General features: G+C 36.9%; 3 protein-coding genes and 1 long non-coding RNA gene across 5 annotated transcripts in view; 3 read left to right on the top strand and 1 right to left on the bottom strand.

Moving 5' to 3' along the window:
- Positions 1 to 18,541, bottom strand: part of macroh2a1 (macroH2A.1 histone) — a 20,020-nt gene extending 1,479 nt beyond the window's left edge. Inside the window, exons 1-9 of one of the 2 annotated variants that reach the window (XM_088088950.1) lie at positions 18,264 to 18,541; positions 15,926 to 16,117; positions 15,241 to 15,347; positions 14,790 to 14,981; positions 14,247 to 14,354; positions 9,969 to 10,068; positions 6,196 to 6,285; positions 2,294 to 2,468; positions 1 to 714 (exon numbers count right to left, since the gene is read on the bottom strand). The exon at positions 1 to 714 is cut by the window's left edge and continues 1,479 nt beyond it. In XM_088088950.1, coding sequence (XP_087945076.1) covers positions 549 to 714; positions 2,294 to 2,468; positions 6,196 to 6,285; positions 9,969 to 10,068; positions 14,247 to 14,354; positions 14,790 to 14,981; positions 15,241 to 15,347; positions 15,926 to 16,097 — 1,110 coding nt within the window. In that variant the 5' untranslated portion in view covers positions 16,098 to 16,117; positions 18,264 to 18,541 and the 3' untranslated portion in view covers positions 1 to 548. Of the gene's footprint in view, positions 715 to 2,293; positions 2,469 to 6,195; positions 6,286 to 8,353; positions 8,445 to 9,968; positions 10,069 to 14,246; positions 14,355 to 14,789; positions 14,982 to 15,240; positions 15,348 to 15,925; positions 16,118 to 18,263 lie in introns of both variants that reach the window. The other variant, XM_042498657.2, reaches the window with a different exon arrangement.
- Positions 6,221 to 14,365, top strand: LOC148187248 (uncharacterized). The gene is made up of 4 exons (XR_015779030.1): positions 6,221 to 6,358; positions 8,272 to 8,488; positions 12,061 to 12,131; positions 14,233 to 14,365. It is a non-coding gene; the product is annotated as an uncharacterized LOC148187248 (long non-coding RNA).
- A 4,856-nt stretch (positions 18,542 to 23,397) lies between the features above and the next one.
- On the top strand, positions 23,398 to 36,908 carry LOC121952597 (fatty acid hydroxylase domain-containing protein 2). The gene is made up of 9 exons (XM_042499370.2): positions 23,398 to 23,516; positions 25,245 to 25,288; positions 28,346 to 28,443; positions 29,701 to 29,804; positions 30,831 to 30,952; positions 33,937 to 34,142; positions 34,757 to 34,862; positions 34,998 to 35,164; positions 36,161 to 36,908. The coding sequence occupies exons 1-9, from the start codon at positions 23,492 to 23,494 to the stop codon at positions 36,315 to 36,317; spliced, it is 1,029 nt and encodes a 342-aa protein (XP_042355304.1). The 5' UTR covers positions 23,398 to 23,491; the 3' UTR covers positions 36,318 to 36,908.
- Positions 36,909 to 40,403: 3,495 nt separating this feature from the next.
- Positions 40,404 to 53,713, top strand: LOC148187247 (fatty acid hydroxylase domain-containing protein 2-like). Its single transcript, XM_088088951.1, has 3 exons — positions 40,404 to 41,197; positions 41,333 to 41,499; positions 53,468 to 53,713. Exons 1-3 carry the CDS (start codon positions 41,051 to 41,053, stop codon positions 53,517 to 53,519), a joined length of 366 nt encoding a protein of 121 aa, XP_087945077.1. The 5' UTR covers positions 40,404 to 41,050; the 3' UTR covers positions 53,520 to 53,713.
- The last annotated feature ends 18,376 nt before the right edge of the window (positions 53,714 to 72,089 follow it).

The raw sequence follows: 72,089 nt of genomic DNA, 5'->3' as shown, positions 1-72,089 counted from the left end.
ATCAAACTTCACCTTTTCATTATACAGTACTGTTAACAACAGAGACGTTCCAAAACGCAAAATTGATACCAAAAATACACTGTATCAAGTGTTTTTATGATTAAAAGAAAGAGAAAAGCTGTTTAATTATCTTGACTGCCATTACATGCATTAACCCGTATTCATCTGACTTCTCTGGAAGCCTTATAATTGAGGTGTAGCTATCTCTCATAACATCTTTTACTGCTTATAACATGAAAATTAAATCTTAAGTGAGTCTTTTCACTTGATGAATCTGTTTTGTAGGGCACTGTTTGTAGTAAAAGACCGCTGAATGAACAGTGCACTTTTACATTTAAACGCCAGAGGTGACAAGTACATAAGAAATTAAAAACAATGTAGGAAAAATACAAACATAATGCAAAAACAAGTTCCCGGCCTTTAGAAAGATTCTTCTTTTTCTTCTTCTCTTGATAATAAAACAAATCACTAGTAAACACCTTCCTACTTCCTTGCAGAAAAACAGGGTGCAGGGAAAAAAGGGACAAGGAGGAAAAAACTCCAAACTCTTAGCTCGTCTCCAGCTTGGCCATTTCCTGCACGTAGATCCCAATGCTCTCGCTGTCAAACAGCACAAAGTAGACGGTCTTGATGGTGGAAGACATTGTGGCCACAAAGTAGCTGGAGATGGCCTTAAGGATAAGCTGGGCCGCCGTCTGTTTCGGGAAACCATTCCTGACAGAAAAACAACAAATGGGTCCAACACTGAAGAGACTTGTCTTTTAAGTAGACCAAATATAAAATTTTAAATTGCTTATAACTTTTCTAAACATATCCCCATGATTTTTAAATATTTTTCAGTGGTTTTAAGTCTGAAGCTGACTTTGACCCCTATGATCACTTGTTTCCCAACCTGTAGTTTCAGATTCAGCAAGGGTCTGTAAGATACACGGCAGGATGATTACCAAACTGGGAAAAAGAAACCAAGAAAAAGAGTTTACGGCTATTCTAGCAGCTCTGTGCGGCCATTGTCAAACCTTGTAGTGCTTTCAGCTAAATGCTAACATGAGGATGCTAACATGCTCACCATGACAATGCCAACATGCTGATGTTAAACAGGCAGAGCTGCAACGATCAATCAATGAATCAATTAATTGTCAACTATTAAAATAATTGCCAACTAATTTGATAGCCAATTAATTGGTTTGAGAAATGTTTCAAGAAAAAAAGTTAAAATGATCTGATTCCAGCTTCTTAAATGTGAATATTTACTGATTTCTTTACTCGTCTACGGCGTTTAACTGAATAGCTTTGGTTTGTGGACAAAACAAAGCATCTCAGGCTTTGGAAAACACTGACTGACATTTTTCACCATTTTCTAACATTTTGTAAACCAAATATCTAACTGATTAATTGGGAAAATAATTAACAGATTAATTAACATGAAAAAGAAGATGCAGCCCTCTGAGCAGGTATAATGTTGTTTACCATCTTACTTTAGCGTATTCACATTCTAAAACTGCCCTATTCGAAGCACAAAGTGCAGCTGAGGCTGGTGGGATGTCATTTGTTTTACAGGTATCTGGTTATGAATTTTGTTGTGATCTGATAATAGCAGTAGACGAAAAGTCAGAATTACATTCCATCCCATAGTTGTTGAGATATTTCAGTCTTGACCTAAGTGGCAGACCAAATGACAGAGCTGGGGCTAAGTTGTTATAGTGGCTTTATTTCTGCACACATTTTTCGTTTAGTTTTGAAGAATTTTCTCTAAATCTGATTTTTGTTTCTCATGCCTCTGAAATTATTTGAGTAAAAAAAAAAAAGAGAACATCAGTAAATACAGTATTATTATGTTGTGAGGGTTCACAAATTGAAGTTTCTAGTTGTGACGTACTGCCCTGACCTCCACGTGCTGCTTTTACACTGTCTTACTGTTATTACAACACATGGCATGTTTGTGTAAATCTTTCCTGATCAAAGTGGATGTGTTTTCCTCTGTCGCCTGGAAACCATGTCAACTCCTGTTTTGACTTACACAGAGAAAACAAGCAGAGGCACATGAGCACCAACACTTTATTGCTGACGACGCAAGTCTGCCATTCATGATGTTATAAAAACGTGTGAGACTTTTCCTCCAACTAGAGAATGGATCATCATGTTCAGGTGAACTCAGGTACATTTTTTTGGGTTTAGAACAACCTCCAGTATTACACTTAAGAGGTAAAAATGCTCTCAAGTTGATAACGTACACTAGTGATCTGCATGACGTGTAACACGCTTGTTGTTCATTTCTTTCTCTGTGTTTTCTTACCTCCCACTACCAATGGACGGGAAAGCCACCGACTTCAGTTTCTTCTCGTCTGCCAGAGCCAGGCAGTTCTTCACCGTCTTGTCAAGCATCTCTTCGCACTTGTCGGAGCCCCAGCCTGGACTGTTACAGTGGATGACGTACTTAGCAGGAAGACCGAAGCCGGCGGTCAACACAGCTGAGGGACAGAGAGAAGAGAGGATGACGCCTGGTTAATGAGGTGAGCAGAAAACAAAGATGAGATAAAGCAGAGGCGGAGAGGAGTGGAAAGCAGAAATGTGTTTCAGGTAAAAATGTGAGTGGAAAAAAAATGTTTCCGTTGAACAAACTTATTTGCACATTGCCATAGTAATCAGAATAATTTTAGGGTCCATGACTAATCAAATTTGGGCTGCTTCTTGATTTTTTTTCCAGTTTACAAATTATTATTCTGTCTACAAATTGTCCAAAAATTGTGGAAAAAAAATGTGTCCATAGTTCAAGATGAAAACTTTTTTTGTTTGATCAAAGGCCCAAAATACTTTGATACAAAACAGAGCAAAGCAGTAAATCATCATGGTTTAAAAAGCTTTATAAAACTTAAAACAAACTGAAATTTTATGTATGTGAAGTAATCAATGAACAAATTAATTTCAGCCCTAAATTAAATTTAGGGTTTTTAAAAGCGAGCACATGAAACGAAATGAAAGAACAATGTCTGTACTCATCCACAGCTGCCTCCTGCATTGTTAAGTGAAATCATTACCATAATTTTTTCTGACACCGCCATCATATTTTGCTTAATTTGTGCAAGTCTTGTTTACTCAGACAGTAAGTGAACTTGTTCACCTCTGACATGCTGCTGGATTTTCTCACGTCACATCCATTGTCAGCAGTCAAAATCAGCTACATTAACCAATTCTGTCAGATGTCAAAACCCTGGAGACCTCAGACGCTAAAAGAACACTTTGCTTGGTGGAAAATGTATACAGCAAATCTCCAAGAGCTTAAAACGGTTCGGCCAGAGTATTACAGCGATGTGGGCCGGAAAAATCACTTCTCCAGACAGCTGAAGTGGAGCAAAGGAAAGGAGAAGAAGAAGAACAGGGAAGAGGAGAAGAAAGGAGGAAACAGAGGAAAGAAGAGAAGACACAAGAAGAAGTCTAACTAGCAGCTGTAGACGGTGTAACTTGGCTAAAGCCCCTGACTCTGTGACGTGAGAAAGCCTCCAGTCAGATTTTATTAACCCACAGCGAACGTGAGACTGGACCGGAGTCAAAGCTCAGGACGAGCTTATTTCCAGATGGCACACAGAGAGGATGGAGCAACTTCACACAGGAGAGTGAGAGCCAGTTGCACTGCATGTGTGATCTGCTCGTGAGGTAAAGTGTGTGGATGATGATGATGATGATGATTACGGTTTCATGACTGCCTGCAAAGTTCAACATGTTTTATGGTTTGGGAAGGAGGAACAGTGTGTGGTGGTGGTTGAGTGCTGCACATCTGGAGATCACCTGTCAATCAAACTATGCGGAAAGTGCTGCAACCTTTTTTTGTTGATGTAGTTTGAGCTTCTCTGGGTGGCATTTTTGTATGTGAGTTTAGCTTCCACTATAGCAGTTAATGTCGACCAACTTTTTTTTATGTCGCTGACATAAATCTAAATTGTTTTACTTCCTGAGTGCAACAGGATTGTTGCTGAAAAATATCCACTATTTTTCTTATCTTTAATAAATTACAAGAAGACAAAAGACCAAAATGAAAAAAAAAAGTTGTTATATACGGATACCAGTATTGGAATTGCCTCGAATCCTGCCTAAGATGCTAGATCTAGTGTCCTTTAACACTGGTAATCATTGTGAAATAAGTTAAGTGCTACCTCTTTTGTGAATATTAAAGACAGCTATATTTAACTTTACTTGAAAAATGTGCCTGGCCTTGAAAATGGGAAGTTTCTTCTCAAAATCCAGATAAATAAATAATTTTTACAAATATTTTAAACATCCTGAGGAACTTGTCTGACAGCTGTCCTGAAACAGGTCTGGTCAGGATGACCGTATGGCCAACAGATCCCCAGAATCCCTGACAGGCTCTGCTGGCTCGGCGTTCAGTCACCTGGTAATCTATTTATGAGCTCCACGCAGAGAGCAGGATTATGATGTTGAGCTAACTTGGCTGAATGTGAGAGAGCAGTGGTGAAAGTGGGGAGTGTTTGAAAAAGTGAGTGAGAGTGATGAATAATGAGAGAGACAGATGGAGAAAGTGGAGACAAATGGACTGAGCGATAAAATAATCTGACGGCTCAAACAATATGGCTCTCTGCAGACCGATGCCTGCAGTTTTAGGCTAAAGTCGCCAAGAGCTGATATTATGTGCCAATAGTGCATATCTTTGATCATTTACATGGCAATAATATCCAAGTATTCACTGGTTCTCTAAAAAGTTCATTGATAATGGAAATTCTGGCTAAATCTAACCTTTAAGAGAAGAATGAATTTGTCAGTGTCTGAAATCTTTGTGTTGGTGTCCGAAGAGCTAATCCCTGCTGCAGTGTCCAAAAGGATCCAGCCCTGTTTGGTTTGGTGTTGGCGTGTGTGTGTGTGTGTGTGTGTGTGTGTGTGTGTGTGTGTGTGTGTGTGTGTGTGTGTGTGTGTGGGTGTGTGTGTGTGTGTGTGTGTGTGTGTGTGTGTGTGTGTGTGTGTGTGTGTGTATGTGTGTATATGTGTGCATGTATAGAGATTCACAGAGCTTATTGACATTATTGTCATTGGAGCAGGGTGGTGCTTGAGAAGATCAATATGCCCTGAAATGTGGTTTATGTTACAAAGTTGCAGCAAAGTTACGGAATCTTTAAGTAGAACTCTGAATTTCTCTTCCCACCTTGTGCTTGGAATGAAATGAAATCTACAGACAGCATTGGTCAGGGTAGTTTCGAAGTATGTAAGAAAATAGAATCCACTATAGCACGAAAAATATAGCTAAAATTGAATTTCAAGTAGTCTGCACTTTCTTGACTTTTCTTACTTTTTAAAAATCAGACTCATCATCAGAAATGTTTTCTGTAACTTTAAAGGATAAAAGGCAAAGTCATGCTACTAAGAAAGCACTTAAAGTAGAAAGTCTTACCCATGCCCCATTGTTTGTTCAGTCTTTAACATATTTTAGATTAACTGCAATGTGGTGATCGTTTCATTGTTTCAGTGTTTATTTTGACAAGTCTTTCACTGTAAAATCTCCCTTATTTTGTTTTGCTTCACCAATCTCAACAACAACATACAACAGCACAGCCTGGCTTTATCAAGGACCATTGAATTAAGACAGAGTCCAAGCCTGAACTTTTCAAACATGTTACGCTCCTCGGGCAGAAATTACAAAATGCTTTTTGTATTTTAAAAAAAAATCTCTTTATCATCCACACAAAAGGCACCAGGCACTGGTAGGTTATAGAGCTGCACAATATGAGAAAAACATATATGATTAGATGATCCTGCTGAAGGTTGTGATATTACTTGCGATAAACTAGCAGATATTAAAGTGTACTTGATTGTTTGTATCCATCTATAAAGTCAAGAAAACTGCCTGCGCTTTCTCACACGCAGACAGAATGAGCAGAGCGAGGTCTCTGAGAGAAGGACAGAAGTAATAAGCCGCTCACTCACTCAATTTTTCAAACACAGGGACTTCATTGGACCCTGCATAACAGCGGGGACTGTCTGATTGGCTAGAAATAACAACCTGGCATATATCAGGCAAAATAGCATCTAGAGACAGAATGGAATTTAACATTTTGTTTCTCTATTCAAAGTGCAATATCACAGTCTTTTGCAATGTTCTTATCATGCAAGTTGACATCACCATGACAATAAAAAAGATGCATTGTGCAGCCCTTGCAGGCAATTCCTGACATTATCTCTCTGCTCACTTACCACCAGCCACCTCCAGAGGGCCGTTCTTCTTCTTCAGCTCCGACAGCGCTTCAGTGAACTCCTTCCCTCCCTTCTTTTCCAGAGCCGAGCCTGTTAAGTGGAGGAGAGGATTGGAGTGATTACATCCTCGCATACTGCTGATGGACGGACAGACACACAGCAGGTTAGAGGAGAGGTGATGTCATGCAGACAGGCATGACAGGCAAGCAGGCAGACATGGAGACGGACAGAGACAGGCAGACAACGATGCTGTCAATCATTTCACCTGGTTTCTCTCTGAATCTCTGAGCTCAGGCCGCACACCGAGTCTCTGTTTCTTCATTTGTGCGACTCTGGGAAAAGTCTCGCAAATGAAGTGCAAAGATCCAGGGCTGCTATTTTCCAAATGACTCACTCTGAGTCAGTTAAACTAATGTATTAAAGCCGTGGTCCCTAATTACTTCCCTCTGTCCTCACATTCTGGCTTATTCGCAGTCGACTGAGGCTATTTTCTTTCACTCCCAAATTGGAGTGTAAAGAGTTTGTTTAAAAAAAGGAAAAAAAGGGCTTGCATTGTGTTATAAATGAAAATGTTGAAGCTCTGTTAATTTGTTTAAAGTAAAATAGTTCAGAAAGCAATCTAAGTTTAACTCAAGAAGACAGATACATTTAGATGTTATTATGAGATAATTAAGAAAACAAATTCTTCCTGTCTCCTTATTTTGATGGCTTGGGGGAGTCATTCCACATCGATCACACTGTTTCAGATTTACTCAGAGCTTAAGAGAGAAGCCACAAAGGAAACCAGAGAGGAGAAATGTTATTCAAGTCTGCCACAGCTAGAGAAATAAATGGTCTGACTGCAATATCATCAAAAACAGGCAGGAGAGAAATATACAACAAGGTTAATATCAGTGGTTTAAAGAAACATTGGTGATAAAAGCTCTTCAAATAATTTAATAACAGCCCAAATGAGCGAGCAGAAAACATATAATCTCTGTTTTATTGTATAGTCATTAATGGTTAAACTGCCAGGAGTTTTAATTTGAAACTTCAAAGTTAATGTCTCAGTCAGAAACTTGGTAGATTCTCTTTCTAACCAGTTGAACTGACAGCACAGTCAAGGGGAACAGGAAATGAAGCGAGTCCCAAATCGCCCACATTTTAGTTGAGTGGAGCAAAGCAGACATAGCAAGCAGCAGCCTGGTTTAAGGATTACACTGACAGAAATATACAGCTGTGTATATATTACAAGATGCAGTCAAGTGGTGTTCTCTGTAGATCAAGTTTCTGTATAACACTGCACTTGGATAGCTGATAAGGGTAACATACTGAAACAATGATGTATTTCTTCAGTGAGATTAGCTGTAAAGGTGAATTGTCAGTGGGTTGAAACTAACAGTAGCACATGGGCCACCTTTGTTAAAATAATATATCTGAGTGCTTGAGACAGTGAATATTTACTATAGAGTAATGTTTTGTTTTCTTTGATAATGCAGGGGCTTTTCACACAAAGCAGGATAACTAAATTATCAGTTGTAATCTGCCTGAAAATCTGCATTAAAACAATGCAAGGTGCTGCACTAGTCCTGCTTTCAAAGACAGACCCCAGTTGAAAGCAGTGACTGAAAAAAAACCTCTTCATTTTTAGTGCATAAAAATGCAGGAATTTCTTACATGTGAAAAAATAGGAGTCAGTGGCCAACCAACAGCCTTTTTTTAATGCAGTAAGCTGCCAAATTCAAATTACCCTTTTCACAATGTCCACATTGACCTTGTCTTCTGGGTTAGGTTTATTGAAAACATAGCGTGTGACTGCAGCGCTGTTTGGCAGCTGACTTTCAAATGTTGAAAACTGTAGTTTCCCACAAGCACTTTCTTGCAGACATAACATATTCCCTGCTTGCACACTTCAAGCCTCTGCAAGTAAATTCGAACACTCGTGATACAGTAATTGTTTCTTTCAGTCAATGTTTCATCAAATTACTACAGAGAAGCTATTATAGTAAGACAGCAGGGAGTTGTGTTATGACTGTAAAATGTTTTCTGACTAAATAACTGATAAAACTGTGTTGCTGCTGTGATGTTTGTCCTCAGACTGCTGTGTGGACTTTCTGGAATATGCAAAGAGAGAGCAGACAGGCACTCGCGGTCTCTGTGATGTCATTGGTTCCTTTACCTACTTCACCACCTGTATAGAGGGAGGAGTTGGTCGGGTGAACGACAGCGTCGCTCTCCACGATGGAAATGTCGGCTTGGACAACTTGCAACTACAGATGACAACAATGACAGACAACAGGCAAACAACATGGTGGTAAGAAACACAGTGTGTGTGATCAGGAGCAACAAGATGAGGGAAAAAAAAGTTAAACAAAAAATTGGATGAAAGAGAAGAACAGGAAGAAAAGAGACAGAAGTGAGCGCACTCCTTATTGGCTGAGGACATCACAGGAAACAAGGAGGCAACTGAGGACACAGTGGGTCACATTATGTCATTAGGAAGCAGGACTGCTGCACAGTTAGCCAGATTTACTTAAAAAAAAAAGTATTATTTCCCCAACTTTTTGTGGGTTATACTACCTAACACACAAGACTGCATGCTAGAACACTTTTTTATAACATACCATTTTTATTTTTGTAGTTTTTAAATTGAGGACATTAAGAAAGAGAGCATTTTTTGAATCAGCTTTCTGACTAATTGTGCCGTCCTGAATTCTCAGCTCATGTAACTGAGCCAAGAATGTTATGATCACACTCCAGACCACCGACCTTACAGTCAGGCTGCAGAAAGCAACTAAAAGACCTTAATGTCATGTCTTTCTTCTGCTAATTGGTGCTCCATTTCAGCCCAGCAATCGTCCCAACCTCTAGTGATTTTATGTAGTATAAAGGTCTGACAGCCATCTGAAAGGACAACAGCCTGGAATGAACCTCAACACATCTTTATGATGGGAAGGGCAAGCAGGGTCACAGAGGAGCTTTGATAAAAATCCTTGAATATCTCCACAGAAATTCATGTCTTGCTACTGGGAATTGTACTTTGTGTGGTTTTCTATTGATCTGCTAGAGAAACTCTTTCTGCTCTTCATTTTCAGTCAAAGAGCACAGTGAGTTACTTGAGGTCAAAGCAGATCAAAGTTAAAATCCTCACCAGGTATTCACACTGTGAGCAACACCATCAATAAGTTATTTTATGTCCCAAGAGTTCAGGAGTCATTAGCAAAGCACTTCTGCTGACGAAAGTTGTAGCTGAGGTTAGCTGAGCTGAGGCTACCATCCATGGCACCATTTCACTAAGCTTTTAATTATGGTAATATGCCATGCCATGTTGCTGAAGGCTAAGATAAAAGCAACAAAAATATTATTCAAAAGTTGTATGGCTGTATTAGACATAATTCTTAATTTTTATGAACATATGTTTTCTAAAAGTAGATTTAAACCAATCCTGACCTATTTCATGTTCCCATGTATTCATTTGTTAATTGTAATTGTTTTATCTATTCACAGCAACTCCTTGGCTCGCTGTGTTGGTATTGTAGATGCAATTATTAACTTCCACTTTCCAACATCTTTCCATCATGATCACAACATTAACTAAGTTTCCCTCAGTGTGCATGAACAGACTTGGTGGAGGGAGGTTCCTCTAACCAGTCCAGCTTTCTGAAATTCTGAAATTTTATTAGAGTTCTTAATTCACAGACAGTTTAATTTAGAAGCTGTCAAGCTGTTACACACTCAAGGATTTTTAATCTCCAACTCCACTGGAACCAGAGAGGATGGGGGGGGGAGCTCACCTAGATCATCTTTAAGTTCAAGTTCAGCATTGGTGGGGTTGATGACCCCTTCCACGTCAAAGCCAGCCAAGTTACTGACCTCGCTGTGGATAAGGTTGAGCTGCGGAGGGGGGAAGCAGGGGGGAGGCATGCCGAGGAGGAGGGAGAGCAAGAGGGAAGAGGGAAGGAAGCAAAGCAATTAAAACCAGATTCACACCACTGCTTTAAGGGATACCTTGACTTTTTGATGGTTTATAGAACTGGAATTTCAACATATGTGAACTACACCTGAAAGCACAAAGTAAATGCTTTTTGTGTGAGGTGACATGCAATTTGATGTCTAAATGCAGACTGACAGCATACACATATTCAGAGTCTTATCAAAAATACACAAAAAACTACAAATAATGTTATCATCTCACAGCGAGAAACACTGCTGCAAAGGTTATACTGCTAACTGTTTCTATTGTATGGGCACTAATCAGACCTCTGGATATGCACTCTCATTTGTAATTTTTGAAAGCAAATTGTGACAACTTAAGGATTCAAAAGAGGGCAGCAGGCCTGCAGGTGCATCGATTAGGGAATGCTAAATTATTTAAAAGTCAGTGGAAAGCGCCTGGATAACTAGGACCACACAGACAAATTACCTCAAGCAATACCGACATCAGTCATGAGCTGAACATATATATATATATATATATATATATATATATATATATATATATAATGGATACAATTATGTAGACGACTGAAAAATACTGTTACACAGCTCTTTTCCACAGAAGACATTTTGACTTGCCATAGTAAGAAAAACACAGGTTTTACTAATAACATTAACAATGTTTCCATTTTATCTATGTGCTCCAGAAAGCAGTGAAAGTGTGACAGGGATGCAGCACGCACAAACAAGGACTGTGAAGCTGAAGCAGCTAAATGCAATTCAGCCATCAATAATTTGATCACTTACACCTTTGCAGTGACATGTCTAAAATGTCTATGGCATACAATGTAATTTCTCACACCTTTGTGGCTGTGCTTGTAGTTATTTCAGAGTGTAGTGTTTCAGAGTGTTTATGGCATTTGTCAACGTCTAAGTTATATGTCTTTATATTAGGGTTGTGCCGAATAGTGCAAAGTTCAATCCATATTGTTGAGTTTCTTCTTTTTTTGCATGTCTGCATTTCTGCACAGTTGCAGATAAAGATTAGGCCTTACTGATATTATTAGTTATTATACTATTTATAGAATTAGATTCCAGCAGTGGCTGCATAGAAATATTTCTTACTCGTGTGATCTAAGTATTTTCAATAATTCCTGAGCAAGTCCAAAAGTCAAAATTAATTGAAAAAAAAAGAGCTTTTCAGCTAACAAGTATTCTGCTTTAATCCATTTTTGTTGGTGTTTAGTGTTTCAAAATGATTTTCCCTGCTGTCCGAAAACTGTTTGCTCTTCTGCCTGCTGCACACACCTGCATTAACAAGGCCGTCTTGCAGCAATCTAAGAGCACTGCAATTCAAATCGAGGAGTTTTTTTTTTAGAGTGATGATGTCATAAAATATAATGAAAGCCATTTGAAGCTTTATTCAGAAAACAACAACTGTTACAGCTAGCAATGGACAATATATCAATATTATATCAATACTGTAATATAAGAATATCCTCAAAGATTTTGGATATTGTGTTGTCTTCTTCCAGTTTTAAAGGCTGTATTACAGTAAATGGATTTGATATTCTGAACTTACCAGTAACTTACTGTTATATGCCTTTACCCACTTAGAAATTATGTCCACATTACAGATGCTTTTTACTTAAAAAAAACACATTGTAAACATATTGTAAAAGCAACAATATTGTCCAGTTGACTATTTTTGCTTTCACAATATATTTACAATGTGATTTTTTAAAATAAAAAATAAGATATTTGGTCAGAATCTTGTGATATTTAGTTGCAAACATTTTGCAAAGACCTTGGTACAGTCTTACTTGCAATGTCACTTTAGTCTTGTTGTTCCTATCAAAAATGTAGGCATATATTCCTATAATCTCTTGATTTGTTTGTAAGGACAATTCCAGTATATTCACATTTCTATTCTCTTCTATTCTTTTCTAGGTGCATAACAGATTCAAGGTCAAAGTCAGCAAGACTGAGGGAATATTCTAAAACAACGTCAAAATGTCAAGGTATCCCTCTAAATATTAAGAATTTTTAATGCATAATGCCACAACCTGTTAGTATCTCAGAGTCCAAGATTCGTTAGTCATCTGTTATACAAACACCACATTTCCCTACCCATGATTTAAACTTGAAAGTTGGTAATAAAAGGCCACAATCACCCCAAAACAAAGCAGTGAGAGTGAAAGCAGCGACAACTGAGCAGTTATTTGGAGCATGTGCGATAAAGACTGAACACTTGGGCAGAAAAAGTGCAGTTACGATAATTAAGTCTATAAAACAGAGAACAGACTGGCTTGTCTATTCATGGATTCATTATGGTAATCAGTGGGAGGTATTCATTTCATTGTCATCCACTGATTTCAATTAAACAGCTGCTGTAATCTTTGGTCAGCAACACAATCGAGCACTAAGCCATTTTACTCTTGAAGAAAGTTTAATGACATAGGACAAATACTGCTGCTATTTGGGTTGAATTTTGTATTAATCAATAGAAACGGAATGTGCATTAAAGTAACCACGAGCCAAGTCAGCGTATGTTCAGTCTCTAACCTTTAGAAATAACAAAAAAGTATGTAATTTTTGATGTATTTCACATATTTTCTGAAAACAAAATCATCAATTAATTCATGATGAAAAAGCAAAATTGGCTAAAGAAACAGCCACAAGCCAGAAGTCTGTTTCATTATGCTTTAAGAGCTAAATCTGCAACTTCATAAGGTCAGGATAATTAATCAGTATTAAATAATATATTAGCATCAGCATACGCACAGTAGACCAAGGCATGCAGTGCTCTTAGCAGCAATTAGAATCACAACTGAGCTGAAACATTGAGCTCTGGAAGTAAATTTACCATATTTGTTCTTCTATAGAGGGAATTTCTTTTTTGGGCATTTGATTTTGAATGACTCTTCAGATTGCTAAACTACCAGTTATATTCCTACAGAGACCACCACTCAATCCTATGCCACCTAAAAGCTTTAGTGAGAGGCAAAATAATCACAGAAGGCACTGTTAAAGTGCTCCAAACACAGAACACATAATATACGTTTTTTTTTTTTTTAGCACAAAGACTGCGCAGAGCAAGCAGAATCAAAATAATAAATTAGCAACTACTGACATTTATCATCACTCTCTGAAATTAGGGAATCTGTGACACTTCTTGCATCATTCTTGAGTCATTCATTCTCTTACAAACCGTTGTTACCTCCTCCCTTTCATGTTTTTTAAACTTAAAGCTATTTTTACAAGCTTCTGATCTTGACAATCTTGTGATCTTGAAACCCAGACATTAAAAAAGCTTTAGATGTGACTTTCAGGCAAATTTACTTCCATGTTTCAGTTCAAACAAAAAAAAGGTTAAAAAAGAAGTTTTTATGTTCAGCAGGACCCAAGCGAGGGGAGCTTACAGATCTGTCAGATAATAGACAACACAGCAGTCATGGTGGCTATAACAGTGAAAGCATGTGCGCTGCTTTGTTGTGTAGCATTATAAGCCCTTATATGAAGTCTGGTGGATCATAGCAGACCTGTGAGGAAGTGCAGTGTGATGAAAACTTACATTTTATGAGACGGAACAGATAGCTAATTAAGATCAGCTAAAATTGATTTCACCTCTTGTATCTAGTTTAGTTGTGGCAGAGCAGAAGTATAGATAAGAGACTGCTTAACAACATATAAATATTTTAAGGAGGCAGATCCAACAGTTTTTAGTCTTACGTCAGCAGGAGCACTTTCAATTAAAAACCCCTGTGGCTGAGAAAAATACAAAACACAGTGCTGGTTTTACAGCCTATGATCTGATTACTGTGGCTGCTCATCAAGAACACTATATCAGGTTTTCTCTGAAACAGAGACAGCATCCTCCATGACTAAAAAAGACATCAAACTGTGTCTTATTCCTTTGACTTTTGGATTTTTAGTCTTAATATCTTAGTATCTATGTTCTTCTGACTTGTATTTGTAAGTTTGTCTTGAATCTTTCTTTAGTATACAGTATAGATGAATTAGATATCTGTTTATCCCAAACATAAATCATTTGGTGGAGACTCACCTATAGATAATCATGTATTTAGCTTGAAACTGTCCATAGCTATTATGTTTCTACAGACAGAAAAACTGACCTTTTGACCCAGGAAGAGGCTCTTGGTGGAGAGCACGGTGAAGCTGTCAACTGGAGATCCCTCTGTGGTGCTGTCTGCCGACGCTGCCTTGCTCACCTCTCCTTGCTTCTGTTGAGGACATACAGTACGTATTAACACTTGTGCTGCGATTAGAAATTTTACTTCCCCTCAGCCTTTGGTGTTACATAATGTACGTACTGCTGTCATTTTAACACTTTAGTCTTTTTAAGAGAATAACTCTGCCAAATCTATTCTCATTACCCAAAAAGTAAACAAACATGGCATGTGCCACCCTACAACAAGTTGACAAATCTGTCTAAAATCAGGCAAACACAACATGTAAACCATTTAACCTGTAACAACAAGTCTCTGCTCAGGACACTGGATACATTTTAAATAGTAGACAAATGTTAGTTTTACAAAGTCGGCCTATGCAAAATCCCAGGTGTTCAGAAATGAAACACTCTCCACTTTCAATTTCCCACATTTGACCACAAACACATTCAGCTTAGATCTTAATCACTAGTTCACATAAATCAATACCTTAGCTTTCGCCCCCGCCTTTTTCCCAGTAATTTTCTTAGCCGCTGTTTTCTTGACCGTCTTGGGTTTCTTTTCTGGTGCAGGTGAGACGGGTATCTCCAGTTTTCCCTTTGCTCCTCTCTTCTTAGCCAGCAGCTCTGGATGGATGTTGGGCAGGACTCCACCTGCTGCGATGGTCACACCCTTCAGTAACTGAGACACAGGAAGACAATGTTAAAAAACTGGGATTTACATAGTCCAACACTGCCTGAAAGGTAAGAAATTAATCTAAAAACATATTGCATGCAGTGGAAAATAGTTGACAATCATATTATATGGTTTTGTTTGGGCTACAGAATAAAAACACCACTTGTGTTTCCTTTTAAAAGACAGATTAGATAACTTTAAAATAAGACACAAGTAAACAACTAAAATGCCTACAGTGTTTATTCATATGTGTGAAGCAGCTGACCTGGTTCAACTCCTCATCGTTGGCGATGGCCAGCAGGATGTGTCGTGGTGTGACGCGGCCCTTCTTGTTGTCTCTGGCTGCATTACCTGCCAACTCCAAGATCTCGGCTATGTGGGCAAAACCAAAGTATTATCAATAAACACTGCAGAGCACAAGTGGCTTAGAAAGTCAGTTTATGACTTCATTATGAATGCTGAGGCAAATTAAATTAAGAGTTATAGACTTCCATGTGGCCCTTTAATCTTATAGAGAAAAAATGAATGAATGTACATGAGAGCGGTGCACATGACTAGATGTGGACTGAAAGAGCAAGTATGCCTCCAAAAACACACCACCAACTTTTTAGCAAATACCAAATGATTAGGTGATCTCTGAGTATATGTACAGCTTTAAAGTTCTTCCTCATTTAACTGGTCCCTGACCTCCTGACATTTTACAAAAGTAGCTCTCGGGCAAAGCAAGTTAAGTATCCCTGCAATAAAGTAACTAATGCCCTTAGATGCATTAACATCCACTGTCACACAGCCTTGCTTGAGAAGAAGCGATTCAGCAGATCAGCTGCTGTTGCAGGTCACTGCAGTATTCCCTGACAAACATACCCTTCAAAAATCTGTAATAAGCATACAAGTTGTACTCTGCACTGAAATATGCATTTTTATGCATCCTCTCCAAAAATAAATCTCACCAGTAAGATACTCGAGGACAGCAGCCAGGTAGACGGGCGCTCCCACCCCGATGCGATATTTGGGCAGGCCCCTCTTGATGTAGCGCAGCATACGCCCCACAGGGAAGATGACCCCAGCCTTGGTGGACCGGGACGTCTTGGTCGACTTCTTCTTTCCTCCTCGGCTAGACATGGCGCCACCAGTGTTGTGCTCTGCAGGGAGACATCGACCACGATCCATTACCATATTACTGTCTTTAAGGTGAGTAAAATATGAAATAAAAAAATAATACAGCAATTAGTACACCTACTGTAGAGTGACCTCTGTCTTTAATATGTCTTGGCTAGATGTGAAGAGATGTGCTCATCTTACTGGTTGAAATTACAATCTGAGGCTGAAACGCAGGCAGTCTTTCCCTGACTGCTGCAGACAAGTTGGGACACTTCACCCCAGGAAGTGATGAATCAAAATAAAGATGAAATAAATTAACAGTGGGCTCTTTTACTGAGGCTGTCAGGGTCTTTATGAATAATTTAAGAAAAACATCGATTCTTACACTGGAAACATTAAAATTGTGCTGTTTTTGCTAAATGAAACAGGTTATATTCCTATCAATCTAACATAATGTATGGAATCTGTTTTCTAAATAATTTGACAAAAACTTAACGCAATTCCTGAATAAGGTATGTTTTTTTTTAAATACATTTTCAGATTTTGTAGGTTTGGCACTTCTGATCCACTGAAACAGAACTCTACGCCCATCCCCAAAACTCTCTTTCTGTATGTAACAACAAAGAATATTTTGTTATTATGCATTCAGGGCCAAACCCTTCATCACAAGTCTATTAGTCACCATCTTTCAAGTCCTCCTGCAGTTAGTTCTGCACTTTAATTTTCTTGATAACTGCAGGCTACAAATCAGCTTGATGCATAAGCATGTCAGTTTTAAAGTTTAGAAAAATGTCCTTTACCAGACTTTAGTACAGATTTCCAAACAACAAGCTTTTTTTAATGTTTTGTTTAAATCACCCACAGGCCAAAGAGCATTTTAAAAGTGTTACCATGCTGCTGTGCAAAAGTCTTAGGCCACCACACATTTGTTGTCAAAGTTGTAATGAGGATAGACATACAGTATATGGTACAAACAATGAAAAAATAGAATAGGTATAATGATTTAAAACACCAACTAGGTCAGAAAACCTGGCCTATTCAGACTGAAGTCAATATTTGGTATGAAATATGGCAAAGTAAATCCATAACATTGCTCAAAACAATCAATATCAAACTTTGGACATGTCTTGAATGCTACCTGGTGTAAATACACTATAAGATTAATACCCAAAATTGTCTGCCCAAGACAACTGAAGACATGCTAAGTGGAAAGTACTTTATTCCAAAATATTTGCGTTTATTATACTGTGTACATATTTCCTGTATGTTCTGGTTGTATTTTAGTAAAGAGACTGAAAGATTAAATATGCATGATCATTATAACCGTGCTAAAATAAAGTTTAAGATGGCCTAAGACTCTTTGCACAGTAGAAGTTTTAAGAGGACCATGAAATGCTATTATGTTGTTTGATCACTGCTTTGAGCGCCGTTGGTATTTTGACATCTCAGGCATGGTCTGTTATTAAATGTAAATAATATGCATATAATGGCCATCATTTTAGAGGTTAAACTCGAATAGAAACTCATAACATCCCAAGTCAATCCAATGGATAATTTCAGATGTCATTCATTGTAGCAGATGCAGACACCAATTTTCCTGATACTGATTATTAATAAGCCCCACCAAAGGCCATGCTGCTTCTTAAACCTGCTGTAATTAATGCAAGGATTTCACACGATGCATAACATATTATATTAAACATAACGCGTGCGTGGCAATTTACCGCCAAATTGACCAGTAGATGCGGCATTTCTCCACTCAGGACAGGTGTAGGTGGGTTTCGCCGCTACGCTGGGTATTTCTTTCTGTTGGCAACTGATAACGATTTCCGCATGTCAACAGCGCGCCGGATGTCTCGCACATGTAAATTTGTCTTTTCAGCAGAATAAGCGACTGCTTAATAGGTTAAAATGGAGCTGTCAGGCGACATGAGGACAATTTTCTGTTCAGGTCAGTGAGCTTTCGAGTAGAAATAACCCCGGCGGAGCGGCGGCGGCTGCCCGCTCCTCCGTCCCTCCCCTCCCTGCCTGTCAGCTCCAGCAGTCTCCGCTCTCGGCCTCCATGCCAGGAAAACACGAAATGGCAACATTAAAGGCTCAGTGTTGCAAACAGACACCGGTACAGCCGACAAAAAGCGACCGAGCTCGACCCGGCAACACGTTGCGCAAAACCGGAGCGTTACTTACAAAACACAGCGGGGAAAATGTCTCCGGTTCTCTGGGAACAAGCCTGGGCAGTGTCCTCGACTCCCACAATCCACAGCGGGTTGAAATATCGGAGCGAGCCAGCGCTGCCCGCGGAGCGATGCAAGTACTGGAGAGAGCAAACCTGCTGAATGTGAATCTGCTGCCGAAATGATCTTTAACCCTTTACACCTTTACTTTGTTCAGGAAAACACGTGGTTTTAAACTGAAAATGCTGACTGTTTCCCGAGCAGGTCGATAGTTCTCGTATTCAAGCTTTCCACAGTCATATTATAAATAGTAGCCTGTATTTACTGGATATGACTCCTTTGACCAGGGGTGTCACTAATTTTGGTTACCCTGTACAAATATCCCCCACCCCCCAACCCCATACTAAACCTCATGTTTGATTAATCTACTACATTTTACAAGAATAGGTTTTCTTCTAATTCTTATTATTATTATTGTTATTATTGTTATTATAAGGCCTAGTAGTAGTATTATATTATTATTAGTAGGGCTGTCAAATTACTATTTTTTAAATCGTGATTGATAGCAGAATTTTAAACGTTAATGCAATTAACAGCATTTTAATCATGTTTAAAATTACATTATTGTGCATTTCAAAGCAGTTATGAAACAGTTATGAAGTTGGTCTTCTGGGTTTCCTATGATATCAGCATCATTCCTTAGTATAGCTTTGAAACTAAGCTTGGTACTGAAAAACAAGAATGTCAGGCAGTGATACATTTTTAAAAATAATGTGATAACACTGACAGCCCTAATTATTAGTATTATTATTTAGTATTACAACTAAATTTGCCCAAGGTGAATCATTGTGACCCTGCAAGTTCAAAATATATAATATAAAATATATAATGCAAAAATTTTACCTCTGTTCAACATGTTAGCATAGTAACTATACAATAAATACAGCATGCCAAGAGGAGGAAAATGAGATACAGCTGCTTACATCAGAGGTCAAAGGTCAGGACTGTTCTTGGATACCTGTTGCAATCAGCCCATTACAATGTACAGCGCAGCTGTAGCCTAAACTTAGTGGGACTTAATGTTGGAGATAAAATTAAGTGTAAGTTAGTAAAGCAAGTCCAAAATTATTTTAGAAAATGTTTAATGAAACAGCTCCAAGAGAATGTGTGCAGCCCGATCATGAAACAGACCTTTGAATCATTGATTTTTAAAAGATAGTCCACAAAGAGAAGCTCAAACAAGTTTGATTAGCGTAACAAGGGTAATCTCGCTGACATACGTTGACTGTATATGGTGTTGCCTGTTGGGTAAATATTCTAAATTCTTGTCACTTGCATCATCAAATAGTTATCAGGTGACCAACATTCACGCCCATGATACACATAAAGTTGCACAGGTACAGCAGTGTTCAGCACAGTAGGCCTACATGTTGCCATATCTTTTGATCATTGTGGAGATAGTTAAACTTCAGTTTAATTGGTAATGTAGGCTAATTTAAAAATTAGATCCTATCGTCTCCCAAATATTCAAGTCCATGAACTCCCTGACCCAAAGTTAAATACAAATTTCTTCTAATCAATATTTCCTGGACGGCCCCCTTTAGTATGGTGACATATTACATGCTGTACTGACTCCTCTATTTGCTTTGCTTTTTATTACATTGTTTCTGTTCTATTCAAGTTTCCCCGTAGGCCATGATCATGTGACAGTGAGCGGGTATGAACATTAACAGGACCCTGAAACTGAAGCGGCTAAATGGGACTAAACCACCATTCATTCTATTATTTGAACCTGGGCTTTCCCTACAGTAACGTGTCAAAATGTCTTCAGTGAAAAAGGCCTACTATCAACAAATCCTTTGTGAATGTTTAGCTCAAGACAAGGTTCAACAAGTCACCTCCTCATGGATACTTTTATTCTGAGGCTGAAGTATATTTCTCATACGAAATAACAATATATGTAAAAATGAAAAACAAAATCAAATAAATTCTGAATGAACTCCAGTCCTGAAACTGTATGTACAAGCACCTATGTTACAAAATGGGTCATGATGCATTAAAATCCAAAATCCAATCCATGTGAAGGGAAAGTGACAGACGTGTGCTCAAACCCTGCAGTGCACTGATGCAGTAGCAACAGCTTCCCACTAGAGGTCAGACCAGAGCCTTGCATTAATATTAAAACACCACTTCATGCATGCTTGCTGGCTGATACACAGTGCATGGTGACAGTGAATCATTGGTGACACCCATGATTGGATTGGTTGTAATTTAGGAATCTTATTTCATTTATTGCAGTGCAGAATATAAATCAAACCAGACATCCTGCAGCTGAAGTTAACATGGAAAAGATAAATTCATGATTTCAGTTATTGCCTGATAAGTACACCTTTTTCTAGCCAAAGTTTTATAGAGAAAATAAAATATATAGGCTACTAATTATAGACCAGCCATTTCCTGAGTGTATAAAAACATTCAAAGCCACGCTATTTGTGTTTTATTATCTCCCTTGGATTTTTAGGAGTATCAAAAGTAAATTAAAGTCAAAAGCTTTGCTTTTACAGTACATACACAGTGGAAAGATTTGCATTGTGTAGAACAAACAGCATAAGACAAATATTTTAAAAGAAGGATATATAATGTAAGTACAAACTATTCAGTACAGTAAACGTCAAAATAAGATTCAGTTGATCTCATTACATGATGAAACACAGCCATGCAGAATGATCAGCATCAAATCTTGAATTATTTTGGTGTGTTAATTTGCAGAACTTCTGCTCTGATAGAGTGGATCAGCAGATTTTACATTTCTGGCGCCCACTTCTGGATGATCTGAGAAAAGATTTGAACAACTGCTAACATGCAGGAATTGGTCAACTATCACAGAACTGTGTCTAAATTAAACAGTATTGTCTCGTGAATATTTAGACTAAGACTATTGTGGTTAGAAATATGGAAGGCAGGGGTGTAATACCAAATTCATTAAAAAAAACAGTGTATAAATTCCATAACAAGTTTTAGGTAAGTAAAGGTCTTGGGTAAAGCAAGAAATGCTTTAATTCACTCTTCACATGTATTCAAGGGGGTTTCCATGTCTGATCCACACACCAGTGTTCAAAGTCATACTCATTTTACGTAATGATCATGGTGGACTGACCCCCTGCACAGTAAAAATGGGTGATAGCAGAGCCACATGTTGCTGCAGCAGCATCACACAGGCGTGGAGGTTATCTGCACCAGGGAGTGTTAAGTGATAACTGAAGGAGATGTTATTGTTGTGTGAAAGGCAGAGGACAGTGTGTGTGTGTGTGCATGTGTGTGCACCCTGTAGTCATCATTATTCCCATTATGTTAAGCTACAGTCACTGCTATACAGTGTATTATTACCGAACAGCACATTGGAGTTATGTCTTAACATGTCCAAACTTGTCTCATTGGGTGAGTAACTGAAAGGCTGCAGGGAAGCTAAACATTTTACTCTTGCTTTTAGATTCAGTTTGGTCATCTGTTACCAAAGGCAAACTTTCACCCTGGTGAACAATAAAAATATATTCTAAAATATTCTATTCTAAGCCTAGTAGTTGATTAATTAAGACACTGTTTCCCATCATTAAGTTTTTTACATAACTTTAAAGGATAAATATTGGGATGTTCTTATTGTCAAATCCCATTACAAGACCAAAACCAATGATGAGTTGACAGAATACACAGAAACTCAATACCTTATAAAATAAATAAAAAATAATGCAGTTTTTCTTATGCACATCTTATTTATGGTTGCATCATTTTATTCAATGGAAAGAGACGTTTCCCCGAAATTCATCCTGACAAGGACTATTTCTGTTTTTCTTTTCTGGGGTGAAACATTAGGATTTCCTTTTAGTTAGCTATCTAAAATAAATTAAGATGTCAACCTGTCAGATAGCTTATTAATCCAATAACTCTAAAAACATGATCCTGATTAGATAAATTCAAGAAGCCATTATTTCCTGTTTTGTCAGTTTATTATGCTGTCTCATTACAAATTATGTGTATGTCACACAGTACTTTGTACATTTCTTGTGTATAACCACGTCAAAATAAAAATAGGCTCCCGTACCAAAATTTCGAAGGTGAAGGTGAAGACGAAGGTGGAATCTTGTAAGATTTTTGTTTTGTTTGACCAGCAGTTCATAATCTAAATACAGCCAGTTTCTAGTGATATAAAACAACAATTAGTGAAATTAGTAAAACAAATTAGTAAATCCTTTAAAAGTTTGTACTTTTTCTTGAAAGATTACCTACAGTATTCATTTTACTGATAACCAAAATGGCTGCACATGAAACCTCTGTTGGTCAACTACTCAATTAACCCTGTGAAACATGCATCTATATCAGGTTTTTTTTTGTGTGTGCTGCATACAAACTGAGCAAATTGGTTTGATTCCTTTTGAAAACATAGGGAAAAAGGGCAATGACCAACTTGGCAAGAAATGCTCCACAAATTGCAAGAAACTTTACTTAAAAATTTGCATTTTTGAAAAAAGGAGGTGAGTGATTATTTTTAGAAAATAATCCAAAACATATAGAAAAGTTCCAGTAAATTATATTTGTAATTATAATAATTTAATATCTAAAATTATTATAATTATAAAAAAAATCTAAAAAAAAAAAAAGCAAAAAATAACCACTTACTTAAAAAAAATCAGTACTTTCTCTAGTTCATAATCCTGTTTGTTTTTGGCTTTTTTTTTTTTTTTTTCTTTTCTGAGCCATGTCTTGTTAAGGAGCTTGTTGCCTTCCTCTATATTTGTGAAATAAAACAATGCATACGTTTCAAATGCATTTAATTAATAGATATTGATTAAAAAACTAATATGGTTTTAGTCTTTAATTGTTATTTCTTTAAGGATGGGGGTTTCCTTCCTGGAAATATACTGAAAAAGCTAATATAGCTATAATTAAAGCGACAATAGCTGAAATGAAGTGTGTTCTTCTGTATTCTGTTTGTCTTCTCAGCATGTGCAGTGACCAGTCTCCATGCTGAGTTTCAACCTTCACCCGCACACATGTAGGTTCATGTGGACTGCAGGGAGAACAGAGAAAACACATCTTTACAGCAGAACATATTCCGGATACGGCTGAAGTCAGCTGACCATGATCCAGCCAACCAGAAGTGGTTCGCTGTTGTAAATACAGGGTTGTTGTGAGAGTATGTGTAGAATCCGCAGCACTGACACAAAGTAAGGACCGAGAGGAGACATGACGGTGGACACAAGAGTCAGCGGTGAGTGTGTGATTTATCTGACCGTTCACATGTCGGAGGAGTCGGATTTCGTTATGCTTTGGTTTGCAGCTGGCTGCAGGAGCAAAACAAAGCGGTGTCTGGGCAGCTGAGGTTTTCAGTGACACACAGCACAGCTCGTATATACAGTGCATGTGAAGTGCTTACCTTTGTGTTTTCTTAGAATAAAGTATCAATATTCTACGATTTTATTATAGCCTAACATTCCAATATATGTGGCACATCTGTCTTCATGCTTTTATTGTTTTAGATGAAGATTATTTTGACTGCATTGGCTATATATTTACCACATTTTGTATTATTTTTCTTTTTTTATTTTAAGTAAACTTATCAAGACCCAAACTCAGCTGATTTTCTCTTATGCAGTCTAATATTCAGTTAATGACTATGCTACATTGAAAAACAACAACAACAACCAAACAAATAAAACAGTTCAATTATTTGCAGGCACATGACAAGAATCACAATATTCTGATGGCATTTTTAACTTCACATTTCTGTAGGTATAGATTGGTGATTGTCTGAAATGATTTTGTGGGCTTCCACAAAAAAAAGTTAAATTAACAAATCAAACATTCTTTAGAAAATTCAGAATATATGTTTGTGTAGTTTATGTATAGTGGGTTTTTTTGCCTTAAAAGATAACAAAGTCATTGCACGCAACCTTCTCCTAGTTTATGGAAAAGTCCAAACTTACTGAATGTGTGGTGGTTTCAAGTTTGACATCACTATTTTTTATTTTTAAGTTGCATATTGAACAAAAATCAGCTTCCATGCCACAAAACCGTAATCTTCTTCTTTTAGTGTTTTTTCTGCACATGCATTATTATTCACAATGAAAACCAAACATCCAAGTGACATGATAGGAAAAAGACATTTTCTGACTGGTGGGGGGCTTTAATATTCTTGGGGTTTTACACTTGAAGTCTTCTCCTGAAATATCTGTATGATTTTGGTTCTTTTCTTTCCCGAAACTTTTTATGTCTTACTCAACTAGAAACAGAGATATAAAGTGGATGTAGGGCAGTTTTTTATCCACAAGAATTTGAGTGAAAAAAATTGCTCACTGTATTGTAATAGGATTATGTATAATCCTCCTGCTGCAAATTTTGTTACCAGGGTACAAAGCACTCAGATGATTTTTGTACCACCATGGAAAGATAAAAAAACAGTGGACTGTTGTTTGACAGTTAAATTATTGCATGCTTTTGTGGTGGGAGAGCCTCAATCAATGGAGGTTCAGTATATGAGGCCATGTTTGAGAAACACTGATTGGAACTTGTTAACTTGTGTTAAATATGAATGTATTATTGATTGAAAAAATGCACACACATTGAGTTTTTTCATACTGTCGAAAATATATATTTAAAGTTGATTTCTTAAACTTTTGAAAAACAAAAATCAATTTTCATCACAAACAGGACTGTAAAAGACCCATTTCCTCAACACACCATTATTTAGCAAGCCAACTGGGATTAGGTCACCTCATTTTTTATTAAAACATCAGAACATTTAATCTTTAATCTTCTGCACAAAAGGACAGCACACAAATCCCATTTGCACCCCAAATCATCCATCTTCGTATCATTTTAGAGGATAATATTCTATTTTATTCTATAAGTAACAACAGATAATATGATGAATCTGTTCTAGTTCTACGTAGAAAATACAAATAAACATTTAACAGTGTATTTATTATTGTGTTTACAGAGACGAGTGGAGCTGCCTTGACAGGCAGCAACGGCAGTAGACAAGTAAGAACACATCACCTTTACAATTTAACACTCTAATCTTTTATTACATGATGAAATAGAACAGATAGGTGATCTAATGCAGGTGGATCTGCAGCGACATAATAAGATGAGTCACAGCCAACAAAGGCACAGCCTTTTTAGTGGGTGGAGGAGTTTATTCACCTTATATAATAAAAAACAACAATCCACTGTTAATCTCTGTGGCATCTCAAGGATGGCATTGAGCACTTTCTGCCCTTGTTTTATTAATGTTATTTAAGTGTTAAGATATTTAACTAGAAATGAGATTGTAACATGTAAGCGCTGTCTGCCGATCATATGATTTAAGCTCCTTCCTGATCATCACTAGTAAATGTATTTTGTACTTTCAAATTTATTTATATCGAAGATACCTGCCACCTGGTGCTTCAGTAAGCTTCAAATCATCCTACACATTTCATTAATTAGTTTTAATGACTGCAGATTCCTAAATGTTAATTTTGCATCAAAGGCTCACAAATCCCTCCATAAAACACAGAATTTGAAAATATTTTATTGACACATGCCTTCAGAGCTGGGGTCAAGCCTCTTGTGTTGCTCTGTGAATCTGAGACAGTCAGCAGAGTAGAAGTCAACGCTATTCATATTACGGTCTACCAAAACAGGTCTACAGTATATAAGAACCACTTTTAGAAACGGTCACATGCAGATGCAGATCTGTGAGTGAGGGATGATGTTTTTGTGTTTAGTGTTTTTTTGTATTCATAAATCACCACCTACTGACCTTGAGTCAAATGTCATGTTAGCTCCTGAAAATATGTAAAATGTTGCAAAGTCAGTAGTGACATCCTGCCTTTTGTCACTTTTGATTTTTTGTTTTTTTTTTGGCAAGTTTTACATTAGTATTAATCCAAGCCTAGAAAAACAGAGTATTTGTTTTCTGCATTTGCATTTCAGACTGTCATTTGTGTAAGTAAATACTTTTTAAGAAATGCTTGTTTATAAATCCTTTAAAAAAAATCCCTTATTCGTCAAACAAAATGAACCCACAACCATGAATGTCCCTTTAACCTAAACCTTTTAATATATGAATAGAATGATTTCTTAGTATTTTTACCTATATCATTTCTTCCACTCTGTTTTTATCCACGCTGCCCTTCTGTTACTCACATTGTTACACATGTGCTTTGCTTTTAAAACACCTGTTATAAACCTTCCACCTGACTGCTTTTGTTCCAAGCGTGACTTTCATACTGTTTGCCAGGGACAGGCTCAACCTGATAAATTGCATTTTTCCCTTCTGTGTGAATTTATGGAGCTCTGCAAGGGAACAAAGAGAGGATGGCAAATAATGGAGCATGATGTAAAATGTTTAGGACAGTTTAACCCAGGAACTGTGGAATAAGAGAGAATACTGGGGAATATTTACTGTGTGTTTTGGGGGATTTTTTTTTACTTTACATAGAGAATAGATTGTAGGTAATAAATGTCTTCATGTACAAGGATCTATTGGTGTTAGTAGGCATTTGTGTAACATTGTTCCCACTGTTGCCATGGCTGGGTAAAGGGCAGCTGGGGTAAAAGCTGGCATTTTAGAAGGTCTGGTGAATGTGACATCAATCCCTGGACTTAATTCCCACTGAGTGAACTGATCCAGTTTTCTCTCCGTGTGGCTGGCCAAGATTCTGCTCTTACTAAATGCACCATGCTTTTGTTGGACACATTTGTACATTTCACAACTCATATGTAAGATAAAATAAAGCATACATTGTATTATGTTTAAATTAATGTATTGTTAAAATTGCAAGAGACACAAAATCAGTTTAGTTCACACTGAAATACATCATTTTTCTTTACAACACATCTCATATCAAAAAAGGCCTACACTAAAAACCTTGGTCTGAAATTAATTTACTGTCTAGTCAGCATTGCCCTCATTCAAATTTCATATAATGGAGCATGCAGAGCATGCATCATTTAATAAGCTGTTGTGCTTTGAATTGTTTTTAATGTAGATTAAAAGTACTTTTTGCACATACATACTATGCTACATATAACTATTAGCATGACAGTACTGCTAACAATCAAGACCAAAAAAGCAATATTGCCTAATATTGTATTTTCATTGCAGTCCTCCAACAATGATGTGCTTAAGAAATACTCAAAGGATTCAGAGGCACTTACTTCTTCTCTCCTGCTGCCATATTTATTTTACTCTTCAATCTCACTACCTTTATTATGGTATATTATCTCTATGTAGTTCCATGATGATAAATGCCTTATTTTTATAGAAATATAACCTATCAAGTCTTCTTTGCCCGTGCGGGTCAATATTACAACTACAATAACTTACTCAAGAATAACATGACAGTTGGATTGTTGATTGCATTATTTAAATGTAATTATTACTGCACTGTTGTATTGCGCTGTTAGTAGGTTTTTGTATTATACTGATGTTGTATGAGAGCACACCCCAGTCAACATTTGTATGTTTGGCCAATGACTGAAAAATGGGCCTTATATTGTCCACAGGTTCCTTCATTCCACAAGTGGGCCTGAAATGGTTTATGCTCTGTCCGCCTGTCTACCAAGTGGGTATAGCCCCAAAATGGCCATCTTATCGGGGGACCACCAGTGTGGGCAACTGGCACAGGGAACTCATGGAACTCATGGACAACCCATATAGGGCCCATTTTTTAGCCCATTTACTGTCAGTCTGGGCCCCACATACAAATGTTGGCTGGGATGTAGATAGATATGTAAATATATGTAGTTTATGAACTAATGTTTGTGTGTTGGCACTTATGTGTCAAATTGTTGATGAATTATTGCATACTTCAATGTTTTATTGTGGAGTCTTTAAAGATTAGCCAATAGGCTAAAAGAGATCCAAGATCAAATCATTGTTAACCAAATAGACCTAAGAAGTCACATTGCTGCCATACTCACTGTTGTTTTAAAGACATTTCTACACTATAAGCTTTTGTGGTGTAGCTCAGCATCATGAGATTGCACTGTATCATCACAGTGTAACAAAGAAGTTCATTCATACACTGTTGTTGCTTTTTTTCTGCCCAGGAGGGCCCTGGAGGACTGTGGGACTCTGTGAAGAAAGCTGCGGTTGTCATCGGATCTGGAATCTTGTTCTTGGCCGCATTCGGCAACTCGCTGACATGGTAGGACTACTTCACAATTTATAGTGTTACAATACAACAAACCATTAGTTTGTCCTGAAGTGAACTTGAGATGAACCTGAGGAGTGGTAATGTCACATGTTCTTACATCAATGTACAATGAAAAAAGGACACTAAAGGGACCATGCCTCCATGCTAAATAAAGAGTCTAAAAACTGAAAACTGAAAAAAAAAATCTTAACAAATTTAGTAAAAGGGGGCCGAGTTTAACGACAGCAAAACTATAGCAATTTATAAACTCCCACAAAACTCATGCAGTATGACACTAGCTGTATACTCAGTACACCCCAAACACACACATTTTGTGCTAAAACCTTACTATTTAGTTTTAGAGAAAATGCATGTGTTGGGGAATTACTGAGCATATGACTGGATAAATTAGACTTTGATTATACTGCATGAGTTGTGTGTGAGACATATGATTTGATAAAGTCTTACTGTTAAACACAGTCCCCTATGACTTCATTTCCCTTAAGAATTTTCTTCTTTTTTTGGAATCTTTGTTCCATGCAGAAGCATTTGAGAAAAACAAAGCCCTCCTAACAACTTCCGTGTAACATTAAGTGAGTAACTGATACACAAATGTTTTTCTATAAAGTTACATAGTTAATGCATAGTTATTTACATTCTCATTCAGTTGACTATAGAATGTTTTATTGTTGGCGCAGGAGGTAGAATAAGAACTCTCAATTATTAAAAAAAAAAAGTATTTAAATATATATATATATATATATTTTAACAGAAATCAACAAGCATTCGCAGTTCGAAGTGCATAATACTGCTGGTAGAGTTTTGTATTTTGTATTCTCTCTGTTAGTATCTACTGTATATGAGATGACTTCAATTTGGATCAGGTCTAATTATCTTTGGTAATATTTAGATAGGGTATTCAGGTCCAGTTCGGATCGGGTCTCCTCTGTGGCAAAGAATTTGCATGGTGTTCAGTATCATCATAAGGGCATATTGTGGTTCTTGTAACACGGTTGCTGCAGCATTTATGGGCAGTTATTAGTGGTGCTGAGTCATCCCAAACTTACTGGACATATATGTCAATGCCCAAGAACCCCGCATGTCTTAAATGAACTTGTTTCTAGGCTGGTGCACCAGAGTAAATGTTGGTGACAAAAAGTCTGGGATGAGTTCTCCAGACAAAAAATTACAGACATATAAAAATCTATTTTAATCATGTAAGAAAATGGTCTTATGAACTTTGAAATTTTATGTTGTGTCCTCCTCCAGGCATCTTCAAAGATTCTGGGGAGCTTCTGGAGATTTCTGGCAGGACCTGTGGACAAAGCTGTGTGTGATGTTTGAGGGTCATGAAACTGCTTTGTTCTACTTAGGTAAGAAATAACATCTGGTTAGTTGTTTTTCTTGTCCAAAAAAAAATGCTCTGTTGGAGCACATTGCAACCAACAGACTGTTATTGACATTTCATCACGGGGCGATATTTGTAAGGCCAAGTGAAACACACAGCTATCTGTTTCCTATATGATAACAGCTTAAATGACCTACTTTGTATCAATACATGCTTTGTATTGATGGGAAACACTTGGAAATAGGCAGCTTTATGGATCTTTATAGCTCTGTAACCGGTCTTTCTGTTCTCACATTTAAAACTTTTCTCAGTACTTACTTACTTACTTACTACTAGAAATATTTACAAATGTAGCTTGAAATTAGATTGCACATGTGATTTCATCTCCCCTGTGACAAAAAAAGGTCTTTGTTTTCAGAATTATGAAACTGCACAAGAGTACTTATTTAGTATCAGCCTCAGAGGAAATAACATGCTTGTGTTGTATTGAGAACAGCTGTTCAGTTCTGCATATCATATATCATACCAAGGCATGACCTCTGGTGTCGACTTACTCACTTTTGTGATGCAACCATCATGTTGTTGTTTTCATGAACCGTAAACTGTTTTGCACATCGGAAGGTAGTCCTCAATCAGATATCTGTGTAGGACGGTATGTGCTGCCAGTCTAAAACTATGCATTGCAAGATGGGATAAATATTGTTTCCAGTTCAACAGTTTTTTTTTTTTCAAATCGATTATGTAATATGCAGAGCAAGTCATAAAATATTTCCTGACAAGGCGCAGTTCTGTATGATATCTGTGATAATGTTAATTACATTAGATTGGTCAATCATAAAATCTTAAATCTTATTTTCAGCTAAGAAATAAAATGCTGAGGGCCATGCTTTTCTTAGAAATATCAGCAAGCTGTCTGTCACATTAATTATGACAGATTGTCAAGGCTTTTATTTTTGTGTGTGTGTTTTAAGGTGTGGGAAAGGTTGTTTTTGGCCTTCGCTGAAATATTTAGTTTTCCCTCTCTTAAAACAGACTTTGTTTTTCTTAACAGGCACAATGTTGGTCCCTACTCTGGCGTTCTGGGTAACAAATGGTCTGCTGCTGCTTGTGGACATCACTGGTAAACCCTACTTCATCACACGCTACCGCATCCAGATGGACAAGAATAACCCGGTATGTTCTATTTTGCATCAGTACAGCATTTCCTCCAGTTTCACTGTTTATATCAACACTAGTCCCACTACAACGAAGGCCTTTTCCTGTAAATGTGCTACAACTGCGATACTAATTTCACTTCGTCCTCTACTTCATTGATATTGTTATAACATGAATGCTTCTTTGGTGGATTTCCTTTTTTTTACCCCTTTGCAACTTCTGATACAGTAACTGGTATCATTGGCATTTGTAACAGATAATAAATTCATATAAATTCTTCCCAACCTTAATGGGATGAATTAATTAGAAGAAAATGATTAAATTACCTTCACTTTTTTTCCCTTTAATTTGTAAATAAATCTTTTTTTCTGGTTATTTAATAGAGAACGAGCTTAGACATTTTTTAACAATCACTGGCATCACAATAATTATGATAAATACAAGTGGCATGGAGTAAAGTAATTACTCAAAATATAAATGCTATTTTATTCATTGATTTAATTAATAAATCAAATTAAAAATAAATGAACAACCAATAAATAAAGAATAATAATATTTAAAAACAAATAAAATAATATTTGTCTGTTATTTTTTTAATTTATTCTATGTCTTACAAATAAGATTTAAAAATATGCTTGGGTCTCAAATAATTTTTTATTTCTTGAGAAATCTATTATGCATTTGTCTGCCAGAATTAACAAAATGACAAATAATAAAGACAACACATGATAGATTTTAAATTTAAAACTATTTTATGAATTGAAAACCTAACATTTTGTGTAGTGTGTGTTTGTAAAAACGTATGGCCTTTGGTGTTGCTGACATGACCTGTCCACCTGTCTGTCTGACCAAAGTCCTCTCACTGTGTTTGATTAAGGGATGTTGATGGACAGTGAAGAGATAAAGACTGACTTTACTGATAACCAGAGCTGGAAGGTTCCTTTTAAACTGTAATCAGATTATTGATTACCTTTCACAGATTATAACGAGGAATACTCAGTTCACTGGAGAAATAAAAACATCTATCAGTTGATTTGAGGTGGATTTACATTCATAATTCATAATTTATGCATTATTTTCTGTGTTTTCTGTGTTTATTACATGTGTATGATTTATCACCTTTATGGGAGACATAAACCTGTATATTATTTTTATATGATAATGTGAGCCATAAAACTTTATATCAGCTATGATGAGCTAATTTGCTGAGTCATCATGCATGTCTTGCTGGCTTTCTGTGGTCCGTTTCATTGTGGCAAGATATTGCAATTCTGTGGCCTATAATAACTGTCTGAACTTGAACCCTACTTGTCATAAACAAAGCCAGGATGTACTGTTGCGTCACAACAGTACAACGTTTATAAAGCAATCTGTCTTTGTATCCTCAATTCAATTATTTGAATTGAAAAGTCCTTTGATCAATCTTCAGATTACTGAAATAAGAATGTTTTAGCGGACAACACCCAATAAAAGCTAAAACCTTTCTGCATTAGTTAAGCCATTTGCTATAAAACAAGCCAAACACCAATTGCATGTCACTGTTCTTATCGTGTGTTTTTACTTAAGTACGAGAAATGAAAACCTAAAAATAGACCCTTTTTCACAGCAGACTTTTTTATGTCACAGTAGAACAAGCACAGATATAAGTAATAAAAAATAAGAATTGCTTAATGCCCCCCTGGGACACTGGAATGAAACAGAGCCAACATTCATTTTATTTTATCAATAACCTTATTTATCCCAGGTGGGGGAATTGGATGTGCAGTAGTGTTTAGCACATATAGCTGACATTAAACACAGGGCACATTATACAACACTTAGACCAAAACACATAATTGCATAACATCTTTACATAAATACACAATAAAAATACTTAGTTGATGAAAAGGATAAAATACATTAATAAATAAATAAGTTATAGAAACCACCAAGTTCAAGATAAAAAACCCATCCCAAAAAAACTCCCAAATGTTTGACTTGTGAAAAAGTCACTTTAAATTAGTAATGGCAAACAAACAATATAGCAACTGAAAGTCTAGAATAGATCGGCCCCAAATCCAATATTAGAGTGGACTGATGCATCCCTAACTGTAACTGTGCATGTGTGCAAAAGGTCATCATGATATGTGCATGTGTTTACAACAAGGGTGCAAAGTTTAATGGTGAAAAGTCAAGACTATTTATGGTATTTACACAAAACCTAGAGATAATTATCAGCTGATAGAGAAAGCTTCCTTTTGCTCGTTTGCATTTAAGTGAAGGTGATAAGAGAGAATCTGCTACTTTATGATTTTGAGTATCTTTTCTTACTTGCAAACATGCATGTCTTATGTTATATCTTCATTTGAAATCTTACAGAATGCCTGAATATGAAAACAAATGTGGCCATCAATGCATGCACAGAGCTTAAACACTAAAATCAGATTATTTAGTTTAAATTACTATTTCATTGAAATAATCTTTATAGCACACTTTTTGTAAGACATGGACAGCTATATAAAAAAAAGACAAAATAGCACAATTTTTCAAACAAGAACCATAAATACACAGTAGCAGAGTACAGTGTATTAGAATGAAAGCAGCAGAAAACAAAAAAATAAATAAATAAAACTAAGATGAGGGAGTCACCTGAAACCCTTAAAGAATAAGTTTTGAGATGAGTTTAAAAATTTGAAAAAGACGATTACAATCCAATATCCTCTATTTTTTATTTTATTTATTTTTTCAGACTACATTTTAACACCCAATGTTTGCACTACTTCCATCTCATTCCTTAAGAAAAGCAGCACTCTGAACACTCTTTTATTTATTTGTTTTAGAGGGATGTACTTAGAATTTTTTAGGACTTTTAGCTATTTGAATTCATTTATTATAAGACCCCAAATTAAAGATGTGGCAAAATGTATGTAATGTTATGTTTATACAAGTATATTTGTCAGTCACAAAAGAAAGAAATGCATACTTTTGAGATTACATCTCGCTCCATCTGACTCATCCTCCAGGTGGATCCAGCTAAGCTTCGCCATGCGCTGAAGACTGTCATCTTCAATGAGATTTTCATCTCGGGGCCCATGGTTGTGGCAGCTTACCACCTGATGACCTTGAGAGGGAACCCCTGTGACCCTGAGCTGCCAACCTTCCACTGGGCCCTGACGGAGCTGGCTTTCTTTGCTTTCGTTGAGGAAATTATGTTTTACTATTCACACAGGTTTGGATCTTTAATTGTATTATTTAAACCTTTTTTTTTACCTACTGTGAGATGTCAAAATGTTTCCTAGCAAATTAAGAAAATTCAATCTTTTTTCTCCACACTGGATATAACACTCCTTCCACTTTTGAGATTCATTAGAATGCTGAACTTGACAAATTACTGCCACCCAGTGGTTAAAAAAAAAGATATGATTATGGAGAAAAATCTGTTATTTCATTGTATATTTCTAAAACATTTTATCATGGTCAGAAAATAAATAGATAAAAATAATAAGTAATAAAAGTGAGTACCTTAGCTTCGGTTTGTCCAAAGACTTGACTCCTAACCAACTTAAATATCAGCATGTTACAGATAAATTTTACATTTCTAATATATATTTTTCATGCTTTTAATATTAGTAAACTGCATTTATCATACAAGACTTTTATTTGTTTTTAACCTCTTCTTTCCCCGTGCTTTGTTTATTTTTATGTGTCAAAACACCAAACTTTTTGTCTGTGAAAACCTACTTTCCCACAAATGTCATTGCGATACATTCTGGCATTGTGATAAATTTTAGTGGTTAACTTTATGGTGTTCTTATTTTTGATCCTCATTTTCTTTCCTCTCAGGCTATTCCACCATCCCAGCCTCTACAAGCACTTCCACAAACAGCACCACGAGTGGACCGCTCCTATTGGAGTTGTCTCCATCTACGCTCATCCTCTGGAGCATGTGGTGAATGAATCCTCTGCTTTTCATTTTAGTTTTAAATTTTTATGCTTCAAGGTCTCAAGATTTTAGCATTGCAGTTGATCTTTTACTTTTCCTTGGCAATTAAAACCAGTTTGTTTCCTCCCTAATTGCCATTAGATCTCCAACATGCTGCCGGTGGCAATCGGACCAGTGATCCTGGGCTCTCACCTGACCACCACCTGCCTGTGGTATTGCCTGGCTCTGGTAAGCACCACCATTTCCCACTGTGGATACCACCTCCCCTTCCTGCCATCCCCTGAGTTCCACGACTTCCATCACCTCAGGTAAGTCCACTTGTCAACTCTTTTAAGAGTACTTTTTAATTGGGCTTCAACTATTTTCTTTGTTATTCAGCTTTTGAACTTTTTTTTTTTAATCCAGGAATGTATTAGGAATATATATAAAATACAATTGAAACAGTGTGAAAAAAACCTGTAGTTAAACTTTTTATCAGCACTCTAAGACTGCATATGCATTTTCTCTACATTTTTCTCTCCACTTTTTGTTACTGGATGATGTTCTGAGATGTGTTTGTCGGTGATCAGCGGCTTCCTGCATCATGAACCATACAAACTCTTGTATGTGCATAGCCTTAAAATCCTGATGAAAAAAAGTTAATCTACTAAGTTTAAGGCTGGCAGTATTCAAAGTGTTATTGTTGACAAATTACACAAAAACAACCAAAACCAACAATGCAGTAACTTGCTTATTCTGTATGTGGCTGTCAGCCTCATTCCTTGTGTAGAAACACATCTTCAAAAACAGGCCACAAGTATATACTTTGATTTTTGAAAAGGTTAAATAATTTCTTAAAATATCTGGTCACTATTGTTTTTAGCAAATGTTACTTGAACAGGAAAAAAAGTCAATTTGTTGGGGACAACAAATTGTGTAGTTCTGTAGTCAGTATTACTCAAAATAAGTTACTTAATATTACTTATAATGGAACATGTCAGCCAGTGCAACAGTGTGGCTCACTGATGTGTTTTTAATAATTTTTGGACAACAGTAGAGTACTCTCTTAAGATAAGTCAAACTTTTTAGACTTGTTAATAGGATCAAGTTGTTTTTGGTCTTTCTAATAACAAAAATAGATTGTTACTGTCTTTTTAAGGACATTATTTTAAAGAATAGTGAAAAAATATTACCGTAAATTGGAAAATACAACAAAGAGAGCAGGGATCCTATGTTCCTATCATTATATTGTTTTTCCTTTTGAGTTAGATTCCTGTTTGTTGATAAGTATAGCTGTTGTACTCACACGTCCTTTCTGGTTCCAGGTTCAATCAGTGTTTTGGGGTTTTCGGTGTGCTGGATCGGCTCCATGGCACTGACAGCAAATTCAGGCAGACCAAGCAGTATGAACGACACACCCTGCTCACTAGCCTCACCCCTCTGAATGAGAGCATCCCCGACACACCCAAGAAGGGCCATTGATGACCTGTGACCCCTGACCTTTAACCTCAAGCCTCGTCATGCTTGGGATATTGGTAGATAAGTCTCTCAATCTTAAATGCGAAAAAACTCTTGTATTTTGATTATTTTAATCCAGAAAAGCTGTTGATCAGTTCCAGGCTGTGAATGTCTGCCCACCCTCTGTAGCCACCAACCTCAATTATTATTTTTTTTAAGTAGAAAGATTGCACTTTATTAGACATGCAAATTTCATGCATTTTCTTCACTTATTTTTCCTCCAGAGCTTCAATGTCAGTTGAGTCTATTTTAATTGAATGCACATTAATCTTGCATTATTCTTCTAGACACATTTCCTATTTTAGTAGCAGCATTTACATCTCACCAGTCCAGAATTTTCTGCTATGTTCACTGCTCAGAGTAGACAGATAATATGCACTTTTCATTTCCATTGCATTTAAACATACTGTTAAATGTAAAATGTATTTTGTATTACAGGAGGTGTCAGTAATGGTTGTATAATAAGACATGAAAGTCTAAAAAAGACCTCCTAGTGTGATTGATACCACATTTAATTTCAATTGGACTGTTAAATATTAAAATATTCAAAGAAAAGTTGTCATCATTTATTTATTTTCTTCTATTTTGCAGCATTGTCAGGACACCTGGGTATATGCAGAGATATTTCCACACCATCTTGGTGTACATCATTTGTAGACCAAACGATGAAAATTTCATATAAATGAATTAATAGATTAACATTTAAACAAAAAACCTATTTGGACTGTTGAGTTATAACCTTATCTAGTGCCAAGATAACCTCACCTAGGACAGGTGAATTCAGTTGTCCGAAGTAAAGAGCTATATTCCAGGAAAAACACAGGTGAAGTGTTAGATGTATTGGGTCAGTGTGTTAAAACATTTTCTCATAAAACATGAGAATAGGGCTGCACCTAACGATTATTTTATTTATCGATTAATCTATCGATTATTTTTTTGATTAATCTATCGATTTTTTTTAAATTGATCTAACCATTATTTTTGTATTACTCAATAAATATAACAACAAATTTACTGAAAATAACATTTTAAAACTTGTCATACACTGCAGGGCATTATTCTCCAACAAAAAATACCCCAGTCTTAACTTGCATTAATTTTATTTTGGAGTGACTTTATATTGGACTGTAAAACACAGATTGCCAGAGTTTGTTCCACTCAAGTAAAAGGAATTTAGTGCAATCTACATTTAGCAATCCAACAGCAAAATAAATAAACAATGTAAAATTCAAGTCCCATAACAAAACAGTCACTCTGTTACAGTAACAAACCTCAAATCTAGCAGTCCAACAAAACATCTTACAGTAAAATTAGTGCAATTTGAATAACACTATAACTTTTCTCTAACAAAAATAATTAGAACTAGTACATTCTTTTGCGTCAAAATAGTCCAGTCTTAACTGGGCCTTGAGGCATACCGCTGTCTGCCGATATGAGTGCTGTATTTTCATATTTATTAAGCACATATTCCTCTCATTTATGAAGTTATACAAGCTCCTGCACAGCTGACACCCCCATTCTGTAAATGTTTCAAAATAAAATGCATTGTATCAGCAACTGATGGCATTCTGTCCACAGAGACACAGACAGATAGCTTTTGTTTTGAAAGGGAAACAAAGAAGTTGAAGTGAAACAAACATTGTATTGTAGAGAAAGATCTTGAAACTGCAGTATAAAGTGGCATAGAGTCAAGAAATGCGAGCATCACGCGTAAAAAAACAGCAAGCCACCCTTACTCTACATGTGCTGCAGCTGACACGCAGGCTCGCTCGGTCGAGCAGTGTGCACGCTCTAACTTGATACACGAGCGCCGAAACAAAAAAACACGCCCGGCACTGCTTACGCTTTCATTACGCGCGCCGTGTAAAACGGTGTGACGCGTCGACGCACGTTACGTGAATCGACGTATTCATGTAATTGATTGAGTCGACGCGTCGCCCCAGCCCTACATAAAAATACAAGTCTTAGTTCAGTCTCAGTTGGCTTTTGACTTTTATAGCAGAAATAATCCCAAAGATGATGTACCTTGAAACGAACACTTAAAACAGTTAAAAAAACACACTATTTTCTCTTTGTCCCCTGAGCTTTCATATACTGCATACTGAATTTTCCCTGCCAAGAACTGAGTTGATTATTGGCCTGACTCATATATCAGTTGAGTTTCAACCGACATCACTGTGCATACTGAGAGAAAGCAAACGTCGAAATCATTAGACATGTTCAGAGGTTTAGCTCAGAGGGTTAATCAGGCTGTTAGTGTCCCTGAGGTTGGTGGTTCAAGTCTTATCTAGAACAAGTGAATTTTGAAGACTGAGCTAAACCCAAAACAAGCACAGAGCTGAACGTCGAGAACATGGAATGCATTCGATGGGTTGAGTGACAGGAAAGACAGTCAAGACACAGGAAGTTGGGGGAAAGACAGTAAGCTGGGTTAAGAGACAGGAAAGTCAGTCAAGTTACATGCAGTTGGGTTGTGAGACAGGAAGGACAGTCAAGAGACAGGAAGTTGAGGTGAGAAACAAGAAGTTGGTTTGAGAGAAAGGAAGGTTAGTTAAGTTACAGCAAGTTGAGAGACAGGAAGTTGACTTGACAGACAGGAAGTTGAGTAAAGTAGAAGATGGAGGTAGAGGATGAGAGTATGAATCTACAGCTAAATGATATTTTATCATTTTAATTTATATTTTTTCTTGATTTCGACAGACGCATCTGCCGATACTGGTTTGTCCTGTTCCTGGACCACGTCACCTGATTTATCGGCCAAAACAATACATCACTCAACTTAACATGCTTTGATCTCTTCGGCAATATCACTATCGGTGTCTAAACTGTATGAATCTACAGCCAAATTATGTTTTATGGCATAAATATAATATCGGCTGACATATCTGTTTGCTCTGCTGATATAAGGGTCATATTGTGTTGGAATGCAAAATTCAGTATCAGCAGTGACGTCTGTCGAAAACTCGACTGATACATGAGTCAGGCCGATATTTCTTGATTTCGACAGACGCATCTACCGATACTGGTTTTTCCTGTTTCGGGACCACTGCACCTGATTTATCGGCCAAAACAATACATCACTCAACTTAACATGCTTTGATCTGTTCTGCAATATCACTATCAGTGTCTAAACTGTATTAATCTACAGCCAAATGATATTTTATGGCATAAATAAAATAAAATATTGGCTGATATATCTGTCTGCTCTGCTGATATAAGGGTCTGTACCCCCGCCACTTTCCTGACTTTCCTATTCCAGTCCCTTACTTTCAACTCTCTAACCCTTTCTTATTCCTATTTTTACCTTTTATACTTTCATCCTCTACCTCCATCTTCTACCTTCACTCAACTCAACTTCCTGTCTCAATTTAACTTGTTATAATTTGACTAACCTTTCTGTCTCTCAACCCAACTTCCTGTTTCTCACCTCAACTTCCTGTCTTTTGACTGTCCTTCCTGTCTCACAACCCAACTGCACATAACTTAACTGACTTTCCTGTCTCTTAACCCAGTTTATTATCTTTCCCCCAACTTCCCAGATAAGACTTGAACCACCAACCTCAGGCTTGCTAACCACATGATTTACCCACTGAGCTAAACCTCCTGATGCTTCTCACTCAGTTCTTGGCAGGGAAAATTCAGTATTCAGTTTATGAAAATTCAGGAGACGAGGAGCTAGTTGTGTGTTTTTTTAAACTGTTTTAAGTGTTTGTTGCAAGGTACATCATCAATGACTTATATCAGCAGAGCAGATAGACATAACAGCTGATATTTTATTTTTTATGCCATAAAAGTCAAAATGTCACCTGTCCTAGATAGAACTTGAATCAGCAACCCCAGACACACTAACCACCTGTTTTACCTACTGAGCTAAACCTCCAACTAGCTTGGAGATGTTTGACGTCCTGCTGAACTAAGACTTGCATTCTCATGGTTTATGAGTAAATGTTTCACAGACTGAGTCGTTTCGACATTCCCTTTAGCTTAGTATTGGCAGTGACGTCTGTTGAAAATTCAACTGATATATGAGTCAGGCCAATAATCAACTAAGTTCTTGGCAGGGAAAATTCAGTATTCAGTGTGTAAAATTTGGGGCCAACTGGTCAATGCAAACTGAAGTTACAACAACTTCCTGTATGGCTGCGAATACCACGTCACCATGGCAATGGCATTGAAGGAAAACTCACAACCATAAAAGTTTTGCGTGGACCTTTGATAACTTTTCATCACCAAGGGGTTAAGATTGGACCCACCATATCTGAAGTTAATATGATTAATCCTGTGTCACAAGTTTGAAAAAGCACAAGGTCCAAAAATCGCCAAAAATCAGCACAAAATTCAAAATGGCCGACTTAACTGATTTATACCCTTTGCTTTCATACTTCCCTCTCATGACACTATTATTTCTCCATACTCAAGGACACTGCATTGATTTAATTTTTACAGGAACTTCAATGGATAAACCGGCTGGAGTGAACACCACAAGCTGGTATGACCAGCTAAACCATCAAAAATGATGCAAAACATACCTTGAGATGGTCAAACAATCTGGTCAACTAGTTTGGCCATTTTTTTTTACTAGTCAAGCTGTTTTTTTTAGCAGGGCCATGTTAAAGTATGTTAAAGTATACAATTTTGATCCTGGGATCCCACCTGACCACATTTTAGCATTGTGATAAATTTTAGTGGTTAACTTTATGGTGTTCTTATTTTTGATCCTCATTTTCTTTCCTCTCAGGCTATTCCACCATCCCAGCCTCTACAAGCACTTCCACAAACAGCATCATGAGTGGACCGCTCCTATTGGAGATGTCTCTATCTACTCTTATTCTCTGGAGCATGTGGTGAATGAATCCTTCTCTGCTTTTCATTTTAGTTTTAAATGTTTATGTTTCAACCTCTCAAGATTTTAGCATTGCAGCTCTTTTACTTTTATTTGGCTATTAAAACCAGTTTGTTTCCTCCCTAATTGCCATTAGATCTCCAACATGCTGCCGGTGGCAATCGGACCAGTAATCCTGGGCTCCCACCTGACCACCACCTGCCTGTGGTATTGCCTGACTCTGGTGAACACCACCATTTTCCACTGTGGATACCACCTCCCCTTCCTGCCATCCCCTGAGTTCCACGACTTCCATCACCTCAGGTAAGTCCACTTGTCAACTTATTCAAGAGTACTTTTTATTTGGAGTTCAAAAATTTTCCTTTTGTTACTCAGCTTTTGTAACTGTTTTTTTTTTAAATCCAGGTAAATATTTGAAATCTATTTAGAACTTGATAAAACAGGGTGATAAAATAAATAAAAAAAGCATACTCTTAAGATTACATTTGCATTTACTTAAATGATATTCTGAGATTTTATTGTCGGTGGTGATAGGCATTCCTGCAACATGTAACATATGAACTCTTGAATGTCTATAGCCTAAAAATCCTAATGGAAATGAGCCCATCAACTAAGTTTAAGGTTGGTAATATTCATTGTGTTATGTCGAAAAATTACACAAAAACAACCAAAACCAACAATGGAGTAGTCCGTCTCGCAATACTCATAACTTGCTTATTCTGTATGCGGCTTTTTAGCCTTATAGTCATACTATAGCATGTTGTCCAAAATAGCATAAAAACGTCATACTATAGCACCTCAAAATCACAAATAAGGCATGATAGTATAACAATAGTATAATATGACAATCAAAAATGACCAAAAACCGACAAAGTAAAGTATGGCAACCAATGATGACAAAAAAAAAAACAAAAACACATAGTATAGGTCACCATGGTGACCAAAAGTCTCCTGAAAATGACATAGAATAGCATGTCAAGGCACGTCATGGTATAACATGTTGAAAGAACAGCCAAAAAACACCATAATATAGCATACTGAAAAAATGGTAGAAAACACCATAGTGTAGTATGTCGAAAAATGTCAAAATATGACGTCCCAAAAAAAGTTGAAAACACCTCAAAACAGCATAAAATAGCAAAGCCAAGACATGCCATAGCATAGAATTTTACAAAAACGGCAAAAATATCCATGTTATAGCATGATGAAAAAGTTACCGAAAAGGCAAGGCTATCCCCTCCTGAGCTACCACCTTGTTGTGGTGGAGGGGTTTGCGTGTCCCAATGATCCTAGGAGCTCTGTTGTTGGGGGCTTTATGTCCCTGGTAGGGTCACCCATGGCACACAGGTCCTGGGGGAGGGACCAGACAAAGCATAGCTCACCAGACCCCTTATGATGAAACCCATTAATGGTTCAAAGTTTCCCTTGCCCTGACATTGGTCACCAGTCCCCCCCTCCCCCGGAGCCAGGCCTGGGGGTGGGGCTTGATGGCGAGCGCCTGGTGGCCGGGCCTTTACCCAAGGGGCCCGGCCATAGGAGGGGCCAAAGGGGTCGGGTGCAATGTGAGTTGGGCTGCAGCCGAAGGCGGGGACCTTGGCGGTCTGATCCTTGGCTGCAGAAGCTAGCTCTAGGGACGTGGAATGTCACCTCTCTGGTGGGGAAGGAGCCTGAGCTGGTGCGCAAGGTTGAGAAGTTCCTACTAAATATAGTCGGCCTCACCTCGTCACATAGCATGGGCTCTGGAACCAGTCTTCTCAAAAGGGGTTGGACTCTCTTCCACTCTGGAGTTGCCACAGGTGAGAGACGCCGTGCAGGGGTGGCAATACTTATTGTCCTCTGACTCGGTGTCTGTATGTTGGAGTTTACCGCGGTGGACGAGAGGGTAGCCTCCCTTTGCCTTCGGGGGGACGGATCCTGACTGTTGTTTGTGCCTATGGTCCAAACAGCTCAGAGTATTCACCCTTTTTGGAGTCCTTAGAGGGGGTGCTGGAGAGTGTTCCTTCTGGTGATTCCCTCGTTCTGCTGTGGGACTTTAACGCTCACGTTGGCAGTGACAGTGAGACCTGGAGGGACGTGATCGGGAGGAGTGGCCCCCCAGATCTGAACCCGAGTGGTGTTTTGTTACTGGACTTCTGTGGTTGCCACAGATTGTCTATAACAAAAACCATGTTCAGGCATAAGGGTGTCCATATGTGCACTTGGCATCAGGACACCCTAGGCCGCAGTTCGATGATCGACTTTGTAGTTGTGTCATCAAACGGCTGCATGTCTTGGACAGTCAGGTGAAGAGAGAGGCGGAGCTGTCAACTATGATGGTGGGGGAGGATGCCGGTCAGACCTGTCATACCCAAATGCATTGTGAGGGTCTGCTGGGAACGTCTGGCAGACTCTCCCGTTCAAATCCCAAACTTGAAAATATGACATGTCCCAAAGACAGCTGAAAACACCCTATAAAAGCATAAAAAATAGCATGCTAAGACACGCCATAGCAAAGAATGTTGAAAAAACGGCCAAAACCATAACAAAAATGCATGTGGAAAAAATAACGGAAAAGGCAAGGCTATACTATGGCAAAAATATCTAAATATGACATGTCCCAAAAACTGTGGAAAACACCTCAAAACAGTGTTAACTAGCATTCCAAAACACGCCATTGCATAGAATGTTGCGAAAACGGCCAAAAACACCATAACAATGCATGTTGAAAAAATGACCGAAAAGGCAAGGCTATAGTATAGCAAAAATGTCAAAATATGACTTGTCCCAAAAATCACTGAAAACATCTCAAAACAGTCTAAAATGATTTACTGAAACACGCCATAGCATAGAATATTGCAAAAACGGTCAAAAAACCAAAAAAATGCATTTTGAAAAAAATGACCAAAAAGCAAGGCTATAGTATGGCAAAAATGTCAAAATATGACATGTCCCAAAAACCATTGAAAACACCTCAAAACAACCTAAAATAGCATGCTAAGACACGCCATAGTGAAGAATGTTGTAACAACGGACAGAAACATAATAAAAAAATGTATGAGGAAAAAATTTCTGAAGAGGCAAGGCTATAGTATGGCAAAAATGTGAAAATATGACATGTCTCAAAAACCACTGAAAACACCTCAAAAGAGCCTAAAATACCATGCGAAGACAGGCCACCGTGAAGAATGTTGTAAAAACAGCCACAAAAATAATAAAAATGAATGTTGGAAAAATAACCGAAAAGGAGAGGCTATTGTATGGCAAAAATGTCAACATATGTCACGTCCCAAAAAATGCCGAAAACACCTCAAAACAGCCTAAAATAGCGTGCTAAGACACGCCATAGTGAAGAATGTTGCAAAAACGGCCATAAACAGCATAAAAATGTATGATGAAGAAATTACAAAAAAGGCAAGGCTATAGTATGGCAAAAATGTTGAAATATGACATGTCCCAAAAACCACTGAAAACACCTCAAAACAGCGTAAAATAGCATGCTAAGAAACGCCATAGCAAAGAATGTTGCAAAAATGTCCAAAAACATAATAAAAATGCATTTTGAAAAATTGACTGAAAAGGCAAGGCTATAGTATGGCAAAATGTCAAAATATGACATGTCCCAAAAATCGCTGAAAACACCTCAAACCAGCCTAAAATAGTGTGCTAAGACACGCCATAGCGAAGAATGTTGCAAAAACAGTCAAAAACACGATAAAAATGCATTTTGAAAAAATGACCGAAAAGGCAAGGCTATAGTATGGCAAAAATGTCAAAATATGACATGTCCCAAAAACCATTGAAAACACCTCAAAACAAACTAAAATAGCATGCTAAGACACGCCATAGTGAAGAATGTTGTAACAACGGACAGAAACATAATAAAAAAATGTATGAGGAAAAAATTTCTGAAGAGGCAAGGCTATAGTATGGCAAAAATGTGAAAATATGACATGTCTCAAAAACCACTGAAAACACCTCAAAAGAGCCTAAAATACCATGCGAAGACAGGCCATAGTGAAGAATGTTGCAAAAACAGCCACAAAAATAATAAAAATGCATTTTGAAAAATTGACCGAAAAGGCAAGGCTATAGTATGGCAAAATGTCAAAATATGACATGTCCCAAAAATCGCTGAAAACACCTCAAACCAGCCTAAAATAGTGTGCTAAGACACGCCATAGCGAAGAATGTTGCAAAAAAAGTCAAAAACACGATAAAAATGCATTTTGAAAAAATGACCGAAAAGGCAAGGCTATAGTATGGCAAAAATGTCAAAATATGACATGTCCCAAAAACCACTGAAAACACCTCAAAACAGCGTAAAATAGCATGCTAAGAAACGCCATAGCGAAGAATGTTGCAAAAATGTCCAAAAACATAATAAAAATGCATTTTGAAAAATTGACCGAAAAGGCAAGGCTATAGTATGGCAAAAATGTCGAAATATAACATGTCCCAAAAACCACTTACAACACCTCAAAACAGCGTAAAATAGCATGCTAAGAAACGCCATAGCGAAGAATGTTGCAAAAATGTCCAAAAACATCATAAAAATGCATTTTGAAAAATTGACCGAAAAGGCAAGGCTATAGTATGGCAAAATGTCAAAATATGACATGTCCCAAAAACCACTTACAACACCTCAAAACAGCGTAAAATAGCATGCTAAGAAACGCCATAGCGAAGAATGTTGCAAAAATGTCCAAAAACATAATAAAAATGCATTTTGAAAAATTGACCGAAAAGGCAAGGCTATAGTATGGCAAAAATGTCGAAATATGACATGTCCCACAAACCACTGAAAACACCTCAAAACAGCCTAAGATAGCGTGCTAGGACATGCCATAGCGAAGAATGTTGCAAAAATGTCCAAAAACATAATAAAAATGCATTTTGAAAAAATGACCGAAAAGGCAAGGCTATAGTATGGCAAAAATGTCGAAATATGACATGTCCCACAAACCACTGAAAACACCTCAAAAAAGCCTAAGATAGCGTGCTAGGACATGCCATAGCGAAGAATGTTGCAAAAATGTCCAAAAACATAATAAAAATGCATTTTGAAAAATTGACCGAAAAGGCAAGGCTATAGTATGGCAAAATGTGAAAATATGACATGTCCCAACAAAAGGCTGAAAACACCTCAAAACAGCCTAAAATAGCGTGCTAAGACACGCCATAGTGAAGAGTTTTGCAAAAACAGCCAAAAACATTGTAAAAATGCATGTTGAAAAATTGACCGAAAAGGCAAGGCTATAGTATAGCAAAATGTCAAAATATGACATGTCCCAAAAACCACTGAAAACACCTCAAACCAGCCTAAAATAGCGTGCTAAGACACGCCATAGTGAAGAATTTTGCAAAAATGTCCAAAAACATCATAAAAATGCATTTTGAAAAATTGACCGAAAAGGCAAGGCTATAGTATGGCAAAATGTCAAAATATGACATGTCCCAAAAATCGCTGAAAACACCTCAAACCAGCCTAAAATAGTGTGCTAAGACACGCCATAGCGAAGAATGTTGCAAAAACAGCCCAAAACACGATAAAAATGCATTTTGGAAAAAAAGACCGAAAAGGCAAGGCTATAGTATGGCAAAAATGTCGAAATATAACATGTCCCAAAAACCACTTACAACACCTCAAAACAGCGTAAAATAGCGTGCTAAGAAACGCCATAGCGAAGAATGTTGCAAAAATGTCCAAAAACATAATAAAAATGCATTTTGAAAAATTGACCGAAAAGGCAAGGCTATAGTATGGCAAAATATGAAAATATGACATGTCCCAAAAACCACTGAAAACACCTCAAAACAGCCTAAAATAGCATGCTAAGAAACGCCATAGCGAAGAATGTTGCAAAAATGTCCAAAAACATAATAAAAATGCATTTTGAAAAATTGACCGAAAAGGCAAGGCTATAGTATGGCAAAATGTGAAAATATGACATGTCCCAAAAACCACTGAAAACACCTCAAAACAGCCTAAAATAGTGTGCTAAGACACGCCATAGCGAAGAATGTTGCAAAAACAGTCAAAAACACGATAAAAATGCATTTTGAAAAAATGACCAAAAAGGCAAGGCTATAGTATGGCAAAATGTGAAAATATGACATGTCCCAAAAACCACTGAAAACACCTCAAAACAGCGTAAAATAGCATGCTAAGAAACGCCATAGCGAAGAATGTTGCAAAAATGTCCAAAAACATAATAAAAATGCATTTTGAAAAATTGACCGAAAAGGCAAGGCTATAGTATGGCAAAATGTCAAAATATGACATGTCCCAAAAACCACTTAAAACACCTCAAAACAGCGTAAAATAGCATCCTAAGACACGCCATAGCGAAGAATGTTTCAAAAACAGTAAAAAACACGATAAAATGCATTTTGAAAAAATGACCGAAAAGGCAAGGCTATAGTATGGCAAAATGTCAAAATATGACATGTCCCAAAAAACGCTGAAAACACCTCAAACCAGCCTAAAATAGCGTGCTAAGACACGCCATAGTGAAGAATGTTGCAAAAATGTCCAAAAACATCATAAAAATGCATTTTGAAAAATTGACCGAAAAGGCAAGGCTATAGTATGGCAAAATGTCAAAATATGACATGTCCCAAAAATCGCTGAAAACACCTCAAAACAGCGTAAAATAGCATGCTAAGACACGCCATAGCGAAGAATGTAGGAAAAATGTCCAAAAACATCATAAAAATGCATTTTGAAAAATTGACCGAAAAGGCAAGGCTATAGTATGGCAAAATGTGAAAATATGACATGTCCCAATAAACGCTGAAAACACCTCAAAACAGCGTAAAATAGCGTGCTAAGACACGCCATAGTGAAGAATTTTGCAAAAATGTCCAAAAACATCATAAAAATGCATGTTGAAAATTTGACCGAAAAGGCAAGGCTATAGTATGGCAAAATGTCAAAATATGACATGTCCCAAAAAACGCTGAAAACACCTCAAAACAGCATAAAACTGTTTGCTAAGACACGCCATAGCGAAGAATGTTGCAAAAACAGCCAAAAACGCCATAAAAATGCATGTTGAAAAAATGACCAAAAAGGCAAGGCTATAGTATGGCAAAACGTCAAAATATGACATGTCCCAAAAACCACTGAAAACACCTCAAAACAGCCTAAAATAGCATGCTAAGAAAGGCCATAGCGAAGAATGTTGCAAAAATGTCCAAAAACATCATAAAAATGCATGTTGAAAAATTGACAGAAAAGGCAAGGCTATAGTATGGCAAAAATGTTGAAATATGACATGTCCCAAAAACCGCTGAAAACACCTCAAAACAGCCTAAAATAGCGTTCTAAGACACGCCATAGCGATAAAAGTTGCAAAAACAGCCAATAACACCATAAAAATGCATGTTGAAAAATTGACCGAAAAGGCAAGGCTATAGTATGGCAAAATGTCAAAATATGACATGTCCCAAAAACCACTGAAAACACCTCAAAACTTCGTAAAATAGCATGCTAAGAAACGCCATAGCGAAGAATGTTGCAAAAATGTCCAAAAACATCATAAAAATGCATTTTGAAAAATTGACCGAAAAGGCAAGGCTATAGTATGGCAAAATGTCAAAATATGACATGTCCCAAAAACCACTGAAAACACCTCAAAACAGCGTAAAATAGCATGCTAAGAAACGCCATAGCGAAGAATGTTGCAAAAATGTCCAAAAACATAATAAAAATGCATGTTGAAAAATTGACCGAAAAGGCAAGGCTATAGTATGGCAAAATGTCAAAATATGACATGTCCCAAAAAACGCTGAAAACACTTCAAAACAGCATAAAACTGTTTGCTAAGACACGCCATAGCGAAGAATGTTGCAAAAACAGCCAAAAACGCCATAAAAATGCATGTTGAAAAAATGACCAAAAAGGCAAGGCTATAGTATGGCAAAACGTCAAAATATGACATGTCCCAAAAACCACTGAAAACACCTCAAAACAGCCTAAAATAGCATGCTAAGAAAGGCCATAGCGAAGAATGTAGCAAAAATGTCCAAAAACATCATAAAAATGCATGTTGAAAAATTGACAGAAAAGGCAAGGCTATAGTATGGCAAAAATGTTGAAATATGACATGTCCCAAAAACCGCTGAAAACACCTCAAAACAGCCTAAAATAGCGTTCTAAGACACGCCATAGCGAAGAATGTTGCAAAAACAGCCAATAACACCATAAAAATGCATTTTGAAAAATTGACCGAAAAGGCAAGGCTATAGTATGGCAAAATGTCAAAATATGACATGTCCCAAAAACCACTGAAAACACCTCAAAACTTCGTAAAATAGCATGCTAAGAAACGCCATAGCGAAGAATGTTGCAAAAATGTCCAAAAACATCATAAAAATGCATTTTGAAAAATTGACTGAAAAGGCAAGGCTATAGTATGGCAAAAATGTCGAAATATGACATGTCCCAAAAACCGCTGAAAACACCTCAAAACAGCCTAAAATAGCGTTCTAAGACACGCCATAGCGAAGAATGTTGCAAAAACAGCCAATAACACCATAAAAATGCATTTTGAAAAATTGACCGAAAAGGCAAGGCTATAGTATGGCAAAATGTGAAAATATGACATGTCCCAAAAACCACTTAAAACACCTCAAAACAGCCTAAAATAGCGTTCTAAGACACGCCATAGCGAAGAATGTTGCAAAAACACGATAAAAATACATTTTGAAAAAATGACCGAAAAGGCAAGGCTATAGTATGGCAAAATGTCAAAATATGACATGTCCCAAAAACCACTGAAAACACCTCAAAACAGCGTAAAATAGCATGCTAAGAAACGCCATAGCGAAGAATGTTGCAAAAATGTCCAAAAACATAATAAAAATGCATTTTGAAAAATTGACCGAAAAGGCAAGGCTATAGTATGGCAAAATATGAAAATATGACCTGTCCCAAAAACCACTGAAAACACCTCAAAACAGCGTAAAATAGCATCCTAAGACACGCCATAGCGAAGAATGTTTCAAAAACAGTCAAAAACACGCTAAAATGCATTTTGAAAAATTGACTGAAAAGGCAAGGCTATAGTATGGCAAAAATGTCGAAATATGACATGTCCCAAAAACCGCTGAAAACACCTCAAAACAGCCTAAAATAGCGTTCTAAGACACGCCATAGCGAAGAATGTTGCAAAAACAGCCAATAACACCATAAAAATGCATTTTGAAAAATTGACCGAAAAGGCAAGGCTATAGTATGGCAAAATGTCAAAATATGACATGTCCCAAAAACCACTGAAAACACCTCAAAACAGCCTAAAATAGCGTTCTAAGACACGCCATAGCGAAGAATGTTGCAAAAACAGTCAAAAACACGATAAAAATACATTTTGAAAAAATGACCGAAAAGGCAAGGCTATAGTATGGCAAAATGTCAAAATATGACATGTCCCAAAAACCACTGAAAACACCTCAAAACAGCGTAAAATAGCATGCTAAGAAACGCCATAGCGAAGAATGTTGCAAAAATGTCCAAAAACATAATAAAAATGCATTTTGAAAAATTGACCGAAAAGGCAAGGCTATAGTATGGCAAAATATGAAAATATGACCTGTCCCAAAAACCACTGAAAACACCTCAAAACAGCGTAAAATAGCATCCTAAGACACGCCATAGCGAAGAATGTTTCAAAAACAGTCAAAAACACGCTAAAATGCATTTTGAAAAAATGACCGAAAAGGCAAGGCTATAGTATGGCAAAATGTCGAAATATGACATGTCCCACAAACCACTGAAAACACCTCAAAACAGCCTAAGATAGCGTGCTAGGACATGCCATAGCGAAGAATGTTGCAAAAATGTCCAAAAACATAATAAAAATGCATTTTGAAAAATTGACCGAAAAGGCAAGGCTATAGTATGGCAAAATGTCAAAATATGACATGTCCCAAAAATCGCTGAAAACACCTCAAACCAGCCTAAAATAGTGTGCTAAGACACGCCATAGTGAAGAATTTTGCAAAAACAGCCAAAAACATTGTAAAAATGCATGTTGAAAAATTGACCGAAAAGGCAAGGCTATAGTATAGCAAAATGTCAAAATATGACATGTCCCAAAAACCACTGAAAACACCTCACAACAGCGTAAAATAGCATGCTAAGAAACGCCATAGCGAAGAATGTTGCAAAAATGTCCAAAAACATCATAAAAATGCATTTTGAAAAATTGACCGAAAAGGCAAGGCTATAGTATGGCAAAATGTCAAAATATGACATGTCCCAAAAATCGCTGAAAACACCTCAAACCAGCCTAAAATAGTGTGCTAAGACACACCATAGCAAAGAATGTTGCAAAAACAGCCAAAAACACGATAAAAATGCATTTTGAAAAAAATGACCAAAAAGGCAAGGCTATAGTATGGCAAAAATGTCGAAATATAACATGTCCCAAAAACCACTTACAACACCTCAAAACAGCGTAAAATAGCATGCTAAGAAACGCCATAGCGAAGAATGTTGCAAAAATGTCCAAAAACATCATAAAAATGCATTTTGAAAAATTGACCGAAAAGGCAAGGCTATAGTATGGCAAAATGTGAAAATATGACATGTCCCAATAAACGCTGAAAACGCCTCAAAACAGCGTAAAATAGCGTGCTAAGACACGCCATAGTGAAGAATTTTGCAAAAATGTCCAAAAACATCATAAAAATGCATGTTGAAAATTTGACCGAAAAGGCAAGGCTATAGTATGGCAAAATGTCAAAATATGAGATGTCCCAAAAAACGCTGAAAACACCTCAAAACAGCCTAAAATAGCGTGCTAAGACACGCCATAGTGAAGAATTTTGCAAAAATGTCCAAAAACATCATAAAAATGCATGTTGAAAAATTGACCGAAAAGGCAAGGCTATAGTATGGCAAAATGTCAAAATATGACATGTCCCAAAAAACGCTGAAAACACCTCAAAACAGCATAAAACTGTTTGCTAAGACACGCCATAGCGAAGAATGTTGCAAAAACAGCCAAAAACGCCATAAAAATGCATGTTGAAAAAATGACCAAAAAGGCAAGGCTATAGTATGGCAAAACGTCAAAATATGACATGTCCCAAAAACCACTGAAAACACCTCAAAACAGCCTAAAATAGCATGCTAAGAAAGGCCATAGCGAAGAATGTTGCAAAAATGTCCAAAAACATCATAAAAATGCATTTTGAAAAATTGACAGAAAAGGCAAGGCTATAGTATGGCAAAAATGTCGAAATATGACATGTCCCAAAAACCGCTGAAAACACCTCAAAACAGCCTAAAATAGCGTTCTAAGACATGCCATAGCGAAGAATGTTGCAAAAACAGCCAATAACACCATAAAAATGCATTTTGAAAAATTGACCGAAAAGGCAAGGCTATAGTATGGCAAAATGTCAAAATATGACATGTCCCAAAAACCACTGAAAACACCTCAAAACAGCGTAAAATAGCATGCTAAGAAACGCCATAGCGAAGAATGTTGCAAAAATGTCCAAAAACATCATAAAAATGCATTTTGAAAAATTGACCAAAAAGGCAAGGCTATAGTATGGCAAAAATGTCGAAATATGACATGTCCCAAAAACCACTGAAAACACCTCAAAACAGCCTAAAATAGCGTTCTAAGACACGCCATAGCGAAGAATGTTGCAAAAACAGCCAATAACACCATAAAAATGCATTTTGAAAAATTGACCGAAAAGGCAAGGCTATAGTATGGCAAAATGTGAAAATATGACATGTCCCAAAAACCACTTAAAACACCTCAAAACAGCATAAAATAGCATCCTAAGACACGCCATAGCGAAGAATGTTGCAAAAATGTCCAAAAACATAATAAAAATGCATTTTGAAAAATTGACTGAAAAGGCAAGGCTATAGTATGGCAAAATGTCAAAATATGACATGTCCCAAAAATTGCTGAAAACACCTCAAACCAGCCTAAAATAGTGTGCTAAGACACACCATAGCGAAGAATGTTGCAAAAACAGCCCAAAACACGATAAAAATGCATTTTGAAAAAATGACCGAAAAGGCAAGGCTATAGTATTGCAAAAATGTCAAAATATGACGTCCCAAAAAACGCTGAAAACACCTCAAAACAGCCTAAAATATCATGCTAAGACACGCCATAGCGAAGAATTTTGCAAAAATGGCCAAAAATATATTAAAATGAATGTTGGAAAAATGACCGAAAAGGCAAGGCTATAGTATGGCAAAAATTTAAAAATATGACTGCTATGTAAAGAACTAACACTGTTTTTTTTTTTCTTTCAGGCATTCCCTGGTTTCCATAACTCCAAGTGTGTTTCTATGTGGCACTGCCTGACCTCCACACCGTCATTATCCTCTGGTTACCTGTTCCTGAGGGTTGTCTATAAGAGCTTGGCCTGAGGCGATCTCTCTCTCTCTCTCTCTCTCCCAGCCAGCAGCATGGATCAGAGACAATGGCTTCAGCCACCATTCTCTTTGTTGAAAACAATGTTTAAAGTTAATTTCTAAAATAAAGATTATTGTGACTGATTTGACACCTCTGAATGCTCTATGATGCTTTCCCTGAACAAGGATTTTAACAATGACATGTCCCAAAAGCAGCCGAAAACGCCTCAAAACAGCCTAAAATATCATGCTAAGGCATGCCATAGCAAAGCATGTTGCAAAGAAGGGCAAAAACACCATAAAAATGCATGTTCAAAAAATGACCGAAAAGGCAAGGCTATAGTATGGCAAAATGTCAAAATATGACATGTCCCAAAAAACGCTGAAAACACCTCAAAACAGCCTAAAATAGCGTGCTAAGACACGCCATAGCAAAGAATGTTGCAAAAACAGCCAAAAACACCATAAAAATCCATGTTCAAAAAATGACCGAAAAGGCAAGGCTATAGTATGGCAAAATGTCAAAATATGACATGTCCCAAAAAACGCTGAAAACACCTCAAAACAGCCTAAAATAGCGTACTAAGACACGCCATAGCAAAGAATGTTGCAAAAACAGCCAAAAACACCTTAAAATCCATGTTGAAAAATTGACCGAAAAGGCAAGGCTATAGTATGGCAAAATGTCAAAATATGACATGTCCCAAAAACCGCTGAAAACACCTCAAAACAGCGTAAAATAGCATGCTAAGACATGCTATAGCGAAGAATGTTGCAAAAACAGCCAAAAACACCATGAAAATACATGTTGAAAAAATGACTGAAAAGGCAAGGCTATAGTATGGCAAAATGTCAAAATATGACATGTGCCAAAAAACACTGAAAACACCTCAAAACAGCCTAAAATACTGTTCTAAGACACGCCATAGCGAAGAATGTTACAAAAACAGCCAAAAACACCATAAAAAAACATTTTGAAAAATTGACCGAAAAGGCAAGGCTATAGTATGGCAAAATGTCAAAATATGACATGTCCCAAAAAACGCTGAAAACACCTCAAAACAGCCTAAAATAGCGTGCTAAGACATGCCATAGCAAAGAATGTTGCAAAAACAGCCAAAAACACCATAAAAATGCATGTTGAAAAATTGACCGAAAAGGCAAGGCTATAGTATGGCAAAATGTCAAAATATGACATGTGCCAAAAACCACTGAAAACACCTCAAAACAGCGTAAAATAGCGTGCTAAGACACGCCATAGCGAAGAATGTTGCAAAAACAGCCAAAAACACCATAAAAATGCATGTTCAAAAAATGACCGAAAAGGCAAGGCTATAGTATGGCAAAATGTCAAAATATGACATGTGCCAAAAAACACTGAAAACACCTCAAAACAGCCTAAAATAGTGTTCTAAGACACGCCATAGCGAAGAATGTTGCAAAAACAGCCAAAAACACCATAAAAAAACATTTTGAAAAATTGACCGAAAAGGCAAGGCTATAGTATGGCAAAATGTCAAAATATGACATGTCCCAAAAAACGCTGAAAACACCTCAAAACAGCCTAAAATAGCGTGCTGAGACATGCCATAGCAAAGAATGTTGCAAAAACAGCCAAAAACACCATAAAAATGCATGTTGAAAAATTGACCGAAAAGGCAAGGCTATAGTATGGCAAAATGTCAAAATATGACATGTGCCAAAAAACACTGAAAACACCTCAAAACAGCGTAAAATAGCGTGCTAAGACACGCCATAGCGAAGAATGTTGCAAAAACAGCCAAAAACACCATAAAAATGCATGTTCAAAAAATGACCGAAAAGGCAAGGCTATAGTATGGCAAAATGTCAAAATATGACATGTGCCAAAAAACACTGAAAACACCTCAAAACAGCCTAAAATACTGTTCTGAGACACGCCATAGCGAAGAATGTTGCAAAAACAGCCAAAAACACCATAAAAAAACATTTTGAAAAATTGACCGAAAAGGCAAGGCTATAGTATGGCAAAATGTCAAAATATGACATGTCCGAAAAAGCACTGAAAACACCTCAAAACAGCCTAAAATACTGTTCTAAGACATGCCATAGCGAAGAATGTTGCAAAAACAGCCAAAAACACCATAAAAAAACATTTTGAAAAATTGACCGAAAAGGCAAGGCTATAGTATGGCAAAATGTCAAAATATGACATGTCCGAAAAAGCACTGAAAACACCTCAAAACAGCCTAAAATAGCGTGCTGAGACACGCCATAGCGAAGAATGTTGCAAAAACAGCCAAAAACACCATAAAAAAACATTTTGAAAAATTGACCGAAAAAGCAAGGCTATAGTATGGCAAAAATGTCAAAATATGACATGTCCGAAAAAGCACTGAAAACACCTCAAAACAGCCTAAAATAGCGTGCTGAGACATGCCATAGCAAAGAATGTTGCAAAAACAGCCAAAAACACCATAAAAATCCATGTTGAAAAATTGACCGAAAAGGCAAGGCTATAGTATGGCAAAATGTCAAAATATGACATGTCCCAAAAAATGCTGAAAACACCTCAAAACAGCCTAAAATAGCGTGCTAAGACACGCCATAGCAAAGAATGTTGCAAAAACAGCCAAAAACACCTTAAAAATGCATGTTGAAAAATTGACCGAAAAGGCAAGGCTATAGTATGGCAAAATGTCAAAATATGACATGTCCCAAAAAACACTGAAAACACCTCAAAACAGCATAAAATAGCGTGCTAAGACACATATAGCGAAGAATGTTGCAAAAACAGCCAAAAACACCATAAAAATCCATGTTCAAAAAATGACCGAAAAGGCAAGGCTATAGTATGGCAAAATGTCAAAATATGACATGTGCCAAAAAACACTGAAAACACCTCAAAACAGCCTAAAATAGTGTTCTAAGACACGCCATAGCGAAGAATGTTGCAAAAACAGCCAAAAACACCATAAAAAAACATTTTGAAAAATTGACCGAAAAGGCAAGGCTATAGTATGGCAAAATGTCAAAATATGACATGTCCCAAAAAAGCTGAAAACACCTCAAAACAGCCTAAAATAGCGTGCTGAGACATGCCATAGCAAAGAATGTTGCAAAAACAGCCAAAAACACCATAAAAATGCATGTTGAAAAATTGACCGAAAAGGCAAGGCTATAATATGGCAAAATGTCAAAATATGACATGTGCCAAAAAATGCTGAAAACACCTCAAAACAGCCTAAAATAGCGTGCTAAGACACGCCATAGCGAAGAATGTTGCAAAAACAGCCAAAAACACCATAAAAATGCATGTTCAAAAAATGACCGAAAAGGCAAGGCTATAGTATGGCAAAATGTCAAAATATGACATGTGCCAAAAAACACTGAAAACACCTCAAAACAGCCTAACATACTGTTCTGAGACACGCCATAGCGAAGAATGTTGCAAAAACAGCCAAAAACACCATAAAAAAACATTTTGAAAAATTGACCGAAAAGGCAAGGCTATAGTATGGCAAAATGTCAAAATATGACATGTCCGAAAAAGCACTGAAAACACCTCAAAACAGCCTAAAATACTGTTCTAAGACATGCCATAGCGAAGAATGTTGCAAAAACAGCCAAAAACACCATAAAAAAACATTTTGAAAAATTGACCAAAAAGGCAAGGCTATAGTATGGCAAAATGTCAAAATATGACACGTCCGAAAAAGCACTGAAAACACCTCAAAACAGCCTAAAATAGCGTGCTGAGACACGCCATAGCGAAGAATGTTGCAAAAACAGCCAAAAACACCATAAAAAAACATTTTGAAAAATTGACCGAAAAAGCAAGGCTATAGTATGGCAAAATGTCAAAATATGACATGTCCGAAAAAGCACTGAAAACACCTCAAAACAGCCTAAAATAGCGTGCTGAGACATGCCATAGCAAAGAATGTTGCAAAAACAGCCAAAAACACCATAAAAATCCATGTTGAAAAATTGACCGAAAAGGCAAGGCTATAGTATGGCAAAATGTCAAAATATGACATGTCCCAAAAAATGCTGAAAACACCTCAAAACAGCCTAAAATAGCGTGCTAAGACACGCCATAGCAAAGAATGTTGCAAAAACAGCCAAAAACACCATAAAAATGCATGTTGAAAAATTGACCGAAAAGGCAAGGCTATAGTATGGCAAAATGTCAAAATATGACATGTCCCAAAAAACACTGAAAACACCTCAAAACAGCGTAAAATAGCGTGCTAAGACACGCCATAGCGAAGAATGTTGCAAAAACAGCCAAAAACACCATAAAAATCCATGTTCAAAAAATGACCGAAAAGGCAAGGCTATAGTATGGCAAAATGTCAAAATATGACATGTCCCAAAAAACACTGAAAACACCTCAAAATAGCGTAAAATAGTGTTCTAAGACACGCCATAGCGAAGAATGTTGCAAAAACAGCCAAAAACACCATAAAAACACATTTTGAAAAATTGACCGAAAAGGCAAGGCTATAGTATGGCAAAATGTCAAAATATGACACGTCCGAAAAAGCACTGAAAACACCTCAAACCAGCCTAAAATAGCGTGCTGAGACATGCCATAGCAAAGAATGTTGCAAAAACAGCAGAAAACACCATAAAAATGCATGTTGAAAAATTGACCGAAAAGGCAAGGCTATAGTATGGCAAAATGTCAAAATATGACATGTCCCAAAAAATGCTGAAAACACCTCAAAACAGCCTAAAATAGCGTGCTAAGACACGCCATAGCAAAGAATGTTGCAAAAACAGCCAAAAACACCATAAAAATGCATGTTGAAAAATTGACCGAAAAGGCAAGGCTATAGTATGGCAAAATGTCAAAATATGACATGTCCCAAAAAACACTGAAAACACCTCAAAACAGCGTAAAATAGCGTGCTAAGACACGCCATAGCGAAGAATGTTGCAAAAACAGCCAAAAACACCATAAAAATCCATGTTCAAAAAATGACCGAAAAGGCAAGGCTATAGTATGGCAAAATGTGAAAATATGACATGTGCCAAAAAACACTGAAAACACCTCAAAATAGCCTAAAATACTGTTCTAAGACACGCCATAGCGAAGAATGTTGCAAAAACAGCCAAAAACACCATAAAAACACATTTTGAAAAATTGACCGAAAAGGCAAGGCTATAGTATGGCAAAATGTCAAAATATGACATGTCCCAAAAAACGCTGAAAACACCTCAAAACAGCCTAAAATAGCGTGCTAAGACACGCCATAGCAAAGAATGTTGCAAAAACAGCCAAAAACACCATAAAAATGCATGTTGAAAAATTGACCGAAAAGGCAAGGCTATAGTATGGCAAAATGTCAAAATATGACATGTCCCAAAAATGCTGAAAACACCGCAAAACAGCCTAAAATAGCGTGCTAAGACAAGCCATAGCAAAGAATGATGCAAAAACAGCCAAAAACACCATAAAAATGCATGTTGAAAAATTGACAGAAATGGCAAGGCTATAGTATGGCAAAATGTCAAAATATGACATGTCCCAAAAAATGCTGAAAACACCTCAAAACAGCGTAAAATAGCGTGCTAATACATGCCATAGCAAAGAATGTTGCAAAAACAGCCAAAAACACCATAAAAATGCATGTTGAAAAATTGACCGAAAAGGCAAGGCTATAGTATGGCAAAATGTCAAAATATGACATGTGCCAAAAAACAATGAAAACACCTCAAAACAGCCTAAAATACTGTTCTAAGACACGCCATAGCGAAGAATGTTGCAAAAACAGCCAAAAACACCATAAAAAAACATTTTGAAAAATTGACCGAAAAGGCAAGGCTATTGTATGGCAAAATGTCAAAATATGACATGTCCCAAAAAACGCTGAAAACACCTCAAAACAGCCTAAAATAGCGTGCTGAGACACGCCATAGCAAAGAATGTTGCAAAAACAGCCAAAAACACCATAAAATGCATGTTGAAAAATTGACAGAAAAGGCAAGGCTATAGTATGGCAAAATGTCAAAATATGACATGTCCCAAAAACACTGAAAACACCTCAAAACAGCCTAAAATACTGTTCTAAGACATGCCATAGCGAAGAATGTTGCAAAAACAGCCAAAAACACCATAAAAAAACATTTTGAAAAATTGACCGAAAAGGCAAGGCTATAGTATGGCAAAATGTCAAAATATGACATGTCCCAAAAAATGCTGAAAACACCTCAAAACAGCCTAAAATAGCGTGCTAAGACAAGCCATAGCAAAGAATGATGCAAAAACAGCCAAAAACACCATAAAAATGCATGTTGAAAAATTGACAGAAAAGGCAAGGCTATAGTATGGCAAAATGTCAAAATATGACATGTCCCAAAAAATGCTGAAAACACCTCAAAACAGCGTAAAATAGCGTGCTAATACACGCCATAGCAAAGAATGTTGCAAAAACAGCCAAAAACACCATAAAAATGCATGTTGAAAAATTGACCGAAAAGGCAAGGCTATAGTATGGCAAAATGTCAAAATATGACATGTGCCAAAAAACACTGAAAACACCTCAAAACAGCCTAAAATACTGTTCTAAGACACGCCATAGCGAAGAATGTTGCAAAAACAGCCAAAAAACACCATAAAAAACATTTTGAAAAATTGACCCGAAAAGGCAAGGCTATAGTATGGCAAAATGTCAAAATATGACATGTGCCAAAAAACACTGAAAACACCTCAAAACAGCCTAAAATACTGTTCTAAGACACGCCATAGCGAAGAATGTTGCAAAAACAGCCAAAAACACCATAAAAAAACATTTTGAAAAATTGACCGAAAAGGCAAGGCTATAGTATGGCAAAATGTCAAAATATGACATGTCCCAAAAAACGCTGAAAACACCTCAAAACAGCCTAAAATAGCGTGCTGAGACATGCCATAGCAAAGAATGTTGCAAAAACAGCCAAAAACACCATAAAAATGCATGTTGAAAAATTGACCGAAAAGGCAAGGCTATAATATGGCAAAATGTCAAAATATGACATGTGCCAAAAAATGCTGAAAACACCTCAAAACAGCCTAAAATAGCGTGCTAAGACACGCCATAGCGAAGAATGTTGCAAAAACAGCCAAAAACACCATAAAAATGCATGTTCAAAAAATGACCGAAAAGGCAAGGCTATAGTATGGCAAAATGTCAAAATATGACATGTGCCAAAAACACTGAAAACACCTCAAAACAGCCTAACATACTGTTCTGAGACACGCCATAGCGAAGAATGTTGCAAAACAGCCAAAAACACCATAAAAAACATTTTGAAAAATTGACCCGAAAAGGCAAGGCTATAGTATGGCAAAATGTCAAAATATGACATGTCCGAAAAAGCACTGAAAACACCTCAAAACAGCCTAAAATACTGTTCTAAGACATGCCATAGCGAAGAATGTTGCAAAAACAGCCAAAAACACCCATAAAAAACATTTTGAAAAATTGACCGAAAAGGCAAGGCTATAGTATGGCAAAATGTCAAAATATGACATGTCCGAAAAAAGCACTGAAAACACCTCAAAACAGCCTAAAATAGCGTATGAGACACGCCATAGCGAAGAATGTTGCAAAAACAGCCAAAAACACCATAAAAAAACATTTTGAAAAATTGACCGAAAAAGCAAGGCTATAGTATGGCAAAAATGTCAAAATATGACATGTCCGAAAAAGCACTGAAAACACCTCAAAACAGCCTAAAATAGCGTGCTGAGACATGCCATAGCAAAGAATGTTGCAAAAACAGCCAAAAACACCATAAAAATGCATGTTGAAAAATTGACCGAAAAGGCAAGGCTATAGTATGGCAAAATGTCAAAATATGACATGTCCCAAAAATGCTGAAAACACCTCAAAACAGCCTAAAATAGCGTGCTAAGACACGCCATAGCAAAGAATGTTGCAAAAACAGCCAAAAACACCATAAAAATGCATGTTGAAAAATTGACCGAAAAGGCAAGGCTATAGTATGGCAAAATGTCAAAATATGACATGTCCCAAAAAACACTGAAAACACCTCAAAACAGCGTAAAATAGCGTGCTAAGACACGCCATAGCGAAGAATGTTGCAAAAACAGCCAAAAACACCATAAAAATACATGTTCAAAAAATGACCGAAAAGGCAAGGCTATAGTATGGCAAAATGTCAAAATATGACATGTCCCAAAAAACACTGAAAACACCTCAAAATAGCGTAAAATAGTGTTCTAAGACACGCCATAGCGAAGAATGTTGCAAAAACAGCCAAAAACACCATAAAAACACATTTTGAAAAATTGACCGAAAAGGCAAGGCTATAGTATGGCAAAATGTCAAAATATGACACATCTGAAAAAGCACTGAAAACACCTCAAAACAGCCTAAAATAGCGTGCTGAGACATGCCATAGCAAAGAATGTTGCAAAAACAGCCAAAAACACCATAAAAATGCATGTTGAAAAATTGACAGAAAAGGCAAGGCTATAGTATGGCAAAATGTCAAAATATGACATGTCCCAAAAAATGCTGAAAACACCTCAAAACAGCCTAAAATAGCGTGCTAAGACACGCCATAGCAAAGAATGTTGCAAAAACAGCAGAAAACACCATAAAAATGCATGTTGAAAAATTGACCGAAAAGGCAAGGCTATAGTATGGCAAAATGTCAAAATATGACATGTCCCAAAAAACACTGAAAACACCTCAAAACAGCCTAAAATATCATGCTAAGACACGCCATAGCGAAGAATGTTGCAAAAACAGCCAAAAACACCATAAAAATCCATGTTCAAAAAATGACCGAAAAGGCAAGGCTATAGTATGGCAAAATGTCAAAATATGACATGTGCCAAAAAACACTGAAAACACCTCAAAATAGCCTAAAATACTGTTCTAAGACACGCCATAGCGAAGAATGTTGCAAAAACAGCCAAAAACACCATAAAAACACATTTTGAAAAATTGACCGAAAAGGCAAGGCTATAGTATGGCAAAATGTCAAAATATGACATGTCCCAAAAAACGCTGAAAACACCTCAAAACAGCCTAAAATAGCGTGCTAAGACACGCCATAGCAAAGAATGTTGCAAAAACAGCCAAAAACACCATAAAAATGCATGTTGAAAAATTGACCGAAAAGGCAAGGCTATAGTATGGCAAAATGTCAAAATATGACATGTCCCAAAAAATGCTGAAAACACCTCAAAACAGCCTAAAATAGCGTGCTAAGACAAGCCATAGCAAAGAATGATGCAAAAACAGCCAAAAACACCATAAAAATGCATGTTGAAAAATTGACAGAAATGGCAAGGCTATAGTATGGCAAAATGTCAAAATATGACATGTCCCAAAAAATGCTGAAAACACCTCAAAACAGCGTAAAATAGCGTGCTAATACACGCCATAGCAAAGAATGTTGCAAAAACAGCCAAAAACACCATAAAAATGCATGTTGAAAAATTGACCGAAAAGGCAAGGCTATAGTATGGCAAAATGTCAAAATATGACATGTGCCAAAAAACAATGAAAACACCTCAAAACAGCCTAAAATACTGTTCTAAGACACGCCATAGCGAAGAATGTTGCAAAAACAGCCAAAAACACCATAAAAAAACATTTTGAAAAATTGACCGAAAAGGCAAGGCTATAGTATGGCAAAATGTCAAAATATGACATGTCCCAAAAAATGCTGAAAACACCTCAAAACAGCCTAAAATAGCGTGCTAAGACAAGCCATAGCAAAGAATGATGCAAAAACAGCCAAAAACACCATAAAAATGCATGTTGAAAAATTGACAGAAAAGGCAAGGCTATAGTATGGCAAAATGTCAAAATATGACATGTCCCAAAAAATGCTGAAAACACCTCAAAACAGCGTAAAATAGCGTGCTAATACACGCCATAGCAAAGAATGTTGCAAAAACAGCCAAAAACACCATAAAAATGCATGTTGAAAAATTGACCGAAAAGGCAAGGCTATAGTATGGCAAAATGTCAAAATATGACATGTGCCAAAAAACACTGAAAACACCTCAAAACAGCCTAAAATACTGTTCTAAGACACGCCATAGCGAAGAATGTTGCAAAAACAGCCAAAAACACCATAAAAAAACATTTTGAAAAATTGACCGAAAAGGCAAGGCTATTGTATGGCAAAATGTCAAAATATGACATGTCCCAAAAAACGCTGAAAACACCTCAAAACAGCCTAAAATAGCGTGCTGAGACACGCCATAGCAAAGAATGTTGCAAAAACAGCCAAAAACACCATAAAAATGCATGTTGAAAAATTGACAGAAAAGGCAAGGCTATAGTATGGCAAAATGTCAAAATATGACATGTCCCAAAAAACACTGAAAACACCTCAAAACAGCCTAAAATACTGTTCTAAGACATGCCATAGCGAAGAATGTTGCAAAAACAGCCAAAAACACCATAAAAAAACATTTTGAAAAATTGACCGAAAAGGCAAGGCTATAGTATGGCAAAATGTCAAAATATGACATGTCCGAAAAAGCACTGAAAACACCTCAAAACAGCCTAAAATAGCGTGCTGAGACATGCTATAGCAAAGAATGTTGCAAAAACAGCCAAAAACACCATAAAAATGCATGTTGAAAAATTGACCGAAAAGGCAAGGCTATAGTATGGCAAAATGTCAAAATATGACATGTCCCAAAAAACGCTGAAAACACCTCAAAACAGCCTAAAATAGTGTGCTAAGACACGCCATAGCAAAGAATGTTGCAAAAACAGCCAAAAACACCAGGAAAATGCATGTTGAAAAATTGACCGAAAAGGCAAGGCTATAGTATGGCAAAATGTCAAAATATGACATGTCCCAAAAAACACTGAAAACACCTCAAAACAGCCTAAAATAGTGTTCTAAGACACGCCATAGCGAAGAATGTTGCAAAAACAGCCAAAAACACCATAAAAAAACATTTTGAAAAATTGACCGAAAAGGCAAGGCTATAGTATGGCAAAATGTCAAAATATGACATGTCCGAAAAAGCACTGAAAACACCTCAAAACAGCCTAAAATAGCGTGCTAAGACATGCCATAGCAAAGAATGTTGCAAAAACAGCAGAAAACACCTTAAAAATCCATGTTGAAAAATTGACCGAAAAGGCAAGGCTATAGTATGGCAAAATGTCAAAATATGACATGTCCCAAAAAATGCTGAAAACACCTCAAAACAGCCTAAAATAGCGTGCTAAGACACGCCATAGCAAAGAATGTTGCAAAAACAGCCAAAAACACCATAAAAATGCATGTTCAAAAATTGACCGAAAAGGCAAGGCTATAGTATGGCAAAATGTCAAAATATGACATGTCCCAAAAAACACTGAAAACACCTCAAAACAGCGTAAAATAATGCATAAGACACGCAATAGCGAAGAATGTTGCAAAAACAGCCAAAAACACCATAAAAATGCATGTTCAAAAAATGACCGAAAAGGCAAGGCTATAGTATGGCAAAATGTCAAAATATGACATGTGCCAAAAAACACTGAAAACAACTCAAAACAGCCTAAAATAGTGTTCTAAGACACGCCATAGCGAAGAATGTTGCAAAAACAGCCAAAAACACCATAAAAAAACATTTTGAAAATATGACCGAAAAGGCAAGGCTATAGTATGGCAAAATGTGAAAATATGACATGTCCCAAAAAATGTTGAAAACACCTCAAAACAGCCTAAAATAGCGTGCTAAGACACGCCATAGCAAAGAATGTTGCAAAAACAGCCAAAAACACCATAAAAATGCATGTTGAAAAATTGACCGAAAAGGCAAGGCTATAGTATGGCAAAATGTCAAAATATGACATGTCCCAAAAAATGTTGAAAACACCTCAAAACAGCCTAAAATAGCGTGCTGAGACACGCCATAGCAAAGAATGTTGCAAAAACAGCCAAAAACACCATACAAATACATGTTGAAAAATTGACAGAAAAGGCAAGGCTATAGTATGGCAAAATGTCAAAATATGACACGTCCGAAAAAGCACTGAAAACACCTCAAAACAGCCTAAAATAGCGTGCTGAGACACGCCATAGCAAAGAATGTTGCAAAAACAGCCAAAAACACCATAAAAATGCATGTTGAAAAATTGACCGAAAAGGCAAGGCTATAGTATGGCAAAATGTCAAAATATGACATGTCCCAAAAAATGCTGAAAAGACCTCAAAACAGCCTAAAATAGCGTGCTAAGACACGCCATAGCAAAGAATGTTGCAAAAACAGCCAAAAACACCATAAAAATGCATGTTGAAAAATTGACCGAAAAGGCAAGGCTATAGTATGGCAAAATGTCAAAATATGACATGTCCCAAAAAACACTGAAAACACCTCAAAACAGCCTAAAATAGCGTGCTAAGACACGCCATAGCGAAGAATGTTGCAAAAACAGCCAAAAACACCATAAAAATCCATGTTCAAAAAATGACCGAAAAGGCAAGGCTATAGTATGGCAAAATGTCAAAATATGACATGTGCCAAAAAACACTGAAAACACCTCAAAACAGCCTAAAATACTGTTCTAAGACACGCCATAGCGAAGAATGTTGCAAAAACAGCCAAAAACACCATAAAAAAACATTTTGAAAAATTGACCGAAAAGGCAAGGCTATAGTATGGCAAAATGTCAAAATATGACATGTCCGAAAAAGCACTGAAAACACCTCAAAACAGCCTAAAATAGCGTGCTGAGACATGCCATAGCAAAGAATGTTGCAAAAACAGCCAAAAACACCATAAAAATGCATTTTGAAAAATTGACCGAAAAGGCAAGGCTATAGTATGGCAAAATGTCAAAATATGACATGTGCCAAAAAACACTGAAAACACCTCAAAACAGCCTAAAATACTGTTCTAAGACACGCCATAGCGAAGAATGTTGCAAAAACAGCCAAAAACACCATAAAAAAACATTTTGAAAAATTGACCGAAAAGGCAAGGCTATAGTATGGCAAAATGTCAAAATATGACATGTCCGAAAAAGCACTGAAAACACCTCAAAACAGCCTAAAATAGCGTGCTGAGACATGCCATAGCGAAGAATGTTGCAAAAACAGCCAAAAACACCATAAAAATGCATTTTGAAAAATTGACCGAAAAGGCAAGGCTATAGTATGGCAAAATGTCAAAATATGACATGTCCCAAAAAATGTTGAAAACACCTCAAAACAGCCTAAAATAGCGTGCTAAGACACGCCATAGCGAAGAATGTTGCAAAAACAGCCAAAAACACCATAAAAATGCATGTTGAAAAATTGACCGAAAAGGCAAGGCTATAGTATGGCAAAATGTCAAAATATGACATGTCCCAAAAAACGCTGAAAACACCTCAAAACAGCCTAAAATAGCGTGCTAAGACACGCCATAGCAAAGAATGTTGCAAAAACAGCCAAAAACACCATAAAAATGCATGTTCAAAAAATGACCGAAAAGGCAAGGCTATAGTATGGCAAAATGTCAAAATATGACATGTGCCAAAAAACACTGAAAACACCTCAAAACAGCCTAAAATACTGTTCTAAGACACGCCATAGCGAAGAATGTTGCAAAAACAGCCAAAAACACCATAAAAAAACATTTTGAAAAATTGACCGAAAAGGCAAGGCTATAGTATGGCAAAATGTCAAAATATGACATGTCCCAAAAAACGCTGAAAACACCTCAAAACAGCCTAAAATAGCGTGCTAAGACACGCCATAGCAAAGAATGATGCAAAAACAGCCAAAAACACCATAAAAATGCATGTTGAAAAATTGACCGAAAAGGCAAGGCTATAGTATGGCAAAATGTCAAAATATGACATGTCCCAAAAAACACTGAAAACACCTCAAAACAGCCTAACATACTGTTCTAAGACACGCCATAGTGAAGAATGTTGCAAAAACAGCCAAAAACACCATAAAAAAACATTTTGAAAAATTGACCGAAAAGGCAAGGCTATAGTATGGCAAAATGTCAAAATATGACATGTCCCAAAAAACGCTGAAAACACCTCAAAACAGCCTAAAATAGCGTACTAAGACACGCCATAGCAAAGAATGTTGCAAAAACAGCCAAAAACACCATAAAAATCCATGTTGAAAAATTGACCGAAAAGGCAAGGCTATAGTATGGCAAAATGTCAAAATATGACATGTCCCAAAAAACGCTGAAAACACCTCAAAACAGCATAAAATAGCGTGCTAAGACACGCCATAGCAAAGAATGTTGCAAAAACAGCCAAAAACACCATAAAAATGCATGTTGAAAAATTGACCGAAAAGGCAAGGCTATAGTATGGCAAAATGTCAAAATATGACATGTCCCAAAAAACGCTGAAAACACCTCAAAACAGCCTAACATACTGTTCTAAGACACGCCATAGTGAAGAATGTTGCAAAAACAGCCAAAAACACCATAAAAAAACATTTTGAAAAATTGACCGAAAAGGCAAGGCTATAGTATGGCAAAATGTCAAAATATGACATGTCCCAAAAAATGCTGAAAACACCTCAAAACAGCCTAAAATAAGCGTATAAGACACGCCATAGCGAAGAATGTTGCAAAACAGCCAAAAACACCATAGAAATGCATGTTGAAAAATTGACCGAAAAGGCAAGGCTATAGTATGGCAAAATGTCAAAATATGACATGTCCCAAAAACGCTGAAAACACCTCAAAACAGCCTAAAATAGCGTGCTAAGACACGCCATAGCAAAGAATGTTGCAAAAACAGCCAAAAACACCATAAAAATGCATGTTCAAAAAATGACCGAAAAGGCAAGGCTATAGTATGGCAAAATGTCAAAATATGACATGTGCCAAAAAACACTGAAAACACCTCAAAACAGCCTAAAATACTGTTCTAAGACACGCCATAGTGAAGAATGTTGCAAAACAGCCAAAAACACCATAAAAAACATTTTGAAAAATTGACAGAAAAGGCAAGGCTATAGTATGGCAAAATGTCAAAATATGACATGTCCCAAAAAACGCTGAAAACACCTCAAAACAGCCTAAAATAGCGTGCTAAGACACGCCATAGCAAAGAATGATGCAAAAACAGCCAAAAACACCATAAAAATGCATGTTGAAAAATTGACCGAAAAGGCAAGGCTATAGTATGGCAAAATGTCAAAATATGACATGTCCCAAAAAACACTGAAAACACCTCAAAACAGCCTAAAATACTGTACTAAGACACGCCATAGTGAAGAAAGTTGCAAAAACAGCCAAAAACACCATGAAAAAACATTTTGAAAAATTGACCGAAAAGGCAAGGCTATAGTATGGCAAAATGTCAAAATATGACATGTCCCAAAAAACGCTGAAAACACCTCAAAACAGCCTAAAATAGCGTACTAAGACACGCCATAGCAAAGAATGTTGCAAAAACAGCCAAAAACACCTTAAAATCCATGTTGAAAATTGACTGAAAAGGCAAGGCTATAGTATGGCAAAATGTCAAAATATGACATGTCCCAAAAAACGCTGAAAACACCTCAAAACAGCATAAAATAGCGTGCTAAGACACGCCATAGCAAAGAATGTTGCAAAAACAGCCAAAAACACCATAAAAATGCATGTTGAAAAATTGACCGAAAAGGCAAGGCTATAGTATGGCAAAATGTCAAAATATGACATGTCCCAAAAAACGCTGAAAACACCTCAAAACAGCCTAACATACTGTTCTAAGACACGCCATAGTGAAGAATGTTGCAAAAACAGCCAAAAACACCATAAAAAAACATTTTGAAAAATTGACCGAAAAGGCAAGGCTATAGTATGGCAAAATGTCAAAATATGACATGTCCCAAAAAACGCTGAAAACACCTCAAAACAGCCTAAAATAGCGTACTAAGACACGCCATAGCAAAGAATGTTGCAAAAACAGCCAAAAACACCTTAAAAATCCATGTTGAAAAATTGACCGATAAGGCAAGGCTATAGTATGGCAAAATGTCAAAATATGACATGTCCCAAAAAACGCTGAAAACACCTCAAAACAGCGTAAAATAGCGTATAAGACACGCCATAGCGAAGAATGTTGCAAAAACAGCCAAAAACACCATAAAAATCCATGTTCAAAAAATGACAGAAAAGGCAAGGCTATAGTATGGCAAAATGTCAAAATATGACATGTCCCAAAAAACGCTGAAAACACCTCAAAACAGCCTAAAATAGCGTGCTGAGACATGCCATAGTAAAAAATGTTGCAAAAACAACCAAAAACACCATAAAAATGCATGTTGAAAAGTTGACAGAAAAGGCAAGGCTATAGTATGGCAAAATGTCAAAATATGACACGTCCGAAAAAGCACTGAAAACACCTCAAAACAGCCTAAAATAGCGTGCTGAGACACGCCATAGCAAAGAATGTTGCAAAAACAGCCAAAAACACCATAAAAAAACATTTTGAAAAATTGACCGAAAAGGCAAGGCTATAGTATGGCAAAATGTCAAAATATGACATGTCCGAAAAAGCACTGAAAACACCTCAAAACAGCCTAAAATAGCGTGCTAAGACATGCCATAACAAAGAATGTTGCAAAAACAGCCAAAAACACCATAAAAATGCATGTTGAAAATTGAACCGAAAAGGCAAGGCTATAGTATGGCAAAATGTCAAAATATGACATGTCCCAAAAAACACTGAAAACACCTCAAAACAGCGTAAAATAGCGTGCTAAGACACGCCATAGCGAAGAATGTTGCAAAAACAGCCAAAAACACCATAAAAATCCATGTTCAAAAAATGACCGAAAAGGCAAGGCTATAGTATGGCAAAATGTCAAAATATGACATGTGCCAAAAAACACTGAAAACACCTCAAAACAGCCTAAAATACTGTTCTAAGACACGCCATAGCGAAGAATGTTGCAAAAACAGCCAAAAACACCATAAAAAAACATTTTGAAAAATTGACCGAAAAGGCAAGGCTATAGTATGGCAAAATGTCAAAATATGACATGTCCGAAAAAGCACTGAAAACACCTCAAAACAGCCTAAAATAGCGTGCTGAGACATGCCATAGCAAAGAATGTTGCAAAAACAGCCAAAAACACCATAAAAATGCATTTTGAAAAATTGACCGAAAAGGCAAGGCTATAGTATGGCAAAATGTCAAAATATGACATGTCCCAAAAAATGCTGAAAACACCTCAAAACAGCCTAAAATACTGTTCTAAGACACGCCATAGCGAAGAATGTTGCAAAAACAGCCAAAAACACCATAAAAAAACATTTTGAAAAATTGACCGAAAAGGCAAGGCTATAGTATGGCAAAATGTCAAAATATGACATGTCCCAAAAAACGCTGAAAACACCTCAAAACAGCCTAAAATAGCGTGCTAAGACACGCCATAGCAAAGAATGATGCAAAAACAGCCAAAAACACCATAAAAATGCATGTTGAAAAATTGACCGAAAAGGCAAGGCTATAGTATGGCAAAATGTCAAAATATGACATGTCCCAAAAAACACTGAAAACACCTCAAAACAGCCTAAAATAGCGTACTAAGACACGCCATAGCAAAGAATGTTGCAAAAACAGCCAAAAACACCTTAAAAATCCATGTTGAAAAATTGACCGAAAAGGCAAGGCTATAGTATGGCAAAATGTCAAAATATGACATGTCCCAAAAAACGCTGAAAACACCTCAAAACAGCATAAAATAGCGTGCTAAGACACGCCATAGCAAAGAATGTTGCAAAAACAGCCAAAAACACCATAAAAATGCATGTTGAAAAATTGACCGAAAAGGCAAGGCTATAGTATGGCAAAATGTCAAAATATGACATGTCCCAAAAAACGCTGAAAACACCTCAAAACAGCCTAACATACTGTTCTAAGACACGCCATAGTGAAGAATGTTGCAAAAACAGCCAAAAACACCATAAAAAAACATTTTGAAAAATTGACCGAAAAGGCAAGGCTATAGTATGGCAAAATGTCAAAATATGACATGTCCCAAAAAACGCTGAAAACACCTCAAAACAGCCTAAAATAGCGTACTAAGACACGCCATAGCAAAGAATGTTGCAAAAACAGCCAAAAACACCTTAAAAATCCATGTTGAAAAATTGACCGAAAAGGCAAGGCTATAGTATGGCAAAATGTCAAAATATGACATGTCCCAAAAAACGCTGAAAACACCTCAAAACAGCGTAAAATAGCGTGCTAAGACACGCCATAGCGAAGAATGTTGCAAAAACAGCCAAAAACACCATAAAAATCCATGTTCAAAAAATGACAGAAAAGGCAAGGCTATAGTATGGCAAAATGTCAAAATATGACATGTCCCAAAAAACGCTGAAAACACCTCAAAACAGCCTAAAATAGCGTGCTGAGACATGCCATAGTAAAAAATGTTGCAAAAACAACCAAAAACACCATAAAAATGCATGTTGAAAAGTTGACAGAAAAGGCAAGGCTATAGTATGGCAAAATGTCAAAATATGACACGTCCGAAAAAGCACTGAAAACACCTCAAAACAGCCTAAAATAGCGTGCTGAGACATGCTATAGCAAAGAAT

This window comes from Plectropomus leopardus, chromosome 15 (genome assembly GCF_026936395.1).
Source record: "Plectropomus leopardus strain MGB_pleo_1.0 chromosome 15, ASM2693639v1, whole genome shotgun sequence".
NCBI classification, from domain to species: domain Eukaryota; kingdom Metazoa; phylum Chordata; class Actinopteri; order Perciformes; family Serranidae; genus Plectropomus; species Plectropomus leopardus.
The sequence above is the reverse complement of the archived record's forward strand: the minus strand, read 5'-3'. Positions and strand labels throughout refer to the sequence as shown.

Bases quoted from the DNA above. Each gene is read 5' to 3' on its own strand.
- LOC121952597 (XM_042499370.2), top strand. From the start codon at position 23,492: ATGACGGTGGACACAAGAGTCAGCG. The intron at 25,289-28,345 runs GTAAGAACACAT...TTTTCTGCCCAG, and splicing joins GCAGCAACGGCAGTAGACAA to GAGGGCCCTGGAGGACTGTG. The intron at 28,444-29,700 runs GTAGGACTACTT...GTCCTCCTCCAG, and splicing joins TTCGGCAACTCGCTGACATG to GCATCTTCAAAGATTCTGGG.
- LOC148187247 (XM_088088951.1), top strand. From the start codon at position 41,051: ATGGTGTTCTTATTTTTGATCCTCATTTTCTTTCCTCTCAGGCTATTC. The intron at 41,198-41,332 runs GTGAATGAATCC...AATTGCCATTAG, and splicing joins CTTATTCTCTGGAGCATGTG to ATCTCCAACATGCTGCCGGT. The intron at 41,500-53,467 runs GTAAGTCCACTT...TTTTTCTTTCAG, and splicing joins CACGACTTCCATCACCTCAG to GCATTCCCTGGTTTCCATAA.